At 40.2% G+C, this 72089-nt stretch overlaps 1 protein-coding gene and 1 long non-coding RNA gene across 2 annotated transcripts; both read right to left on the reverse strand.

Moving 5' to 3' along the window:
* Window positions 1-18610: 18610 nt before the first annotated feature.
* LOC133151871 (uncharacterized) lies at window positions 18611-19114 on the reverse strand. Its single transcript, XR_009714005.1, has 3 exons — window positions 19017-19114; window positions 18829-18926; window positions 18611-18745 (listed from the first exon to the last, which is right to left on the reverse strand). It is a non-coding gene; the product is annotated as an uncharacterized LOC133151871 (long non-coding RNA).
* Window positions 19115-21152: 2038 nt separating this feature from the next.
* LOC133151116 (ATP-dependent DNA helicase PIF1-like) lies at window positions 21153-27581 on the reverse strand. Its single transcript, XM_061273880.1, has 5 exons — window positions 27272-27581; window positions 22684-23377; window positions 22519-22622; window positions 21729-22278; window positions 21153-21600 (listed from the first exon to the last, which is right to left on the reverse strand). Exons 1-4 carry the CDS (start codon window positions 27579-27581, stop codon window positions 22262-22264), a joined length of 1125 nt encoding a protein of 374 aa, XP_061129864.1. The 3' UTR covers window positions 21153-21600; window positions 21729-22261.
* Window positions 27582-72089: the final 44508 nt, after the last annotated feature.

Here is a 72089-nt window from a genome sequence, read left to right on the forward strand (position 1 = left end):
AAAAGGAACTGGGTGTGAATTTCAAAATAAAAGATGTGAAGTTTTTGGTAAGTTGTGGAATAGGAAAAAAACTGATGAACAGTTGAAAGTTGGAATGGGTTGAATCGGTTGAAAAATGTAGAAATGAGAAGGGAAAAAGGAAATGGGTGTGAATTTCAAAATAAAAGACGTGAAGTTTTTGGTAAGTGGGAAGTTGTGGAATAGGTAGAAAAAGTGATGAACAGTTGAAAGTTGGAATGGGTTGAATCGGTTGAAAAATGTAGAAATGAGAAGGGAAAAAGGAAGTGGGTGTGAATTTCAAAATAAAAGATGTGAAGTTTTTGGTAAGTGGGAAGTTGTGGAATAGGTAGAAAAATGATGAACAGTTGAAAGTTGGAATGGGTTGAATCGGTTGAAAAATGTAGAAATGAGAAGGAAAAAAGGAATTGGGAGTGAATTTCAAAATAAAAGATGTGAAGTTTTTGGTAAGTTGTGGAATAGGTAGAAAAAAGATGAACAGTTGAAAGTTGGAATGGGTTGAATCGGTTAAAAAATGTAGAAATTAGAAGGGAAAAAGGAATTGGGTGTGAATTTCAAAATAAAAGAAGTGAAGTTTTTGGTAAGTGGGAAGTTGTTGAATAGGTAGAAAAATGATGAACAGTTGAAAGTTGGAATGGGTTGAATCGGTTGAAAAATGTAGAAATTAGAGTAGAAAAAAGGAAATTTTAGAGAATTTTGGTTGAATTTCAAAATAAAAGATGTGAAGTTTTTGGTAAGTGGGAAGTTGTGGAATAAGTAGAGAAAAGATGAACAGTTGAAAGTTGGAATGGGTTGAATCGGTTGAAAAATGTAGAAATGAGAAGGGAAAAGGGAAAAAGGAATTGGGTGTGAATTTCAAAATAAAAGATGAAAACGTGAAAATGTTGAATTTGGCAAGTTTGGGAATGTGCCCAATGTGATTTGAATGTGTTGAATGATGTGAATTTCAAACTGGAACAACGTAAATGTGAAATGTTGAATCTGCCATTAAGAATGAATGGGGCAAAATTCGCCGTAAATTTGTGAATTTTGCGAAAACGGAAAATTTTTGGAAGGAAAAAAAAGTGAGCAGACGTGCCATGAATATTTGGAATAAGTGAAAAGTGGAATGGAGTGAATAGGTTGAAGTATGTGGAAGTAGTTAAGCGTCAAAAAAGTGAGCGGAAGTTGAATAATAATAATAATAATAATAATAATAAAGGACAGGAATAACAATAGTGTGAAGGTCTTCACCTTCACACTAATAATAATAAAGGACAGGAATAACAATAGTGTGAAGGTCTTCACCTTCACACTAATAATAATAATAACTAGAATTTGCAATTCCTGAAGGAATTGCGTGTGAAGGTGAAGAAGTTGAATAAATATTTAAGGAATGCTGCAGAATGATGTTGAAACGAGTTGAATCGGTTGAAAAATGTAGAAATGAGAAGGGAAAAGGAACTGGGTGTGAATTTCAAAATAAAAGATGTGAAGTTTTTGGTAAGTTGTGGAATAGGAAAAAAAAAGATGAACAGTTGAAAGTTGGAATGGGTCGAATCGGTTGAAAAATGTAGAAATGAGAAGGGAAAAAGGAAATGGGTGTGAATTTCAAAATAAAAGACGCGAAGTTTTTGGTAAGTGGGAAGTTGTGGAATAGGTAGAAAAATGATGAACAGTTGAAAGTTGGAATGGGTTGAATCGGTTGAAAAATGTAGAAATGAGAAAGGAAAAGGGAATATTGTGAATTTCAAAATAAAAGATGTGAAGTTTTGGGGAAGTTGTGGAATAGGTAGAAAAATGATGAACAGTTGAAAGTTGGAATGGGTTGAATCGGTTGAAAAATGTGGAAATTAGAGTAGAAAAACGAAATTTTAGAGAATTTTGGTTGAATTTCAAAATAAAAGATGTGAAGTTTTTGGTAAGTGGGAAGTTGTGGAATAGGTAGGCAAAAGATGAACAGTTGAAAGTTGGAATGGGTTGAATCGGTTGGAAAATGTAGAAATGAGAAGGGAAAAGGGAAAAAGGAATTGGGTGTGAATTTCAAAATAAAAGATGAAAACGTGAAAATGTTGAATTAGGCAAGTTTGGGAATGTCCCCAATGTGATTTGAATGTGTTGAATGATGTGAATTTCAAACTGGAACAACGTTAATGTGAAATGTTGAATCTGCCATTAAGAATGAATGGGGCGAAATTCGCCATAAATTTGTGAATTTTGCGAAAACGGAAAAAATTTGGAACGTGAAAAATGTGAGCAGACGTGTCATGAATATTTGGAATAAGTGAAAAGTGGAATGGAGTGAATCGGTTGAAGTATGTGGAAGTAGTTAAGCGTCAAAAAAGTGAGCGGAAGTTGAATAATAATAATAACTAGAATTTGCAATTCCTGAAGGAATTGCGTGTGAAGGTGAAGAAGTTGAATAAATATTTAAGGAATGTTGCAGAATGACGTTGAAACGAGTTGAATCGGTTGAAAAATGTGGAAATGAGAAAGGAAAAAGGAAATGGGTGTGAATTTCAAAATAAAAGATGTGAAGTTTTTGGTAAATTGTGGAATAGGAAAAAAAATGATGAACAGTTGAAAGTTGGAATGGGTTGAATCGGTTGAAAAATGTAGAAATGAGAAGGGAAAAAGGAAATGGGTGTGAATTTCAAAATAAAAGATGTGAGGTTTTTGGGAAGTGGGAAGTTATGGAATAGGTAAAGAAATGATGAACAGTTGAAAGTTGGAATGGGTTGAATCGGTCGAAAAATGTAGAAATGAGAAGGGAAAAAGGAATTGGGCGTGAATTTCAAAATAAAAGATGTGAATTTTTTGGTAAGTGGGAAGTTGGGGAATAGGTAGAAAAATGATGAACAGTTGAAAGTTGGAATGGGTTGAATCGGTTGAAAAATGTAGAAATGAGAAGGGAAAAAGGAATTGTGCGTGAATTTCAAAATAAAAGATGTGAATTTTTTGGTAAGTGGGAAGTTGTGGAATAGGTAGAAAAATGATTTACAGTTGAAATTTGGAATGGGTTGAATCGGTTGAAAAATGTAGAAATGAGAAGGGAAAAGGGAATTGGGCGTGAATTTCAAAATAAAAGATGTGAATTTTTTGGTAAGTGGGAAGTTGTGGAATAGGTAGAAAAATGATAAACAGTTGAAAGTTGGAATGGGTTGAATCGGTTGAAAAATGTAGAAATGAGAAGGGAAAAAGGAATTGGGCGTGAATTTCAAAATAAAAGATGTGAATTTTTTGGTAAGTGGGAAGTTGTGGAATAGGTAGAAAAATGATGAACAGTTGAAAGTTGGAATGGGTTGAATCGGTTGAAAAATGTAGAAATGAGAAGGGAAAAGGGAAAAAGGAATTGGGTGTGAATTTCAAAATAAAAGATGAAAACGTGAAAATGTTGAATTTGGCAAGTTTGGGAATGTCCCCAATGTGATTTGAATGTGTTGAATTATGTGAATTTGAAACTGGAACAACGTAAATGTGAAATGTTGAATCTCCCATTAAGAATGAATGGGGCAAAATTCGCCATAAATTTGTGAATTTTGTGAAAACGGAAAATTTTTGGAAGGAACAAAATCTAAGCAGTGTTGCCATGAATATTTGGAATAAGTGAAAAGTGGAATGGAGTGAATCGGTTGAAGTATGTGGAAGTAGTTAAGCGCCGAAAAAGTGGGCAGAATAAGTAGAATAATAATAATAATAATAACTAGAATTTGCAATTCCTGAAGGAATTGCGTGTGAAGGTGAAGAAGTTGAATAAATATTGAAGGAATGCTGCAGAATGATGTTGAAACGAGTTGAATCGGTTGAAAAATGTGGAAATGAGAAGGGAAAAAGGAAATGGGTGTGAATTTCAAAATAAAAGATGTGAAGTTTTTGGTAAGTGGGAAGTTGTTGAATAGGTAGAGAAAAGATGAACAGTTGAAAGTTGGAATGGGTTGAATCGGTTGAAAAATGTAGAAATTAGAAGGGAAAAAGGAATTGGGCGTGAATTTCAAAATAAAAGATGTTAAGTTTTTGGTAAGTGGGAAGTTGTGGAATAGGTAGAAAAATGATGAACAGTTGAAAGTTGGAATGGGTTGAATCGGTTGAAAAATGTAGAAATGAGAAGGGAAAAAGGAATTGAGTGTGAATTTCAAAATAAAAGAAGTGAAGTTTTTGGTAAGTGGGAAGTTGTTGAATAGGTAGAGAAAAGATGAACAGTTGAAAGTTGGAATGGGTTGAATCGGTTGAAAAATGTAGAAATTAGAGTAGAAAAAGGAAATTTTAGGGAATTTTGGTTGAATTTCAAAATAAAAGATGTGAAGTTTTTGGTAAGTGGGAAGTTGTGGAATAGGTAGAGAAAAGATGAACAGTGGAAAGTTGGAATGGGTTGAATCGGTTGAAAAATGTAGAAATGAGAAAGGAAAAGGGAAAAAGGAATTGGGTGTGAATTTCAAAATAAAAGATGAAAACGTGAAAATGTTGAATTTGGCAAGTTTGGGAATGTCCCCAATGTGATTTGAATGTGTTGAATGAGGTGAATTTCAAACTGGAACAACGTAAATGTGAAATGTTGAATCTGCCATTAAGAATGAATGGGGCAAAAATCGCCATAAATTTATGAATTATGCGAAAACGGAAAATTTTTGGAATGAGAAAAATGTGAGCACACTTGCCATGAATATTTGGAATAAGTGAAAAGTGGAATGGAGTGAATCGGTTGAAGTATGTGGAAGTAGTTAAGCACCAAAAAAGTGGGCAGAATAAGTAGAATAATAACTAGAATTTGCAATTCCTGAAGGAATTGCGTGTGAAGGTGAAGAAGTTGAATAAATATTTAAGGAATGCTGCAGAATGATGTTGAAACGAGTTGAATCGGTTGAAAAATGTAGAAATGAGAAGGGAAAAGGAACTGGGTGTGAATTTCAAAATAAAAGATGTGAAGTTTTTGGTAAGTTGTGGAATAGGAAAAAAAAAGATGAACAGTTGAAAGTTGGAATGGGTCGAATCGGTTGAAAAATGTAGAAATGAGAAGGGGAAAAGGAAATGGGTGTGAATTTCAAAATAAAAGACGCGAAGTTTTTGGTAAGTGGGAAGTTGTGGAATAGGTAGAAAAATGATGAACAGTTGAAAGTTGGAATGGGTTGAATCGGTTGAAAAATGTAGAAATGAGAAAGGAAAAGGGAATATTGTGAATTTCAAAATAAAAGATGTGAAGTTTTTGGGAAGTTGTGGAATAGGTAGAAAAATGATGAACAGTTGAAAGTTGGAATGGGTTGAATCGGTTGAAAAATGTGGAAATTAGAGTAGAAAAACGAATTTTTAGAGAATTTTGGTTGAATTTCAAAATAAAAGATGTGAAGTTTTCGGTAAGTGGGAAGTTGTGGAATAGGTAGGCAAAAGATGAACAGTTGAAAGTTGGAATGGGTTGAATCGGTTGAAAAATGTAGAAATGAGAAGGGAAAAGGGAAAAAGGAATTGGGTGTGAATTTCAAAATAAAAGGTGAAAACGTGAAAATGTTGAATTAGGCAAGTTTGGGAATGTCCCCAATGTGATTTGAATGTGTTGAATGATGTGAATTTCAAACTGGAACAACGTTAATGTGAAATGTTGAATCTGCCATTAAGAATGAATGGGGCGAAATTCGCCATAAATTTGTGAATTTTGCGAAAACGGAAAAATTTTTGAACGAAAAAAATCTAAGCAGCCGTGCCATGAATATTTGGAATAAGTGAAAAGTGGAACGGAGTGAATCGGTTGAAGTATGTGGAACTAGTTAAGCGTCAAAAAAGTGAGCGGAAGATGTAGAATAATAATAATAATAAAGTACAGGAATAACAATAGTGTGAAGGTCTTCACCTTCACACTAATAAAGGACAGGAATAACAATAGTGTGAAGGTCTTCACCTTCACACTAATAAAGGACAGGAATAACAATAGTGTGAAGGTCTTCACCTTCACACTAACTAGAATTTGCAATTCCTGAAGGAATTGCGTGTGAAGGTGAAGAAGTTGAATAAATATTTAAGGAATGTTGCAGAATGATGTTGAAACGAGTTGAATCGGTTGAAAAATGTGGAAATGAGAAGGGAAAAAGGAAATGGGTGTGAATTTCAAAATAAAAGATGTGAAGTTTTTGTTAAGTTGTGGAATAGGTAGAAAAATGATGAACAGTTGAAAGTTGGAATGGGTTGAATCGGTTGAAAAATGTAGAAATTAGAGTAGAAAAAAGGAATTGGGTGTGAATTTCAAAATAAAAGATGTGAAGTTTTTGGGAAGTGGGAAGTTGTGGAATAGGTAGAAAAATGATGAAGAGTTGAAAGTTGGAATGGGTTGAATCGGTTGAAAAATGTAGAAATGAGAAGGGAAAAAGGAATTGGGTATGAATTTCAAAATAAAAGAAGTGAAGTTTTTGGTAAGTGGGAAGTTGTAGAATAGGTAGAAAAATGATGAACAGTTGAAAGTTGGAATGGGTTGAATCGGTTGAAAAATGTAGAAATTAGAGTAGAAAAAAGGAAATTTTAGAGAATTTTGGTTGAATTTCAAAATAAAAGATGTGAAGTTTTTGGTAAGTGGGAAGTTGTGGAATAGGTAGAGAAAAGATGAACAGTTGAAAGTTGGAATGGGTTGAATCGGTTGGACAATGTAGAAATGAGAAGGGAAAAGGGAAAAAAGGAATTGGGTGTGAATTTCAAAATAAAAGATGAAACGTGAAAATGTTGAATTTGGCAAGTTTGGGAATGTCCCCAATGTGATTTGAATGTGTTGAATGATGTGAATTTCAAACTGGAACAACGTAAATGTGAAATGTTGAATCTGCCATTAAGAATGAATGGGGCAAAATTCGCCGTAAATTTGGGAATTTTGCGAAAACGGAAAATTTTTGGAAGGAAAAAAATCTAAGCAGTGTTGCCATGAATATTTGGAATAAGTGAAAAGTGGAATGGAGTGAATCGGTTGAAGTATGTGGAAGTAGTTAAGCGCCGAAAAAGTGAGCGGAATAAGTTGAATAATAACTAGAATTTGCAATTCCTGAAGGAATTGCGTGTGAAGGTGAAGAAGTTGAATAAATATTTAAGGAATGTTCCTGAATGATGTTGAAACGAGTTGAATCGGTGGAAAAATGTAGAAATGAGAAGTGAAAAAGGAAGTGGGTGTGAATTTCAAAATAAAAGATGTGAAGTTTTTGGTAAGTTGTGGAATAGGTAGAAAAATGATGAACAGTTGAAAGTTGGAATGGGTTGAATCGGTTGAAAAATGTAGAAATGAGAAGGGAAAAATGAATTGGGTGTGAATTTCAAAATAAAAGACGTGAAGTTTTTGGTAAGTGGGAAGTTGTGGAATAGGTAGAAAAATGATGAACAGTTGAAAGTTGGAATGGGTTGAATCGGTTGAAAAATGTAGAAATGAGAAGGGAAAAAGGAATTGGGAGTGAATTTCAAAATAAAAGATTTGAAGTTTTTGGTAAGTGGGAAGTTGTGGAATAGGTAGAAGAATGATGAACAGTTGAAAGTTGGAATGGGTTGAATCGGTTGAAAAATGTAGAAATGAGAAGGGAAAAAGGAATTGGGCGTGAATTTCAAAATAAAAGACGTGAAGTTTTTGGTAAGTTGTGGAATAGGTAGAAAAATGATGAACAGTTGAAAGTTGGAATGGGTTGAATCGGTTGAAAAATGTAGAAATGAGAAGGGAAAAAGGAATTGGGTGTGAATTTCAAAATAAAAGAAGTGAAGTTTTTGGTAAGTGGGAAGTTGTTGAATAGGTAGAGAAAAGATGAACAGTTGAAAGTAGGAATGGGTTGAATCGGTTGAAAAATGTAGAAATGAGAAGGGAAAAAGGAATTGGGCGTGAATTTCAAAATAAAAGATGTGAATTTTTTGGTAAGTGGGAACTTGTGGAATAGGTAGAAAAATGATGAACAGTTGAAAGTTGGAATGGGTTGAATCGGTTGAAAAATGTAGAAATGAGAAGGGAAAAAGGAATTGGGTGTGAATTTCAAAATAAAAGATGTAAAGTTTTTGGTAAGTCGGAAGTTGTGGAATAGGTAGAAGAATGATGAACAGTTGAAAGTTGGAATGGGTTGAATCGGTTGAAAAATGTAGAAATGAGAAGGGAAAAAGGAAGTGGGTGTGAATTTCAAAATAAAAGATGTGAAGTTTTTGGTAAGGGGGAAGTTGTGGAATAGGTAGAAAAATGATGAACAGTTGAAAGTTGGAATGGGTTGAATCAGTTGAAAAATGTAGAAATGAGAAGGGAAAAAGGAATTGGGAGTGAATTTCAAAATAAAAGATGTGAATTTTTTGGTAAGTGGGAAGTTGTGGAATAGGTAGAAAAATGATGAACAGTTGAAAGTTGGAATGGGTTGAATCGGTTGAAAAATGTAGAAATGAGAAGGGAAAAAGGAATTGGGTGTGAATTTCAAAATAAAAGAAGTGAAGTTTTTGATAAGTGGGAAGTTGTTGAATAGGTAGAAAAATGATGAACAGTTGAAAGTTGGAATGGGTTGGATCGGTTGAAAAATGTAGAAATGAGAAGGGGAAAAGGAATTGGGTGTGAATTTCAAAATAAAAGAAGTGAAGTTTTTGATAAGTGGGAAGTTGTTGAATAGGTAGAAAAATTATGAACAGTTGAAAGTTGGAATGGGTTGAATCGGTTGAAAAATGTAGAAATTAGAGTAGAAAAAAGGAAATTTTAGAGAATTTTGGTTGAATTTCAAAATAAAAGATGTGAAGTTTTTGGTAAGTGGGAAGTTGTGGAATAGGTAGAGAAAAGATGAACAGTTGAAAGTTGGAATGGGTTGAATCGGTTGAAAAATGTAGAAATGAGAAGGGAAAAGGGAAAAAGGAATAGAGTGTGAATTTCAAAATAAAAGATGAAAACGTGAAAATGTTGAATTTGGCAAGTTTGGGAATGTCCCCAATGTGATTTGAATGTGTTGAATTATGTGAATTTCAAACTGGAACAACATAAATGTGAAATGTTGAATCTGCCATTAAGAATGAATGGGGCAAAAATCGCCGTAAATTTGTGAATTTTGCGAAAACGGAAAATTTTTGGAAGGAAAAAAATCTAAGCAGTGTTGCCATGAATATTTGGAATAAGTGAAAAGTGGAATGGAGTGAATCGGTTGAAGTATGTGGAAGTAGTTAAGCGCCGAAAAAGTGGGCAGAATAAGTAGAATAATAATAATAAAGGACAGGAATAACAATAGTGTGAAGGTCTTCACCTTCACACTAATAATAACTAGAATTTGCAATTCCTGAAGGAATTGCGTGTGAAGGTGAAGAAGTTGAATAAATATTTAAGGAATGCTGCAGAATGATGTTGAAACGAGTTGAATCGGTTGAAAAATGTAGAAATGAGAAGGGAAAAGGAACTGGGTGTGAATTTCAAAATAAAAGATGTGAAGTTTTTGGTAAGTTGTGGAATAGGAAAAAAAAAGATGAACAGTTGAAAGTTGGAATGGGTCGAATCGGTTGAAAAATGTAGAAATGAGAAGGGAAAAAGGAAATGGGTGTGAATTTCAAAATAAAAGACGCGAAGTTTTTGGTAAGTGGGAAGTTGTGGAATAGGTAGAAAAATGATGAACAGTTGAAAGTTGGAATGGGTTGAATCGGTTGAAAAATGTAGAAATGAGAAAGGAAAAGGGAATATTGTGAATTTCAAAATAAAAGATGTGAAGTTTTTGGGAAGTTGTGGAATAGGTAGAAAAATGATGAACAGTTGAAAGTTGGAATGGGTTGAATCGGTTGAAAAATGTGGAAATTAGAGTAGAAAAACGAAATTTTAGAGAATTTTGGTTGAATTTCAAAATAAAAGATGTGAAGTTTTTGGTAAGTGGGAAGTTGTGGAATAGGTAGGCAAAAGATGAACAGTTGAAAGTTGGAATGGGTTGAATCGGTTGAAAAATGTAGAAATGAGAAGGGAAAAGGGAAAAAGGAATTGGGTGTGAATTTCAAAATAAAAGATGAAAACGTGAAAATGTTGAATTAGGCAAGTTTGGGAATGTCCCCAATGTGATTTGAATGTGTTGAATGATGTGAATTTCAAACTGGAACAACGTTAATAAGAAATGTTGAATCTGCCATTAAGAATGAATGGGGCGAAATTCGCCATAAATTTGTGAATTTTGCGAAAACGGAAAAAATTTGGAACGTGAAAAATGTGAGCAGACGTGTCATGAATATTTGAAATAAGTGAAAAGTGGAATGGAGTGAATCGGTTGAAGTATGTGGAAGTAGTTAAGCGTCAAAAAAGTGAGCGGAAGTTGAATAATAATAATAACTAGAATTTGCAATTCCTGAAGGAATTGCGTGTGAAGGTGAAGAAGTTGAATAAATATTTAAGGAATGTTGCAGAATGACGTTGAAACGAGTTGAATCGGTTGAAAAATGTGGAAATGAGAAAGGAAAAAGGAAATGGGTGTGAATTTCAAAATAAAAGATGTGAAGTTTTTGTTAAGTTGTGGAATAGGTAAAGAAATGATGAACAGTTGAAAGTTGGAATGGGTTGAATCGGTTGAAAAATGTAGAAATGAGAAGGGAAAAAGGAATTGGGCGTGAATTTCAAAATAAAAGATGTGAATTTTTTGGTAAGTGGGAAGTTGGGGAATAGGTAGAAAAATTATGAACAGTTGAAAGTTGGAATGGGTTGAATCGGTTGAAAAATGTAGAAATGAGAAGGGAAAAAGGAATTGTGCGTGAATTTCAAAATAAAAGATGTGAATTTTTTGGTAAGTGGGAAGTTGTGGAATAGGTAGAGAAAAGATGAACAGTTGAAAGTTGGAATGGGTTGAATCGGTTGGACAATGTAGAAATGAGAAGGGAAAAGGGAAAAAGGAATTGGGTGTGAATTTCAAAATAAAAGATGAAACGTGAAAATGTTGAATTTGGCAAGTTTGGGAATGTCCCCAATGTGATTTGAATGTGTTGAATGATGTGAATTTCAAACTGGAACAACGTAAATGTGAAATGTTGAATCTGCCATTAAGAATGAATGGGGCAAAATTCGCCGTAAATTTGGGAATTTTGCGAAAACGGAAAATTTTTGGAAGGAAAAAAATCTAAGCAGTGTTGCCATGAATATTTGGAATAAGTGAAAAGTGGAATGGAGTGAATCGGTTGAAGTATGTGGAAGTAGTTAAGCGCCGAAAAAGTGAGCGGAATAAGTTGAATAATAATAATAATAATAATAAAGGACAGGAATAACAATAGTGTGAAGGTCTTCACCTTCACACTAACTAGAATTTGCAATTCCTGAAGGAATTGCGTGTGAAGGTGAAGAAGTTGAATAAATATTTAAGGAATGCTGCAGAATGATGTTGAAACGAGTTGAATCGGTTGAAAAATGTAGAAATGAGAAGGGAAAAGGAACTGGGTGTGAATTTCAAAATAAAAGATGTGAAGTTTTTGGTAAGTTGTGGAATAGGTAGAAAAATGATGAACAGTTGAAAGTTGGGATGGGTTGAATCGGTTGAAAAATGTAGAAATGAGAAGGGAAAAGGGAATTGGGTGTGAATTTCAAAATAAAAGATGTGAAGTTTTTGGGAAGTGGGAAGTTGTGGAATAGGTAGGCAAAAGATAAACAGTTGAAAGTTGGAATGGGTTGAATCGGTTGAAAAATGTAGAAATGAGAAGGGAAAAAGGAATTGGGTGTGAATTTCAAAATAAAAGATGTGAAGTTTTTGGGAAGTTGTGGAATAGGTAGAAAAATGATGAACAGTTGAAAGTTGGAATGGGTTGAATCGGTTGAAAAATGTGGAAATTAGAGTAGAAAAACGAAATTTTAGAGAATTTTGGTTGAATTTCAAAATAAAAGATGTGAAGTTTTTGGTAAGTGGGAAGTTGTGGAATAGGTAGGCAAAAGATGAACAGTTGAAAGTTGGAATGGGTTGAATCGGTTGAAAAATGTAGAAATGAGAAGGGAAAAGGGAAAAAGGAATTGGGTGTGAATTTCAAAATAAAAGATGAAAACGTGAAAATGTTGAATTAGGCAAGTTTGGGAATGTCCCCAATGTGATTTGAATGTGTTGAATGATGTGAATTTCAAACTGGAACAACGTTAATGTGAAATGTTGAATCTGCCATTAAGAATGAATGGGGCGAAATTCGCCATAAATTTGTGAATTTTGCGAAAACGGAAAAAATTTGGAACGTGAAAAATGTGAGCAGACGTGTCATGAATATTTGGAATAAGTGAAAAGTGGAATGGAGTGAATCGGTTGAAGTATGTGGAAGTAGTTAAGCGTCAAAAAAGTGAGCGGAAGTTGAATAATAATAATAACTAGAATTTGCAATTCCTGAAGGAATTGCGTGTGAAGGTGAAGAAGTTGAATAAATATTTAAGGAATGTTGAAGAATGATGTTGAAACGAGTTGAATCGGTTGAAAAATGTAGAAATGAGAAGGGAAAAAGGAATTGGGTGTGAATTTCAAAATAAAAGATGTGAAGTTTTTGGGAAGTTGTGGAATAGGTAGAAAAATGATGAACAGTTGAAAGTTGGAATGGGTTGAATCGGTTGAAAAATGTAGAAATGAGAAGGGAAAAAGGAATTGGGTGTGAATTTCAAAATAAAAGATCTGAAGTTTTTGGTAAGTGGGAAGTTGTGGAATAGGTAGAAGAATGATGAACAGTTGAAAGTTGGAATGGGTTGAATCGGTAGAAAAATGTAGAAATGAGAAGGGAAAAAGGAATTGGGTGTGAATTTCAAAATAAAAGATGTGAAGTTTTTGGTAAGTGGGAAGTTGTGGAATAGGTAGAAAAAGGATGAACAGTTGAAAGTTGGAATGGGTTGAATCGGTTGAAAAATGTAGAAATGAGAAGGGAAAAAGGAATTGGGTGTGAATTTCAAAATAAAAGATGTGAAGTTTTTGGGAAGTGGGAAGTTGTGGAATAGGTAGGCAAAAGACAAACAGTTGAAAGTTGGAATGGGATGAATCGGTTGAAAAATGTAGAAATGAGAAGGGAAAAAGGAATTGGGTGTGAATTTCAAAATAAAAGATGTGAGGTTTTTGGGAAGTGGGAAGTTGTGGAATAGGTAGAAAAATGATGAAGAGTTGAAAGTTGGAATGGGTTGAATCGGTTGAAAAATGTAGAAATGAGAAGGGAAAAAGGAATTGGGTGTGAATTTCAAAATAAAAGAAGTGAAGTTTTTGGTAAGTTGGAAGTTCTTGAATAGGTAGAAAAATGATGAACAGTTGAAAGTTGGAATGGGTTGAATCGGTTGAAAAATGTAGAAATTAGAGTAGAAAAAAGGAAATTTTAGAGAATTTTGGTTGAATTTCAAAATAAAAGATGTGAAGTTTTTGGTAAGTGGGAAGTTGTGGAATAGGTAGAGAAAAGATGAACAGTTGAAAGTTGGAATGGGTTGAATCGGTTGAAAAATGTAGAAATGAGAAGGGAAAAGGGAAAAAGGAATTGGGTGTGAATTTCAAAATAAAAGATGAAAACGTGAAAATGTTGAATTTGGCAAGTTTGGGAATGTCCCCAATGTGATTTGAATGTGTTGAATGATGTGAATTTCAAACTGGAACAACGTAAATGTGAAATGTTGAATCTGCCATTAAGAATGAATGGGGCAAAATTCGCCGTAAATTTGGGAATTTTGCGAAAACGGAAAATTTTTGGAAGGAAAAAAATCTAAGCAGTGTTGCCATGAATATTTGGAATAAGTGAAAAGTGGAATGGAGTGAATCGGTTGAAGTATGTGGAAGTAGTTAAGCGCCGAAAAAGTGAGCGGAATAAGTTGAATAATAATAATAATAATAATAAAGGACAGGAATAACAATAGTGTGAAGGTCTTCACCTTCACACTAATAAAGGACAGGAATAACAATAGTGTGAAGGTCTTCACCTTCACACTAACTAGAATTTGCAATTCCTGAAGGAATTGCGTGTGAAGGTGAAGAAGTTGAATAAATATTTAAGGAATGTTGCAGAATGATGTTGAAACGAGTTGAATCGGTTGAAAAATGTAGAAATGAGAAGGGAAAAAGGAACTGGGTGTGAATTTCAAAATAAAAGATGTGAAATTTTTGGTAAGTTGTGGAATAGGAAATAAAATGATGAACAGTTGAAAGTTGGAATGGGTTGAATCGGTTGAAAAATGTAGAAATGAGAAGGGAAAAAGGAAATGGGTGTGAATTTCAAAATAAAAGACGTGAAGTTTTTGGTAAGTGGGAAGTTGTGGAATAGGTAGAAAAATGATGAACAGTTGAAAGTTGGAATGGGTTGAATCGGTTGAAAAATGTTGAAATAAGAGTAGAAAAACGAAATTTTAGAGAATTTTGGTTGAATTTCAAAATAAAAGATGTGAAGTTTTTGGTAAGTGGGAAGTTGTGGAATAGGTAGAAATATGATGAACAATTGTTGTTAGAAAAGTAAACATGTAACATTTATTCAATCACACATTCAATTAATTTCAACCATTCAATAAATTTCAACAATTCATTCAATTATGCATCATTCATTCATTCATTCATTCATACATACATACATACATACATACATACATACATACATACATACATACATACATACATTCATACATTCATTCATGCATGCATTCATTCACACATTCGATCTTAGTCACGTCACCCTGCACACGAGTGACAATAATGGGCATCCCATCTTGTGGGATATGGGGGGGCTGGCTGAAAGTTTTTAGCCAGATATCCAGCTTGATGCTTGTGACTTCTCCCAAATCCGAGACAACCTCCACCACCTCTTCCCCATAGAGGATACCAACGACCGTGACGATGAGGCTGGAGTTGCAGGCCTGTTGAATAAAATAAAAAGCAAATTAGTTTTTATGAATGGAAAACAACGTTTACCAAAGGCTAATCATGCCTCCAAAAAAAGCAAGTGGGAGCAGTAAAGCCATCCTAAAACACAAAGACAATGCGACAGTGAGCGCCTGGCGCGCTGCGGGCGGTTGCGCGATCGGACCAAATTAAGCTCCCTGCGCACTGAGGTACACTTCAATTTTGGAAAGTACATCAGGACGTTACAAATCATTTCTAAATTTCAGCGACGACTCTGTCACAATAATGCAACCAGCGCGGAGCAGTTGCGCGGTCGGCAGCGGGCTACGGTTACGCGCTGGGCGGAAGGCTGCAATTGCAACTGCAAAAATGAGCAAAAAAAATAATAAGCAAGCACCTTTTCAATTCCACTGCTATGAAGCCATTTACTAACCGTTATATCTGTGTATATAGTGGAGTGGAGCATTACTCCAGAATCGGTCACCCGGGCACTCAGGTGGGTGAAGAGGAAGGAACCCCCTACTTTCAACTCCATGAGATTCGCCTCCCGCCAAAGGCCAATTTTGACAGTGGCATCATCCTGCGGTAGTTTAAAAAAAGTATGTGTGCAAAGTGCTACAACAGGGGAAGTACAAATGGCTACTTACCTTTTTAAGTGTCAAATGCCGAAAAGGCGCAAGGTGGTTCCCCCTTTGGCGCACCATGCGGATTGGACGCATCTAAAGTGAACCAAATTGATATCACAATTAGAATAATTATGTTTGACAATGAGCGTGTCATGTGTCAGTGTACACAACCTTAACGATGACAAAAAAAAAAAAAAAAAAATTGGTACCTTAGTACTAAACAGAGGATTTCAATGATATTGTGTGTGTGTGCGTGCGTGTGGGTCGGTGGGTGTGTGGGTCGGTTGGTTGGCTTTGCATACGCATGCATGTACATTATTGCACATGCATCATGTCTTCACAGGTGTACACAAATGTATATGTGTATATGTGCATTTGTGGGTGCAGGTGACTTACATCTGTAATTATGCCATCCAGTGACACCATCTCTTCAGGTAGTTTTTTCACTACTTCTTGAGGAGATGATGCCACTGAGTTGGGGTAGACCAGGGCCCTGGCCTCTTCCTCCAACTGTGGGCTGGTCTGCACTTCCGCCCCGATGAAGATCTTGGAGCCGGGTTTAGTGAGGAGCAAAACGCCCCGTTCGTCAACACCAAAGTTTAAAAATATGTAACTGTTGCCCTCTGTGACAAGGGCTGCCAAGTGTTCAAACAGAACGACTTGATAGGCTTTCTTGCCGTCACAGAGGGCAACAGTTACATTATTATGCTGTCCTTGCATGGACAAGGTGCCATCCGCACCACAAATCCAGCTCCGCGCTCGAACAGCACTCCTTATAGCAACGGCTTTAGCAGCAATCATTTTTGTCGCCATTCTGAAAGAGAAAAAAAAGAGATAAATTGACTTGTTTAGTTAGTAGATGGCAAATGGCAAATTATTCATTTAATAATAAATATTATAATACATCTGACTGACTTTGAGATTATTTTATTAGCGACACAAGATATCATTACCATATTCAAATTGGATAAAAATAAATGGATACCACGTATAATAAAAACAACAACAATTATTTAAATGTTATACTGAAAAAAGAAAGAGTTTGCCAGCAATGATTTTAACATCCACCAGATGTCACTGCAGAGTGCCAAAGTCAATAGTTCATTGGTGTGGAGCATATCAAGACTGCTACAAATTAACACTGGGCAATGAATACTACTGATCTTACTCGGTCAGTGCATATCAGTGGTTACAGTTACAATGTCATCTGCTATATAAATTTGGAAGCACATTTCATAATGGCGCCTGTGCGTTTTTTGGGGGGGCTAACCTAAAACAAAGATTTTAATAAAAGAACACCGTAAACCATTTTTATCCATTTGCGTGTGGCGACTACGAGGTGTCGTCTGAAATAAATGAATTACGCGTCGTGTATCTTTCCAGAAATGTCGTTACTCCGTAACGCAAAGTGCAAGCATCATGCGTCCATCTTGTTAGATGGCAAATGCACACGGCGGACGATAGTGTATAATACTTAAACGCAAGAGCAATAAAATGGGGAATCCTCCGTCATAAATAGGAACGCAAAACAAACATGTATTTTCGACTGACTAGTTAATTAATAATTACAAGTTCATTTGCTATATGCGCATTTCGTAATGGCGGCCTTTTTTTTTTTTTTTTTTTTTTTTTTTTGCTCGACGCAAACCAAAGATGTGGTCACTGAAAATACAATACTTGTGCCGCGAATAATGTTCACGTTCATCAACCGATGGAATTAATCCATACTAAATTCACCGAGAAACAACTCCGCAAAAGTCCGTCGTGAGAACAGGAGACTATTTTTTTCTATATGTACAGTTAATGAGTAATAACATGTAATAGTACAGTAATAGAACTGTGACGATCGTAATTAGAAGTGGGGAAGTGCTACTTTCCCCACTAACGCAACAATCCTGGTTAAAATGTAAGTATATACTCAGGGGTTTTAATACAGTTGTGAGGAAATCTCGGCTTTCCACTTACCTATCTCGTCTTCAAGTTGATAATGAGACCGTGTAAAGTCCCTCCCCACTTTTCGGCGGCGCGAAAGGTCGGCGCGAAAGGTCTGAGCGAAGTCTGAAAAGAGAGGGTAAGTTTTAGTCGTACCGTCAAAACTTTAGTACATACAGAAAAAAAACACTGAGACCGGAACACATCGCTCTAAATTCGTGTGAAATATGATTACACAATTGAGTGAACATGTGCATGTTTATATTTACGTGGACTCAACGCTTTTAGAGCCCCCCCCCTTAAAAGGTGAAAAATGGTAGCGTCCACTTTAAGTAGAGACAGAAAAAGACGTCCCCGTAAAATCACGCGATACGTGACGATACGATTGAGTGGCGATATTTCAGTATATTTAAAATATGATCATGATAGTAATAAAATAGCCTTACAGTAATGGTAATAACTATAATCGCCACGGTTTATGAGGTTTCAGATTTGTTTTCAAAGTATTTCAATGCAACGTGATCAGTACAATCGCGAAGATAAAATAATGGACACTATATCAACTTATAGAATGTACATACAAGACAACATACATACAAGACAACATAACAATAAACTATGATCACAAGACAATATATTAATAAACTTTCAATAATTGTCTCATTTCCCCAAAAACAACCCACTTCCCCCCTGATGCATGCATTGGCTGATGAATAATGATAACATCACATTAAAATATTTAGTGAGTAGTGTGAAAGTAATGAATGAACATGCAGAGTTAAAATCAAAAATAAGTATTTAATTACAGTTTCATATCAACACAGAAAAGACCTATTTTCTATTAAAGAAAGAATTAAATAAATGTCAATTATGAATAATGTCATTCAAAACAGGTTATTTTATACGACAAATCACAACATAAGTTGTCAACATACACTTTACACTTTTCCTTCTAAACAAGAAGGAAAAAAAACAGTTGCATGGTGCTTTTTGGAACCAAAATACAGTATGATATTAGTTGTTTTGGGCAGAATGGAATATATAATGCGTGAAATCTTATAAATAATAAAAAAAATAGATAAAATGTTTAACTGACTCAATAAATACTGAACATACAAAATGACAAACAAGAAGGTATACATTGGACTGGACTTGTATGTGATGAAATGAACATGCACATATTGGAAACACAAAACTTAATAAACAAAATTTAAGGCAAAGAAATATAGAAAGGCCGATAAATAAATAAATAAATAAATAAATGAATAAATGAATAAATGAATAAATGAATAAATGAATAAATGAATAAATAAATGAATGAATGAGAACAGAAAACAGACTATACTATGAGGCCTCGCAGAGGGACAGCTTCCGACAGTTAAAGGCTAAGGTGTTCTCTGTCTGCATGACTGGATGCATGTAGAACCACAGGCAAGACCCAGGAACATACTAGAGGAACATGAAAGAGGTGTTGAGGAGAAGGGGTAAAATTAAAGAGTGCTTCCTGACAATTTTCCTTGTTGGCTACTCACAGATGAAGCAGGAGAAGTCATGTGTGTTTGGGAGTTTGTGTTCCATGATGCAGGCCTCCCTTGTACAAGTCTTCTTGAAATGCGTGGCTCTCGCTGTGCTACAACATAATATCATAATCAATTCATGTTGAGGAGAAGCGGTAAAATTAAAAAGTGGTTCCTGACAAATTTCCTCTTTGCCTACTCACAGAAGAATCAGGAGAAGTCATGTGTGTTTGGGAGTTTGTGTTCCATGATGCAGGCCTCCCTTGTACAAGTCTTCTTGAAATGCGTGGCTCTCGCTGTGCTGCAACATAATATGTTAATCAATTCATGTTGAGGAGAAGCGGTAAAATTAAAGAGCGCTTCCTGACAAATTACCTTCTTGGCTACTCACAGAAGAAGCAGGAGAAGTCGTGTGTTTGGGAGTTTGTGTTCCATGATGCAGGCCTCCCTTGTACAGGTGTTCTTGAAACTGTTGCCCTCTGTGACGACAAGAAAGCCTGTAAAGTAGTTCTGTTTGGTCTGTTAGGTAGGTTCTCATCAAGGTTGATTCCCAGAGTGGCCGAGCTCCCGTTAAACTCTGCTAAATTCGATGCTGTGCAGGGATGTTCCAGCAGGGGCACATGAGGAGGTGTTGCATGGTCTGTGGTTCAGTGCCACAGTCACACTCGCTGTTCCGATCCTCCAGATGTCCCCATTTGGCGAGAGTGACTTTTGCACGTCCAACACCAGATCTTAGTCTATTTAGGCATTTCCACGTTGCATACATAGTTGGTGTCTGCTCCTGGGGTCATTGCCTCGCTTGCTTTAAGCTCCATTGTAGTTTCTGGTGGAAGATTGTCAAGTCTTTCTTCCCGCCGAGTGACTCTTTCACTGCCTGTGTTCGGCGTTCTGAGGGGTGGGACAGTTTTCAGAAAACTTTTCCTGGACTTAAGGCGGCATTTGGCTGGTACATGGCCGAAGAGAGGATGTCTTTGGTGAGTGGACTGTGGATGAGCTGCTTTCGCCACATAAGATAAACTGTTAAAATACAGAAGAGTGAAATAGCACCATTTAGTGTCTTTTGAAAGAAAGATAAAACATGTCTAATGATGAGAAACTTACCTCGTCTGTTTTCTGTTCTCGCCTCACGATTATGACGTAAAAAAAATATAATACATAAAAAAATGAAGTAATGTGAAAAACAATTAAAAATAAAAAAAGTTTGAAAGGCCTTTCTAGAACTCATCTTTAAAATGTGATTGTAAAATCAGAAATAAAAACATGTAAAACGTTAAAAAGTCTCCCCTTAACTCGTCTAAGATAGTTTAAAAAATGTAAAAGTTTCAAAAGTTAAAAATTTAGAAAGTGAAACATTTCAAGTTAAAACTTTAAAAAGTAAAAAATGTTACAAGAGTTAAAAATGTAGAAAGTGAAACATTTTAAGTTAAAAGTTTAAAAAGTTAAAAATGTTACAAGTTAAAAAGTTAAATCAACTTGAGTTAAGGGAAGACTATTTGAAAGCTAATTAAAAAGTCTAAAAAGTTTAAAATTTTAAAAAGTTACATCGAGTTAAGGGAAGGCTTTTCAAAAGGCTTGGCCTTCCCTTAACTGAATTTGAGTCCACACCAACCCCCATTCCATCTCAACATACAGGCCCATCCTCAACTTACCACCACAGACATGAGTTCAGCTACATCAACTGTCCTTGTCTTTACATGTATGAGCACCTTTACTCATGATACTTTTTAATCACAGTTTCATGTAAGGCTTTACTCACGGTTTGTTTCCATTTATCACTCTTCTATGATTTGCCTGGGATCATTTAAAAATGATAAAAGTGAATCCAAGTTAAAAAGGCCACTCCTCTCCGTCTCCCCTTCACTCACTCTGAAGCATGCTTCTCGTGTGAAGCAAACCTTTGCCATCGATAACTATTTTCCAATTCGATGTTTTCTCCATTTGTAATGCCAGGCAGGCAACAGGTTTATTGCTAGCATCACGCAGAAACCTCAGTGTCCAAAATAGGGGTGGATTTCATTATGTTTGCCACCAATTTATGTGATCAGTATAAAGCTGCTTTTCCAGCTATCGCTATACACATGGGTTGGTAGTTATTTTCTATGTGGAAATTGTGAGGCTAATGGCAACATTACGTTTACACTTACGCCATTCGACGTCTGTCCTCGTTGTTCCAACTAGTGAAAAACATGATTTAGATTTGACTTACCTTTCACTGGTAAAAACACAGAAAACAGGATTGTGATAGCTGTTGTATGTTCGCACGAAACCTGAATAAAGAGCACAGAGGCCGAGAGAAAGAAAAAGAGGTCAAGTAATGAGCACTTCCACTCCGGATCCCATCTCTCCTCAAGTCAACAAATCACCCACCGCATCCCACCACTATTATTATACACTTACGACACCATTCACGTTTCGATTTCCATCCTTGTTGTTTTAGAAAATGCTGAACCGCATGATTTAGCTGTGACTTACCTTTCACTGGTCAAAACACAGAAAACAGGATTGTGATAGCTGTAGTACGTTTGCAGGACACCTGAATGAAGGGCACACTGAGGTCGAGAGACAAAAATGAGGTCAAGCAATGTGTTTTTGTCAGTGGTAGCAGTGGCTATGAGTTGCGTGTAGCCTTTCGAGCGGAACAAATCAAGAATGGGCTTGAATGAGGCAGATAGCATATCTTCATTAAAATCTCCACATACCAAGATCTGATGATGCTCCATTACTTCAAGGTACCGCAAGAGATTTCCCAAGCTTGGCAGAAAAGTGCGCAGACTGTTGCCTGGAGGCCTGTAAACGGCAGCAATCAACACATTGAGGGGATCTTCAAGTTTCACCACAACAAATTCAATGTCGGTCACACCCTGAACGTATTTCTTTTCGTGGGCCGCGATGTGACTTTTGACACAAATACCTACGCCGCCACCACGTTTTGTCGCCAAGTCAGGACAGTTTGTGTAAGAATCACTTCGGTTCCTGCAAAACATCGTGTAGCCTTCCAAGCAAGCACGTCCATCGGCCACTGATCCTTGGAGGTGTGTCTCTGTGAAGCACAAAACATCAGCGAAAAGCAGTTCGTGATGAGACACGATATCTTGCACGTGACAAGACAGCCCTTCGGTGTTATGATGGACGACAACCAGGTGATTTGCCCGATCTACCGACGGCATCACGTGAAGGAGGGGCATGACGCTCTCCAAAGAATCCTCTGCCATCTCAGCAAGAGCAGCAGTGATTTGTGGATTTGCATGAAGCCTTCTCTCATCCATATGCAGAATATGCAGACCACTGAGCGAAGTCACTCTACTCAGAGCTACGTACCCCATGCCGTGTTCGAAAACACCTTTCAGCGAAACTGCAGCCTGTGACGTTGTCATGCCTTGTACCTTGTGGATCGTGCAGGCAAAAGCAAGCTTGATGGGAAACTGTCGGCGCGTCACTCCAGCCTTGTTCAGCTTCTCCTCCAGTCTGTCAATGTACACGGGGTTAGCAGCACGCGCATTGTTACTCACATGATCGAGTTCCAACCCAAGTTTCTGGACACGGGCTTCATTTGGATAGTTCACCAATTTGACAACTTTTGCAAACATTCCGTTGCACAGACCTGATTGAACATCAACGTTCCGTGTGATCATAACACGAGCACCCAGGGCAACTTTGATGGAGTCCGGGAGCTCATTCTTAGCGCCTTGCACAGGGGAAGCTTGCCTTGCCATTCTGCCAGTTCCTTTGTCTTTCTTGTAGTCATCCGCGTCAATCTGCACAATGTCCTTATGAAGCAGTTCCAGCATCGCAGAGTTATGGCCATCCACCTGTTTATTGGTGGCAAAAACATGCAGAATATGCTTTGGACACATTTCTGGGGAAGTGTACCTCGTGGCAAGGAGAGCTCTGTCCATTTCCGACAGTTCATCTGACTTTTCTTTGACGCGGAGTCGGTTCAGCAGTTCGGCAAAGGCGACATCGTCTTTCTGCCTCATGATGGCGGTGAGCGTGATCTTTTTGAAGTCGTCACGCCAGTGGTCCAGCCGCGTAGGATCGTACACGCACAGAGGTTTGGACTGTCTCACGGGAGGGAGCTGAAAGAAATCTCCAACAGCAAGAACAGACATGCCACCGAAAGGTAAATTAATTCCTTTGATTTGTTTCAACCTGGCATTCACGTAGGCGAAGAGGTCTTTCGACACCATGGAAATCTCATCGATGATGAGTATTTCGGCGATGGACAGCTCGGCTCGGACTTCGTCCAGTTTATTGCCCAGCCCGTGGTACGGGGGTTTGAGACTTCTCGGCAGTTTGAGTAGACAATGCAACGTTGCCCCGGAAATGTTGAACGCCGCCGTGCCAGTGAAAGCTGCGAGAACAACCGTTTGCTTGGAAATGTCGGCCTCCTCAGCCAGTCGTGGTAGTCTCTGCAGTATTTTGGTAGCGTCAGCGTGGATACACTTGATGAGATGAGATTTGCCGGTCCCGGCGCCACCGTTGATGTGGTAGAAGAACTGCTCAATGGGCTTTGAGCTACACACACGTTTTATGCACCAATCTCTGACCTTGTAGAAGACGGACGCTTGCTTTTGGTTCAGGTTACGGTACATGTCGCGTAACACCGCGGGATCGATGGCAGCAGGCTCTGTCACGATGGACATTTGCGTTGTTTTGGACCTGACGTTATAGTCCGGGACATTTTCCTCCACGTTGTCGTTCGGTTCATCTCTCGCGTTCATTTCCTCAACGCATTCGAGTCTTTGCAACTCACTCTCGGGAGCCAGGTGGCACCATTCGTTTATGACGAGCCCACTCTCCTCCACCTCTTGGATGGCGTTGTCAATGTCTCGACTGTATTTCTCATACCTTTCTCTGTTCCTTCTGACAATTTGGCACACGCGCTCCACAGAGTCGTTATACGGTAACTGCACACAGGCGTTATCATGAAACAACTGATAGGAAGGACAGCGTTCAGATTTTAATTGGCAATCAGCACGATGAGGCAGGTACAGCTTGAGCAAGCAGCAGTAATATTCCTCCGGATTCTTTTGTTCAGAGTATTTGCAGTATTTGATGACCGCATGTTTTTCTGTTCTTTTCTGGACAAAGCCCATGTCGTTCAGCAGAGGCAAAACATTCTTACCTTTGGCTTGTTTGCCATAAACAATTCTGCACATTGATGCAAAATCAGCCAAGCACATGACTTCGAATTCCTCTGTTTGAGGTCTGGATTTGTATTTTTCCGGCAGGCCAGTCATCCACACTTCATGAGATTCCTGCGTTTTGCCCTCAAGGAGCGAGAGAGGATAACTCATTTTCAGCGCATTGTCACTCGTTTGTACAAATACCACCATGCGGGAGGACTGTTTCATATGCAAGCCGCACGCGCGTGCGACGCATTCCTGAGCACTCACTTCTCTTTTCTTGGAGTACGCTTGCATAATTTGCTTCATTTCATCGCTCTCGTTGACATTTGCGCAGCGGGAGTTTTCAATGACCGATTTCAGGTATTGGCTCAGACCGTGTTCAGCCTTGCTGATGTAGCTGCAGATGTATGCGATGCAAGAGTAGGCATTCAGGATGTATTGGATGTCCAGGTTTCCATCCCAGGCAAGAAGCAAATGGCGGTTGTAGTTGTTGACCCAGCAGTCTTTCGGTTCTCGCTTAAGCACGACAGAACTCGACGAGGCCGTCATGCGCAAACAGTTCATGTACTCGTCACCGGTGAGCTTACATTTAGCCAGTAGCTGAGGCAAAGTCAGGCATGCCGTTTCAGGCTCATTCAGCAGATTTAGCACGGGAACAAGCTTGGCATTCGACGCCAAGCGATCATCATTGCGTTGATCTCGATTGTCGTCGTCGACGGGCGCAGGTCTGACGATCATTGTTTCATCGCACGGTTGTTTGGGGAATCCAAAGCGGCAATTTGCACCTTGGTGTTTGACGCACGATTTGGAGTGACTTTTGCTGTGCATCTGAACCTCTGTGACCTTTTTGTACAATTCCGGTTCCTTCTGCGGGTCCGGCAGCTCGGCCGAGATGTAGCGAGACACAAAATGACAGATGGCTCCATCCGTGGCTTCCTCAAATACAGGGGCACCTCGAACCCATATGAGGCAATGAATGTGAGGACTTCCTCTGTGTTGAAACTCCAGTCGGTAAAAGTAGTCGACGACCTCACCAATCGGTTGCGCCGGAGAGAGGATCAAATCTCTGAACAGAGCTTCCACACGCTTGTCGAACATGCGCATCGTCGTCACAGGATTGCTGCGTAGGATCTCACACTTGGTAGCCCAGTCAAGTTGGGCGAAATTCACTACTTCACCTTGTTGCGCTTTGATGGCGGTGATGACCTCTTCCCAACGCATTTCGGCAGCAGAAAATGTGCAAAAGAACGTGGGTGTGCCCAGCTGCCGGATCATAGCAAAAAGATCTTTGGTGGTTCTCTCCCAATAGGCCGGCGTACCTCTCAGCGGTGTCATGAATCGGACAGCATCTTTGCTGCGCACCAGTTTCTCAACTTCACGTTTGTCCTGAAGCATGGCATTGTTTATCCTTCGACCATCCCTGGTAAAAGGCTTACCTTTGCGCAGCTGTATTGTCATGCTCGACGTTGCCTGGTAAATTTCAGTCACAAACTGGGCAAAGAACAAGTAGTTGGTATCTCGAGCAAAGCGTTCATCCACACAACACAGACGCGTTTTGAAATATTTGCTTGGTGTGAGTTTAATTGCTCTCTCTTCATCGAGGGTGTTTTGACCAGTGGGAAACTGCACTGGAAAAGCCATGGCCTCAAGCTTGGGAGTCTTGAAAAAGCTTACTGGGTTGTTTCTTTCTGCAGGAGCAACACAATAAATGCCCTCTGTAAAACTCATAATTTCCTCTGACACATCATTGGGTTGGAGACATGATTCAAGTATCACTCCACCATTTGGTTGATCACCGTCTTCCACATTTTCTTGTTGCTGTTTGTTACCACTGTTGTCATGTTGTGAGTCACTGTTCATCCCACACAGAGCATCACTCTCAAATCTGTATATCTCCTCCAGAGCTTCCACATTGTACTCACTGTCGCTCATTTGCGCTTCATCGGAGCTGCTCTCATCGTCAGTGAGGGTTGGGTCGCAAAGGTCCGCATCGTCGCGAATAGTTATGTCTCTGTACTGTGGATGGACTTGTTGCAGTTTCATCAGAGCGCTCATTAGCTTGGACCAAGTGACGGTTTGAAAAAACTGATGGCCTTTGTAGCAAAGCCGTCTCTTCAGTTTCACTCTCAACATCTGTGACTTACTTCTTAGTCTGGGCAAGACATTGACCGTCTCTTGTACTTCCGATGGCACGCACACCACATTTCCACGAATGGCTCGTTGTTGACCTTTGGGAAGAGGTACAATTTTGGCAAATGATATGCATTTGGAAATGAGGTGTCTCTCCAGTATGTTCAATCCACACAGTTCCTTTGGAATATCAGAGAGTGTCAGATTGTTCGCAACAGCAAGTGCAGGCATTTTACCATCTTTGAGGTGACTAAAGCAAGTGTGACATATCCACTCCAGTTTTCTTTCAGCTGGTACGCTGCACGAGGGCTGACATTCATCATCACAGATATGGACAAATTGTCCCGTGAGACAACTTGCAACAACATGTCTGTTTTTCTTATAAAATCTACGTTGACAAGCGCGTACTTGGTTCGGAAACAATGCTCTGTGGCAAACAGTGCAGACAAATGTGGGGCCATTCTTAATTTGGGCTTTGAATACATCAACAGCTTTCATAAGCACACAGTCATTTCGCTCCCTACACAGTCGGTTTATGACTTTGTATTTTTTCAAAAGCGTACTTACTCTGCGCATTGTTTTGGTCCTCAGTGAATCAGATTTTGTTTTCATTATGCGCCTCATGATTTCCTGATGTTTTAATCGGAATTCAGGGTTGTTTAAATAACGGCGTGTAATGTAATATCGCTGCCTGTTTCGAAACTCAACATCATCACGGTAACGTTCTGTGATGTAAGAACGCTGTCTGTTCTTAAACCCAACATCGTCACGGTAACGTTCTGTGATGTAAGAACGCTGTCGGTTCTTAAACGCAACATCGTCACGGTAACGTTGTGTAATGTAAGCGCGTCGTCTCATCGTAAAACACTCATCTGTCCTATAACGACGTGAGAAACGGGTACGGTTTTTCTTCTTAAACTCAGGATCTGTCTGACAACGTTGTGTAAAATAGGACTTTTGTTTGGCACAAAAACGCTTGTCCTGTTGATAACGGGTCCTAATATAACCCAATTTCCTTTGTCTTACCTCTGCATTTTGACTGTACTGTTCCTTCTGTTTAGAGTTTTTCATCATTCTCTTTAGTTCCTGTTTTTTACGTCTTACTTCAGATTTTTCTTTTGTTTCCTGTGCTTTTATTTGTCGTAGGAACTTTCTCCTACTAGATTTCGCAATTTTTGACACATTTGGCAGCTGTTTACCTGTTGTCAAAACCACTTCACCGTTATCGGGAAATTCTTGGTAGTGATGTTCACCTGAACACGGTGTAGTCTCGCTCGTCTCAACACGTGGGACAATTTCAGCAACAGGTCTGCTTGCGGCAGCGTCATCGATGCTCATCACGGGAGGAATCTGTGTACATGGCGCCATCTCATGGTTACTTACGGGAACTTCAACAGGTTCGAAGCAGATCGGTACAAGCTCATATGGCTCATCGCCAGAGCACCTCAAGCTTGTATAAACCTTCGTCAACTTATCGATCAGGTCGGACACACATGTGAAGAGCATCATGATCGCTGTGCCGTTGTCATCATGGAGGCCGTCTCGTCCTCTAGAGTGGGGATCAAAAAAACCATACCTGCCTTGGTGGTCTCGGAAAACAGCAATGCACGTTAACCGCATAATCAGAAGCGCACAATTGACCCCTGAGGTCAAGCACCGGAGTCTGTCACGAAGGTTCAGGAACAGCTCATCTCCGTAGAAAGAGGTGAACAAACCACCCATTGACTGACTCTTTATTAAGACATGCTGCTTAGAAAAACCACGCACAACCCCTGGAAGTTCATCAGCCGTCAGAAATCTGTCCAAGAAGCATCCTTGGGCTTTCAGTGCAGCAACAGTACATGTATACAGTTCATTGCCAACATTAAGAACAGCATCAAGATCAGAGCTGGTCAGGTGATTTAACTCCTGCAAGAAAGCCAGAAATGTAACAGAGTTAGCCACACATTGACTGTTTCTGAATTCTCCATATCTGGGATGATTTTGGCTGTGAGATGCCAACACATACGTTACCAAATGAGGTTGCACAGAAGCCGTGGCTGCAGCGGGAATGTCAGGCCCAGTGTCACAGGAATCAGTCTCAAATTGTGCATCAAGGGCACGTGCAGGAGTTTGACAAAGTGGATCATGGCCACGTGCGTCAGTTTCAAAAGGCGGATCATGACCACGTGCGTAAGTTTGAGAGCGTGGAGCATGACCGCGTTCAGTTTCAAAGTGTGGCTCAAGGCCATGTTCAGGTTCAAAAAGTGCAGTAGGTTCAAAAAGTGCAGTATTGGCACATGTGTCAGGAGTTTCAAAACGTGCAGAATCTGCACTTGTGACGTCATTATGCCGGGTAGGTAAGGTTGGATCACTGCATGTAACTGGCGGCGGGGAGCATCGACGATTTAAACGTCGCTCCCAGCTCAACTTTACAGCCTGGGATCGCCTTCCTTTCCTCGGCATGGCAAGTTATGATGGATGTGAGATAGAAGGAAGACAGAAGACAAAAGATAGAGCAGCCACAAAGAGGGTATAGGGGGTCAGCCACAGGGTCCCTGGAGCGTCACAGAACTACAGGCCACGGAGCGTCTCAGAAATACAGGTCCACGGAGCGTGCCAGAACCGCAGGTCACAGAGCTCTGCAGGAAAAAAAACAACATATATCAATAAGGTACAATGTAATTAGTCATACTTTCGATTTACAACGAACTGAAAGCAAAATTACATTAGAATTGATGAAGTTATTTATTAAAATAAGACATTACATAACATTGGAAAAATCAGACGCAAAACTGTTTTAACTGTAGTTTTAACTTGTATACAAGAGGCTTAATAGTGAGAAGAATGTGGTACTAAAGAATTTGTGGGTGGTATATCACATCTTGAAAATATTATGGCACAATGTAATGATGTACAGTGACGGTGTCCTTCGCACTGGAGTTTATGAGATGGAGAAAATGAAACTTTGATTATGGCGGAAGCATGTCAGTATACAATGTTACCGCAATGTAAAAATGTAAATGGTACAGTGACCCCAATTATAACATAAAAGAATGCTAAACTAACAATTTGCTCCTGGATGATTCTTTTGTATCAGATCAGGTATAAGTAATTTTGTCATCCAGCATGGGAAAAGACACAGGTTTTGAACTTCAGTGCTCACTACTTAACCAAAAGCACAATAACAATACATAAGCATAGTAATCAAAATTAAACAAACCATTGACTAAAATACGTAAACAGTAGCCAAATTTAATCACGATTTCAAAGCTATCATCACAGGAACTTGAAATACAATCACTTTATAATGATGATAACATAAAATTGACTGACTGAATCATGCCTCACCTTGGAAGTAGTTATGTACTGCAAGGAAAGAAATAACAGAAAGCAGGAAACAAATAATTAACTGACATTTCCACAATGCTTTGAATGTCTTTTATGATTACAAATAGTGAGAGAAATACGGTGGCGAGATTGAAAGTCAATATTTCCTAACTAGTCAAAAACAGCTTTTAATGATACAGTAGTCACAATGCACAACTGTAGTACTAATGATAATTCATCATCCTATTTTTTAATGAATGCAATTTGACTTTATCCCAAACTTGAACAGTACAAAAAACGCACAATTGAGAAACTAATCATTTGCTCCTGGATGCTTCTTTTGTACGAGAGCAGGTATAAGTAATTTTGTCATCTGGCATGAGAAAAGAGACCTAGATTTACATGTCTACTTTATATGTAAATGTATACATGATTTTTAATCTCATGACAGCCTGAAATGTCAGCACGATGCCATATGATTACTTTTAATCCCGTCATAATTTAAAACCATATATTTGTGGCATGTAAATAAACGCGAAGGAAAAAAACTACAATATGACGTCATTTTTGGTCGGCGATTTGTAGCATACAAGTAAACGCGAGGCGGGAAAACTACAATGTGACGTCATATCCGGTCGTCGTGCGCCACCGTAAACGCGCCGACGAAATAAAGACATTTATTGCGATTATATAATGAATCAAAGTTTGATATAGAAAATGTAATTCGACACAGCAACCGCCTCTTATGTTGAAGCTCTTTACGCCTATTGAACTCCGGAGCCGAGCTGCAACGAAGACGTTTCGCTAATGCTAGCTAGCTAGCTAGCGGCAATGCTTCACTGAGAAAAGAAACCAAATAAACGACTTATGTAAAGCATCGCCGAAGCTACCAACCCAACGGCGCATACACGAAACAATGTGGAATCAGACAAACAGCACAAAAGTAAACAGGAGTAACACTTAAATGTATAACTCACTTTTTGGCAAACAGCCACACGATCACAGCAACGGTCTCTCTCGATACGCGCCGTCTGTGACTGACCACTGCGCGCGGGCCGCAACAATCGCGATAAGCGGATATAACTCACGCGAGACTAGGCGTGGTGACGTCACTTTCCAAAGCAACAATTTAACGCCAAAATGTACATTGATTTTGCAACATAGGACACTGAAACAACAGGTTGTCAAGATGCTTTGTTTGTCTACTAAACATAAAAATTTATTTCTATTACAGTATGCCTAAGAATAGTGAAAACGCGACGGTCAAAACTACAATGTGACGTCATATTTAGTCGCCGATTTGTTGGCTACAAGTAAACGCGAGGGGGAAAAAACTACAATATGACGTCATATCGGGTCGCCGTGCGCCACCGCAAAAGTCCCGATTAAATAAAGACACTTGTATACATATTATTGCGATTATTTAAAGAATCAAAGTTTGACATAAAATATTTGATTCGACACAGCAACCGCCTCTTATGTTGAATCTCTTTACGCCTATTGAACTCCGGAGCCGAGCTACAAGGTAGTTGCTAGTGGACGTTTCGCTAATGCTAGCTAGCGGCGATGCTTCACTGAGATTATAAAGCAAATAAACGACTTCTTATGTGAAGCATTACCAACCAAACGGCGCACACACGAAACAGTCTGGGATCAGACATCAGCACAACAGTAAACAATGTAACACTTAAAAGTCTATACTTACTTTTTGGCAAACACGCACACAATCACAGCAACAATCTCTTTCGGTAACCGCCGTCTGTGACTGAGCACTGTGCGCGGCCTGCAACAATCGCGATAAGCGGATCTAACTCACGCGAGACGTCAAACGCAGCGTGTTCGCTTCTCTTCCGGGGGTGGGGGGGTGGTGGTGTAGGGGCAGCCATTTGTGGGGACTCGTGGTAAAAGATTTTCTTTGCTTGATTTCATTTGTGTGGCGGGCTCCATCTAGTGGTGAAACTGAGAAGTGCAACAGCGTTGAGCTCAAGCTTCTTGTGCGGGCCATATGCATGTTTTCAGAATTTGCTGCGGGCCAATAAAAACTGCACCACGGGACGCAGTTTGCCCGCGGGCACTTTCGGTTCATTCTGGGTTCATTAGGTCACTTCAGGGTCAATCCAAGATGGCCGCTACACTGGAAGTGGGGGTCAAGGGCTGAATTGCGAAAGCATAGTAGAAGTGGTGGTGAAGGGGGTGAATATGGTAAGCATAAGGTGAACAAAGTGAATAAAGTTTGAATGGGTTGATTCGGTTGAAAAATGTAGAAATGAGAAGGGAAAAAGGAAATATTGGAGAATTGGGTGTGAATTTCAAAATAAAAGATGTGAATTTTTTGGTAAGTTGTGGAATAGGTAGAAAAAGGATGAACAGTTGAAAGTTGGAATGGGTTGAATCGGTTGAAAAATGTAGAAATGAGAAGGGAAAAAGGAAATATTGGAGAATTGGGTGTGAATTTCAAAATAAAAAATGTGAAGTTTTTGGTAAGTTGTGGAATAGGTAGAAAAAGGATGAACAGTTGAAAGTTGGAATGGGTTGAATCGGTTGAAAAATGTAGAAATGAGAAGGGAAAAAGGAATTATTGGAGAATTGGGTGTGAATTTCAAAATAAAAGATGTGAAGTTTTTGGTAAGTTGTGGAATAGGTAGAAAAAGGATGAACAGTTGAAAGTTGGAATGGGTCGAATCGGTTGAAAAATGTAGAAATGAGAAGGGAAAAAGGAATTATTGGAGAATTGGGTGTGAATTTTAAAATAAAAGATGTGAAGTTTTTGGTAAGTTGTGGAATAGGTAGAAAAAGGATGAACAGTTGAAAGTTGGAATGGGTTGAATCGGTTGAAAAATGTAGAAATGAGAAGGGAAAAAGGAAGTAGGTGTGAATTTCAAAATAAAATATGTGAAGTTTTTGGTAAGTTGTGGAATAGGTAGAAAAATGATGAACAGTTGAAAGTTGGAATGGGTTGAATCGGTTGAAAAATGTAGAAATGAGAAGGGAAAAAGAAAATATTGGTGAATTGGGTGTGAATTTCAAAATAAAAGATGTGAAGTTTTTGGTAAGTTGTGGAATAGGAAAAAAAATGATGAACAGTTGAAAGTTGGAATGGGTTGAATGGGTTGAAAAATGTAGAAATGAGAACGGAAAAAGGAAATGGGTGTGAATTTAGAAATAAAAGACGTGAAGTTTGTGGTAAGTGGGAAGTTGTGGAATAGGTAGAAAAAAGATGAACAGTTGAAAGTTGGAATGGGTTGAATCGGTTGAAAAATTTAGAAATGAGAAGGGAAAAAGGAATTGGGTGTGAATTTCAAAACAAAAGATGTGAAGTTTTTGGTAAGTGGGAAGTTGTGGAATAGGTAGAAAAATGATGAACAGTTGAAAGTTGGAATGGGTTGAATCGGTTGAAAAATGTAGAAATGAGAAGGGAAAAAGGAATTGGGAGTGAATTTCAAAATAAAAGATTTGAAGTTTTTGGTAAGTGGGAAGTTGTGGAATAGGTAGAAGAATGATGAACAGTTGAAAGTTGGAATGGGTTGAATCGGTTGAAAAATGTAGAAATGAGAAGGGAAAAAGTTATTGGGCGTGAATTTCAAAATAAAAGACGTGAAGTTTTTGGTAAGTGGGAAGTTGTGGAATAGGTAGAAAAATGATGAACAGTTGAAAGTTGGAATGGGTTGAATCGGTTGAAAAATGTAGAAATGAGAAGGGAAAAAGGAATTGGGTGTGAATTTCAAAATAAAAGATGTGAAGTTTTTGGTAAGTGGGAAGTTGTGGAATAGGTAGAAGAATGATGAACAATTGAAAGTTGGAATGGGTTGAATCGGTTGAAAAATGTAGAAATGAGAAGGGAAAAAGGAAGTGGGTGTGAATTTCAAAATAAAAGATGTGAAGTTTTTGGTAAGGGGGAAGTTGTGGAATAGGTAGAAAAATGATGAACAGTTGAAAGTTGGAATGGGTTGAATCAGTTGAAAAATGTAGAAATGAGAAGGGAAAAAGGAATTGGGAGTGAATTTCAAAATAAAAGATGTGAATTTTTTGGTAAGTGGGAAGTTGTGGAATAGGTAGAAAAATGATGAACAGTTGAAAGTTGGAATGGGTTGAATCGGTTGAAAATGTAGAAAGGAGAAGGGAAAAAGGAATTGGGTGTGAATTTCAAAATAAAAGAAGTGAAGTTTTTGATAAGTGGGAAGTTGTTGAATAGGTAGAAAAATGATGAACAGTTGAAAGTTGGAATGGGTTGAATCGGTTGAAAAATGTAGAAATGAGAAGGGAAAAAGGAATTGGGTGTGAATTTCAAAATAAAAGAAGTGAAGTTTTTGATAAGTGGGAAGTTGTTGAATAGGTAGAAAAATTATGAACAGTTGAAAGTTGGAATGGGTTGAATCGGTTGAAAAATGTAGAAATTAGAGTAGAAAAAAGGAAATTTTAGAGAATTTTGGTTGAATTTCAAAATAAAAGATGTGAAGTTTTTGGTAAGTGGGAAGTTGTGGAATAGGTAGAGAAAAGATGAACAGTTGAAAGTTGGAATGGGTTGAATCGGTTGAAAAATGTAGAAATGAGAAGGGAAAAGGGAAAAAGGAATAGAGTGTGAATTTCAAAATAAAAGATGAAAACGTGAAAATGTTGAATTTGGCAAGTTTGGGAATGTCCCCAATGTGATTTGAATGTGTTGAATTATGTGAATTTCAAACTGGAACAACATAAATGTGAAATGTTGAATCTGCCATTAAGAATGAATGGGGCAAAAATCGCCGTAAATTTGTGAATTTTGCGAAAACGGAAAATTTTTGGAAGGAAAAAAATCTAAGCAGTGTTGCCATGAATATTTGGAATAAGTGAAAAGTGGAATGGAGTGAATCGGTTGAAGTATGTGGAAGTAGTTAAGCGCCGAAAAAGTGGGCAGAATAAGTAGAATAATAATAACTAGAATTTGCAATTCCTGAAGGAATTGCGTGTGAAGGTGAAGAAGTTGAATAAATATTTAAGGAATGCTGCAGAATGATGTTGAAACGAGTTGAATCGGTTGAAAAATGTAGAAATGAGAAGGGAAAAGGAACTGGGTGTGAATTTCAAAATAAAAGATGTGAAGTTTTTGGTAAGTTGTGGAATAGGAAAAAAAAAGATGAACAGTTGAAAGTTGGAATGGGTCGAATCGGTTGAAAAATGTAGAAATGAGAAGGGGAAAAGGAAATGGGTGTGAATTTCAAAATAAAAGACGCGAAGTTTTTGGTAAGTGGGAAGTTGTGGAATAGGTAGAAAAATGATGAACAGTTGAAAGTTGGAATGGGTTGAATCGGTTGAAAAATGTAGAAATGAGAAAGGAAAAGGGAATATTGTGAATTTCAAAATAAAAGATGTGAAGTTTTTGGGAAGTTGTGGAATAGGTAGAAAAATGATGAACAGTTGAAAGTTGGAATGGGTTGAATCGGTTGAAAAATGTGGAAATTAGAGTAGAAAAACGAATTTTTAGAGAATTTTGGTTGAATTTCAAAATAAAAGATGTGAAGTTTTCGGTAAGTGGGAAGTTGTGGAATAGGTAGGCAAAAGATGAACAGTTGAAAGTTGGAATGGGTTGAATCGGTTGAAAAATGTAGAAATGAGAAGGGAAAAGGGAAAAAGGAATTGGGTGTGAATTTCAAAATAAAAGGTGAAAACGTGAAAATGTTGAATTAGGCAAGTTTGGGAATGTCCCCAATGTGATTTGAATGTGTTGAATGATGTGAATTTCAAACTGGAACAACGTTAATGTGAAATGTTGAATCTGCCATTAAGAATGAATGGGGCGAAATTCGCCATAAATTTGTGAATTTTGCGAAAACGGAAAAATTTTTGAACGAAAAAAATCTAAGCAGCCGTGCCATGAATATTTGGAATAAGTGAAAAGTGGAACGGAGTGAATCGGTTGAAGTATGTGGAACTAGTTAAGCGTCAAAAAAGTGAGCGGAAGATGTAGAATAATAATAATAACTAGAATTTGCAATTCCTGAAGGAATTGCGTGTGAAGGTGAAGAAGTTGAATAAATATTTAAGGAATGTTGCAGAATGATGTTGAAACGAGTTGAATCGGTTAAAAAATGTAGAAATGAGAAGGGAAAAAGGAACTGGGTGTGAATTTCAAAATAAAAGATGTGAAATTTTGGGTAAGTTGTGGAATAGGAAAAAAAATGATGAACAGTTGAAAGTTGGAATGGGTTGAATCGGTTGAAAAATGTAGAAATGAGAAGGGAAAAAGGAAATGGGTGTGAATTTCAAAATAAAAGACGTGAAGTTTTTGGTAAGTGGGAAGTTGTGGAATAGGTAGAAAAATGATGAACAGTTGAAAGTTGGAATGGGTTGAATCGGTTGAAAAATGTAGAAATGAGAAGGGAAAAAGGAATTGGGTGTGAATTTCAAAATAAAAGATGTGAAGTTTTTGGGAAGTTGTGGAATAGGTAGAAAAAGGATGAACAGTTGAAAGTTGGAATGGGTTGAATCGGTTGAAAAATGTAGAAATTATAGTAGAAAAAGGAAATTTTAGAGAATTTTGGTTGAATTTCAAAATAAAAGAGGTGAAGTTTTTGGTAAGTAGGAAGTTGTGGAATAGGTAGGCAAAAGATGAATAGTTGAAAGTTGGAATGAGTTGAATCGGTGGAAAAATGTAGAAGTTAGAAGTGAAAAACGAAATTTTATGAAATTTTGCAAAATTTTATGCAAATTTTAAAAGTGAAAACGTGAAAACTTTGAATTTGGCAAGTTCGGGAATGTCCCCAATGTGATTTGAATGTGTTGAATTGTGTGAATTTCAAACTGGAACAACGTAAATGTGAAATGTTGAATCTGCCATTAAGAATGAATGGGGCAAAAATCGCCATAAATTTGTGAATTTTGGGAAAACGGATAATTTTTGGAAGGAAAAAAATTTAAGCAGTGTTGCCATGAATATTTGGAATAAGTGAAAAGTGGAATGGAGTGAATCGGTTGAAGAATGTGGAAGTAGTTAAGCGCCGAAAAAGTGGGCAGAATAAGTAGAATAATAATAACTAGAATTTGCAATTCCTGAAGGAATTGCGTGTGAAGGTGAAGAAGTTGAATAAATATTTAAGGAATGTTGAAGAATGATGTTGAAACGAGTTGAATCGGTTGAAAAATGTAGAAATGAGAAGGGAAAAAGGAATTGGGTGTGAATTTCAAAATAAAAGATGTGAAGTTTTTGGGAAGTTGTGGAATAGGTAGAAAAATGATGAACAGTTGAAAGTTGGAATGGGTTGAATCGGTTGAAAAATGTAGAAATGAGAAGGGAAAAAGGAATTGGGTGTGAATTTCAAAATAAAAGATCTGAAGTTTTTGGTAAGTGGGAAGTTGTGGAATAGGTAGAAGAATGATGAACAGTTGAAAGTTGGAATGGGTTGAATCGGTAGAAAAATGTAGAAATGAGAAGGGAAAAAGGAATTGGGTGTGAATTTCAAAATAAAAGATGTGAAGTTTTTGGTAAGTGGGAAGTTGTGGAATAGGTAGAAAAAGGATGAACAGTTGAAAGTTGGAATGGGTTGAATCGGTTGAAAAATGTAGAAATGAGAAGGGAAAAAGGAATTGGGTGTGAATTTCAAAATAAAAGATGTGAAGTTTTTGGGAAGTGGGAAGTTGTGGAATAGGTAGGCAAAAGACAAACAGTTGAAAGTTGGAATGGGATGAATCGGTTGAAAAATGTAGAAATGAGAAGGGAAAAAGGAATTGGGTGTGAATTTCAAAATAAAAGATGTGAGGTTTTTGGGAAGTGGGAAGTTGTGGAATAGGTAGAAAAATGATGAAGAGTTGAAAGTTGGAATGGGTTGAATCGGTTGAAAAATGTAGAAATGAGAAGGGAAAAAGGAATTGGGTGTGAATTTCAAAATAAAAGAAGTGAAGTTTTTGGTAAGTTGGAAGTTCTTGAATAGGTAGAAAAATGATGAACAGTTGAAAGTTGGAATGGGTTGAATCGGTTGAAAAATGTAGAAATTAGAGTAGAAAAAAGGAAATTTTAGAGAATTTTGGTTGAATTTCAAAATAAAAGATGTGAAGTTTTTGGTAAGTGGGAAGTTGTGGAATAGGTAGAGAAAAGATGAACAGTTGAAAGTTGGAATGGGTTGAATCGGTTGAAAAATGTAGAAATGAGAAGGGAAAAGGGAAAAAGGAATTGGGTGTGAATTTCAAAATAAAAGATGAAAACGTGAAAATGTTGAATTTGGCAAGTTTGGGAATGTCCCCAATGTGATTTGAATGTGTTGAATGATGTGAATTTCAAACTGGAACAACGTAAATGTGAAATGTTGAATCTGCCATTAAGAATGAATGGGGCAAAATTCGCCGTAAATTTGGGAATTTTGCGAAAACGGAAAATTTTTGGAAGGAAAAAAATCTAAGCAGTGTTGCCATGAATATTTGGAATAAGTGAAAAGTGGAATGGAGTGAATCGGTTGAAGTATGTGGAAGTAGTTAAGCGCCGAAAAAGTGAGCGGAATAAGTTGAATAATAATAATAATAATAATAAAGGACAGGAATAACAATAGTGTGAAGGTCTTCACCTTCACACTAATAAAGGACAGGAATAACAATAGTGTGAAGGTCTTCACCTTCACACTAACTAGAATTTGCAATTCCTGAAGGAATTGCGTGTGAAGGTGAAGAAGTTGAATAAATATTTAAGGAATGCTGCAGAATGATGTTGAAACGAGTTGAATCGGTTGAAAAATGTAGAAATGAGAAGGGAAAAGGAACTGGGTGTGAATTTCAAAATAAAAGATGTGAAGTTTTTGGTAAGTTGTGGAATAGGAAAAAAAAAGATGAACAGTTGAAAGTTGGAATGGGTCGAATCGGTTGAAAAATGTAGAAATGAGAAGGGGAAAAGGAAATGGGTGTGAATTTCAAAATAAAAGACGCGAAGTTTTTGGTAAGTGGGAAGTTGTGGAATAGGTAGAAAAATGATGAACAGTTGAAAGTTGGAATGGGTTGAATCGGTTGAAAAATGTAGAAATGAGAAAGGAAAAGGGAATATTGTGAATTTCAAAATAAAAGATGTGAAGTTTTTGGGAAGTTGTGGAATAGGTAGAAAAATGATGAACAGTTGAAAGTTGGAATGGGTTGAATCGGTTGAAAAATGTGGAAATTAGAGTAGAAAAACGAATTTTTAGAGAATTTTGGTTGAATTTCAAAATAAAAGATGTGAAGTTTTCGGTAAGTGGGAAGTTGTGGAATAGGTAGGCAAAAGATGAACAGTTGAAAGTTGGAATGGGTTGAATCGGTTGAAAAATGTAGAAATGAGAAGGGAAAAGGGAAAAAGGAATTGGGTGTGAATTTCAAAATAAAAGGTGAAAACGTGAAAATGTTGAATTAGGCAAGTTTGGGAATGTCCCCAATGTGATTTGAATGTGTTGAATGATGTGAATTTCAAACTGGAACAACGTTAATGTGAAATGTTGAATCTGCCATTAAGAATGAATGGGGCGAAATTCGCCATAAATTTGTGAATTTTGCGAAAACGGAAAAATTTTTGAACGAAAAAAATCTAAGCAGCCGTGCCATGAATATTTGGAATAAGTGAAAAGTGGAACGGAGTGAATCGGTTGAAGTATGTGGAACTAGTTAAGCGTCAAAAAAGTGAGCGGAAGATGTAGAATAATAATAATAACTAGAATTTGCAATTCCTGAAGGAATTGCGTGTGAAGGTGAAGAAGTTGAATAAATATTTAAGGAATGTTGCAGAATGATGTTGAAACGAGTTGAATCGGTTGAAAAATGTAGAAATGAGAAGGGAAAAGGAACTGGGTGTGAATTTCAAAATAAAAGATGTGAAGTTTTTGGTAAGTTGTGGAATAGGAAAAAAAATGATGAACAGTTGAAAGTTGGAATGGGTTGAATCGGTTGAAAAATGTAGAAATGAGAAGGGAAAAAGGAAATGGGTGTGAATTTCAAAATAAAAGACGTGAAGTTTTTGGTAAGTGGGAAGTTGTGGAATAGGTAGAAAAAGTGATGAACAGTTGAAAGTTGGAATGGGTTGAATCGGTTGAAAAATGTAGAAATGAGAAGGGAAAAAGGAAGTGGGTGTGAATTTCAAAATAAAAGATGTGAAGTTTTTGGTAAGTGGGAAGTTGTGGAATAGGTCGAAAAATGATGAACAGTTGAAAGTTGGAATGGGTTGAATCGGTTGAAAAATGTAGAAATGAGAAGGAAAAAAGGAATTGGGAGTGAATTTCAAAATAAAAGATGTGAAGTTTTTGGTAAGTGGGAATTTGTGGAATAGGTAGAAAAATGATGAACAGTTGAAAGTTGGAATGGGTTGAATCGGTTGAAAAATGTAGAAATGAGAAGGGAAAAAGGAAGTGGGTGTGAATTTCAAAATAAAAGATGTGAAGTTTTTGGGAAGTTGTGGAATAGGTATAAAAATGATGAACAGTTGAAAGTTGGAATGGGTTGAATCGGTTGAAAAATGTAGAAATTAGAGTAGAAAAACGAAATTTTAGAGAATTTTGGTTGAATTTCAAAATAAAAGATGTGAAGTTTTTGGTAAGTGGGAAGTTGTGGAATAGGTAGGCAAAAGATGAATAGTTGGAAGTTGGAACGAGTGGAATCGGTGGAAAAATGTAGAAGTTAGAAGTGAAAAAGGAAATTTTATGAAATTTTGCAAAATTTTATGCAAATATTAAAAGTGAAAACGTGAAAATTTTGAATTTGGGAAGTTTGGGAATGTCCCCAATGTGATTTGAATGTGTTGAATGATGTGAATTTCAAACTGGAACAACGTAAATGTGAAATGTTGAATCTGCCATTAAGAATGAATGGGGCAAAAATCGCCATAAATTTATGAATTATGCGAAAACGGAAAATTTTTGGAATGAGAAAAATGTGAGCAGTCGTGCCATGAATATTTGGAATAAGTGAAAAGTGGAATGGAGTGAATCGGTTGAAGTATGTGGAAGTAGTTAAGCGTCAAAAAAGTGGGCAGAAGATGTTGAATAATAATAATAATAATAAAGGACAGGAATAACAATAGTGTGAAGGTCTTCACCTTCACACTAATAAAGTACAGGAATAACAATAGTGTGAAGGTCTTCACCTTCACACTAATAAAGGACAGGAATAACAATAGTGTGAAGGTCTTCACCTTCACACTAATAACTAGAATTTGCAATTCCTGAAGGAATTGCGTGTGAAGGTGAAGAAGTTGAATAAATATTTAAGGAATGTTGCAGAATGATGTTGAAACGAGTTGAATCGGTTGAAAAATGTAGAAATGAGAAGGGAAAAAGGAACTGGGTGTGAATTTCAAAATAAAAGATGTGAAGTTTTTGTTAAGTTGTGGAATAGGTAAAGAAATGATGAACAGTTGAAAGTTGGAATGGTTTGAATCGGTTGAAAAATGTAGAAATGAGAAGGGAAAAAGGAATTGGGTGGGAATTTCAAAATAAAAGACGTGAAGTTTTTGGTAAGTGGGAAGTTGTGGAATAGGTAGAGAAAAGATGAACAGTTGAAAGTTGGAATGGGTTGAATCGGTTGAAAAATGTAGAAATGAGAAGGGAAAAAGGAATTGGTTGTGAATTTCAAAATAAAAGAAGTGAAGTTTTTGGTAAGTGGGAAGTTGTTGAATAGGTAGAGAAAAGATGAACAGTTGAAAGTTGGAATGGGTTGAATCGGTTGAAAAATGTAGAAATGAGAAGGGAAAAGGGAAAAAGGAATTGGGTGTGAATTTCAAAATAAAAGATGAAAACGTGAAAATGTTGAATTTGGCAAGTTTGGGAATGTCCCCAATGTGATTTGAATGTGTTGAATTATGTGAATTTCAAACAGGAACAACGTAAATGTGAAATGTTGAATCTGCCATTAAGAATGAATGGGGCAAAAATCGCCGTAAATTTGTGAATTTTGCGGAAACGGAAAATTTTTGGAACGAGACAAATGTGAGCACCCATGCCATGAATATTTGGAATAAGTGAAAAGTGGAATGGAGTGAATCGGTTGAAGTATGTGGAAGTAGTTAATGGACAAAAAAGTGAGCGGAAGATGTTGAATAATAATAATAACTAGAATTTGCAATTCCTGAAGGAATTGCGTGTGAAGGTGAAGAAGTTGAATAAATATTTAAGGAATGTTGCAGAATGATGTTGAAACGAGTTGAATCGGTTGAAAAATGTAGAAATGAAAAGGGAAAAGGAACTGGGTGTGAATTTCAAAATAAAAGATGTGAAGTTTTTGGTAAGTTGTGGAATAGGAAAAAAATGATGAACAGTTGAAAGTTGGAATGGGTTGAATCGGTTGAAAAATGTAGAAATGAGAAGGGAAAAAGGAAATGGGTGTGAATTTCAAAATAAAAGATGTGAAGTTTTTGGGAAGTGGGAAGTTGTGGAATAGGTAGAAAAAGTGATGAACAGTTGAAAGTTGGAATGGGTTGAATCGGTTGAAAAATGTAGAAATGAGAAGGGAAAAAGGAATTGGGTGTGAATTTCAAAATAAAAGATGTGAAGTTTTTGGGAAGTGGGAAGTTGTGGAATAGGTATAAAAATGATGAACAGTTGAAAGTTGGAATGGGTTGAATCGGTTGAAAAATGTAGAAATTAGAGTAGAAAAACGAAATTTTAGAGAATTTTGGTTGAATTTCAAAATAAAAGATGTGAAGTTTTTGGTAAGTGGGAAGTTGTGGAATAGGTAGGCAAAAGATGAATAGTTGAAAGTTGGAACGAGTTGAATCGGTGGAAAAATGTAGAAGTTAGAAGTGAAAAACGAAATTTTATGAAATTTTGCAAAATTTTATGCAAATATTAAAAGTGAAAACGTGAAAATTTTGAATTTGGGAAGTTTGGGAATGTCCCCAATGTGATTTGAATGTGTTGAATGATGTGAATTTCAAACTGGAACAACGTAAATGTGAAATGTTGAATCTGCCATTAAGAATGAATGGGGCAAAAATCGCCATAAATTTATGAATTATGCGAAAACGGAAAATTTTTGGAACGAGAAAAATGTGAGCAGTCGTGCCATGAATATTTGGAATAAGTGAAAAGTGGAATGGAGTGAATCGGTTGAAGTATGTGGAAGTAGTTAAGCGTCAAAAAAGTGGGCAGAAGATGTTGAATAATAACTAGAATTTGCAATTCCTGAAGGAATTGCGTGTGAAGGTGAAGAAGTTGAATAAATATTTAAGGAATGTTGAAGAATGATGTTGAAACGAGTTGAATCGGTTGAAAAATGTAGAAATGAGAAGGGAAAAAGGAATTGGGTGTGAATTTCAAAATAAAAGATGTGAAGTTTTTGGGAAGTTGTGGAATAGGTAGAAAAATGATGAACAGTTGAAAGTTGGAATGGGTTGAATCGGTTGAAAAATGTAGAAATGAGAAGGGAAAAAGGAATTGGGTGTGAATTTCAAAATAAAAGATCTGAAGTTTTTGGTAAGTGGGAAGTTGTGGAATAGGTAGAAGAATGATGAACAGTTGAAAGTTGGAATGGGTTGAATCGGTAGAAAAATGTAGAAATGAGAAGGGAAAAAGGAATTGGGTGTGAATTTCAAAATAAAAGATGTGAAGTTTTTGGTAAGTGGGAAGTTGTGGAATAGGTAGAAAAAGGATGAACAGTTGAAAGTTGGAATGGGTTGAATCGGTTGAAAAATGTAGAAATGAGAAGGGAAAAAGGAATTGGGTGTGAATTTCAAAATAAAAGATGTGAAGTTTTTGGGAAGTGGGAAGTTGTGGAATAGGTAGGCAAAAGACAAACAGTTGAAAGTTGGAATGGGATGAATCGGTTGAAAAATGTAGAAATGAGAAGGGAAAAAGGAATTGGGTGTGAATTTCAAAATAAAAGATGTGAGGTTTTTGGGAAGTGGGAAGTTGTGGAATAGGTAGAAAAATGATGAAGAGTTGAAAGTTGGAATGGGTTGAATCGGTTGAAAAATGTAGAAATGAGAAGGGAAAAAGGAATTGGGTGTGAATTTCAAAATAAAAGAAGTGAAGTTTTTGGTAAGTTGGAAGTTCTTGAATAGGTAGAAAAATGATGAACAGTTGAAAGTTGGAATGGGTTGAATCGGTTGAAAAATGTAGAAATTAGAGTAGAAAAAAGGAAATTTTAGAGAATTTTGGTTGAATTTCAAAATAAAAGATGTGAAGTTTTTGGTAAGTGGGAAGTTGTGGAATAGGTAGAGAAAAGATGAACAGTTGAAAGTTGGAATGGGTTGAATCGGTTGAAAAATGTAGAAATGAGAAGGGAAAAGGGAAAAAGGAATTGGGTGTGAATTTCAAAATAAAAGATGAAAACGTGAAAATGTTGAATTTGGCAAGTTTGGGAATGTCCCCAATGTGATTTGAATGTGTTGAATGATGTGAATTTCAAACTGGAACAACGTAAATGTGAAATGTTGAATCTGCCATTAAGAATGAATGGGGCAAAATTCGCCGTAAATTTGGGAATTTTGCGAAAACGGAAAATTTTTGGAAGGAAAAAAATCTAAGCAGTGTTGCCATGAATATTTGGAATAAGTGAAAAGTGGAATGGAGTGAATCGGTTGAAGTATGTGGAAGTAGTTAAGCGCCGAAAAAGTGAGCGGAATAAGTTGAATAATAATAATAATAATAATAAAGGACAGGAATAACAATAGTGTGAAGGTCTTCACCTTCACACTAATAAAGGACAGGAATAACAATAGTGTGAAGGTCTTCACCTTCACACTAATAAAGGACAGGAATAACAATAGTGTGAAGGTCTTCACCTTCACACTAATAATAAAGGACAGGAATAACAATAGTGTGAAGGTCTTCACCTTCACACTAATAATAATAAAGGACAGGAATAACAATAGTGTGAAGGTCTTCACCTTCACACTAACTAGAATTTTGCAATTTCTGGAGAAATTGCGTGTGAAGGCGAAATGTATGAATAACTTCTTCGGGGAATGCTGCCGAACGATGTTGAAACGTGTTGAATTACTTGAGAAATGTAGAATATTTGGAGAATTTGTGGCGAATTTCAAAATAAAAGATGTGAAGTTTTTGGTAAGTGGGAAGTTGTGGAATAGGTCGAAAAATGATGAACAGTTGAAAGTTGGAATGGGTTGAATCGGTTGAAAAATGTAGAAATGAGAAGGGAAAAAGGAATTGGGTGTGAATTTCAAAATAAAAGATGTGAAGGTTTTGGGAAGTTGTGGAATAGGTCGAAAAATGATGAACAGTTGAAAGTTGGAATGGGTTGAATCGGTTGAAAAATGTAGAAATGAGAAGGGAAAAGGGAATTGGGTGTGAATTTCAAAATAAAAGATGTGAAGTTTTTGGTAAGTGGGAAGTACAGTAGGGGTGTCCAAACCTTTTGCAAGGAGGGCCATATTTAGTAACGTGAAGGGGCCCGGGTGCCAATATTTATTTTCGGTTCTCTTCCGGGGGGGGCTTGTAATGGGACGTCGGACGCTGCGCGCTCGCTTCTCTTCCGTGTGTGTGTGTGTGTGTGTGTGTGTGTGTGTGCGTGTGTGCGTGCGTGCGTGCGTGCTTGCCTGTTTGTGAGTTTCAAATCCAAGATCGGACACTAGCACCGCAGCAAATGCCCCAGCATTTCTATAAACTTCTATAAGTTTGAGCGAAATCATTCTTACGGATGGTTCATGAATACGGACCAATGTCCCAGCTGGAGATCAGTGAAACCAACCCCTGTGCTGGGAAGCAGTGGATGAATGGTTAAGAATGTGGTCTGTGACTGAAGGGCTCCGTGTTAGATTTACCCTGAGAACTCAAATGGAGTGTACTTGCAGTGTTCACATCTGTGAGTGGTTGAATGCAAGGATGAAATTGTATTCAATACAAAGGGTTTTGATCCGTAGTCTCTGGAATTTAAATGCCAATAGTTAACCTTAAAACAATCCCCATCTCAATTCGGGAAATATTTCTCATTTTTGACAGAAAACAGCAAACTGATCTCACACTGCTTAAAACAACAAATAATGGGGCCAATAATGAGAGTTGTTTAATATTTTGACTACCACAAGGAGTAAGTCGAGCAAGTCAAGAATATTACAAACATTATAATGGCGTACAGTTCAATACCACATACAACTACAAACACAAGAATGAAGATATTAATAAATGAATATCTTATTCAAAGTGTCACTCAGTACTGTACATTACCTTCAGTTTGTCATATAACGTGTTTTTGTTGACTTTGTTTAAATTTGTTTTGTTTCATGTTGTCGTTTTCTGGTGTTCCTACCCAGTCTTGTCTAATTCTTAGATTTTTGTCTTCACGTGTTCTCGTCAGCCCTGTCCCTCAATCAGTATCTACCAATCAGCTCCCTCCAGCCACTCATGTTTTGTCCTGGTGTGCCTCTTTGTCTCATCTTTTTCTTTGTATTTAATTTCTCACTTTCTTTCAATCTGTGTTTGCATTGTCTAATTTGTCATCATGTTTTCTTAGTCCCGTCATTTCATGTTTCCTGTTTTGCTGGGTTTATTAGCTGTTTGTTTGGTACATTGTAGCTCTTTTTGGGGAGGGGAAATTTGTTAATTAAACATGTTAATAACATAATTTGCTTAATTTTGCTTTTTCCTCGTTAGTCCTTTGAGTACATCCTATACTTGTGCCTTGCCTTCCTACTTGTCTTCACTTGGGTTCTCCACTTTTTGCCACCACAAACACTAAAACCTAATTCTGAAAATGGACACAATACACAGACCAAAGGATCCAGCAGGAGGTGCATAGCGTTGCCCTACATGCCGTTGCCCTACACGCCATCTGTCTGCTTGTCATCAACCTCAGCCTGCTGGCCAAGCTCTCTGGTGACAGGCTGAAGAGGCGAATTTTTCAATTTTGAAATGCAGACAATATTTCTGTGCTGCAACACTGCAGGATTTGGCACTGCATCGAGGCAGCTCATGGTCGCTGTTCCTATGCCACGGTTGCTCACGGCTGCCATTCCTATTTGGATCTCATAACAGCTCAGCGACTGCTCATAGCTCAGTTTCTCAACCATGTTCTCATTGGTATACCCAGACCACCCCGCCAGTCCCCTGTCCACATCATGCCTGGGTGGCCGGGACTGTCGTGCCAGTTGCCTACCTATGTCACAACTTGGCGGCTAGGACCACACCTGGCCATTTAGCAACAGGTCCGCCCGTACTGCCACGTCAATCAGCTGTCTACGTCCCAACTGATGCGTCCGGACTGCTGCACCAGTCCCCTGTCCATGTCACAACAGAAAGGCCGTGCCCGCCACAGCAGTCGCATGTCCATGAAACAGCGAGGTAGGCCAGACTGCTGTGCAAGTCGCCTGTCCACGTCATGACTGTCCCGCACAAATTGCCATGCCATTTGCCTGTCCATATCACAATTGTCCCGCATGGACCCTAGTGCCAGTCACCTAGCCACGTCATGACTTGCTATTATGGACTGCTGCAACAGTCATATGTCAACGACATGACCGGCCCACGAGGACAGCCGTGCCAGCCGCTTGTCTATGTTATAACTGGCCTGCACCAACGACTGACCCAATTCCCTCTCCCAGCTGTCACACCGCGTTGAGGTTGTCTCGTCTGAGGTTTTGTATGGCCTTTCATTTCCTGTTTTATTTTTACACCCTGATTCCGCTCATTCCTCTTCATTTGACCTTCCTCACCCTGATTCCTAATTGTGTCCACCTGTTCCCAATTATCATTAGTCCCCTGTCTTGTACCAAATGCTGTGTCCAAATTCCCAGTCTATGTACCCGAAGGCCAGTTTTTCGACCAGTTTTTAGGCAACATGACATCATTTCCGGCATAACTTGATAGCACGTCACATGACACACAAATGCAGTTTTGAAACTGGGCTTCGTTTCCATGGCAATGGGCTTGTTAGTGTGAAGGCGAATTCTACACCGTTCACTATTACCGTTTTTTTCCATGTATAATGCGCAAAATTTAACTAATTTATTGTCCTAAAATCTGGGGTGCGCATTATACATGGGTACAAAAAATATATATATATATATATAAGAAAACCATGGTAAAACAATTTTTTGAAGAAAATCTTGTCACGGATGGTTCTTTACAACGTCACTTTCCTCCCTTTTCATTTTAACCTAACCGATCGCCGTGGTGCCTTTCTGGGCAGTCGGAGAAATCAACGCCAACAAAAGTCAAGTTTATTTATTTAAAAAAAAAATACATCCAGCCTGGTTAAGAAATCACCAGAAAGGTCACCATGACAATTGTGAATAATAAATAAATATTATATATATTATACATATTATTATTATAATAATAAATAATTGTGATAAATAACTGGAACATCACTCAAATATTGGTGATCCCGTTGAGAGTCTCACATATTTCTTTTTCCTACTGCATGCGCAGTGAATAACATCCGGTTGTTCCCAAAGATGATTTTTTTTCTGAAATAATTTTACGTTTACGGACTTAAGTAACCCGGCCGGGTCATACCAAAGACTATAAAAATTGGACCCATTGCCTCCCTGCTTGGCACTCAGCATTAAGGGTTGGAATTGGGGAGTTAGATCACCAAGTGATTCCCGAGCGCGGTGCCGCCGCTGCTGCTCACTGCTCCCCTCTCCCCCAGGGGATGGATCAAAATCACACGGGGATGGGTCAAATGCAGAGGACAAATTTCACCACACCCAGATGCGTGTCTGACGATCATTGGGACTTTAAAAAAATAATAAAGTCAAAATTTGGGTGCGTATTATACATGGGTACAGGCTTTTTTTCCAGCATCGACATGCCATTTTTAGGGTGCGTATTATACATGGGGGAGCATTATACATGGAAAAAAACGGTATTCCACTTCTTTTATTCTCCTCACTTTTTTGTCCTGCTACTACTTCCTCATAATTCATCTGATTCATTTCATTCTACTTTTGACGTAGTCCAAATATTCACGTGATGAGTGCTTGCATTTTTCTCATTCCAAAAGTTTTCCGTTTTCGTAAAATTCGCAAATTTCTGTAAAATGTCCGGCAAATATTTCCCCATTTATTCTTAATGACACAGTCAACATTTCACATTCCAGTTTGAAATTCACATCATTCAGCACATTCAAATAACATTGGGGAAGATTTTCAACATTCCCAAAATTTCCAGGTTAAAAATTGTCACGTTTTCACGTTTAAAATTTGCGCAAAATTTCACAAAATGTAGTTTTTTTCTTTCTAATTTCTACATTTTTCAATCGATTCAGCCCGTTCCAACTTTCAACTGTTCATCTTTTGCTTACCTATTCCAAAACCTCCCACTTACCAAAAATTCAAAATTTTCAATTTTGAAATTCTCGCCAAATTTGACAAAATTAAGTTTTTCCCCTCTAATCCTAGATTATTTGACGGATTCAACCAATCCCAACTTTAAACAGTTCACCTTATGCTTACCATATTCAGACCCTTCACCCCCACTTCCACTATGTATTTCATCCCTTCACCCCCACTTCTAGTGTGACAGCCATCTTGGAGTGACCCAGAAGTGCCCCACAATGAACACCAAGTTAACCCCAATCCCAAAACAAACAGGAAGTGCCCCAAAATGAACAGGAAGTACCCCAACATGAATAGGAAGTGAACTGGAAGTGCCCCAAACTTAACAGGAAGTGAACCAGAAGTGCCCGAAATCAAACCGGAAGTGACCTGAATTGAACTGGAAGTGACAAAAATAAACCAGAAGTGAATTATTTTGAACAGGAAGTGACCCAAATTGAACTGGAAGTGCCCCCAAATAAACCGGAAGTGACCTCAATTGAACTGGGAGTGCCCCCAAACAAACGAGAAGTGCCCCAAATAAATCGGTAGTGACCTCAATTACACCAGAACAGCCAAACAAACTGAAAGTGCAGCAAATTTTGTTTTTCACTTCTAATGTCTCCATTATTCAACTGATTCAACCAGTTAAAACTTTATGCCTACCTATTCCACAACTTCCCACTTACCAAAAATTCAAAATTTTCAACTTTAAAATACAAATTTTACAGAATTTTGTTTTCCCCTTCCAATTCCTACATTAATTGAGCGATTCAACCTGTTCCAACTTTAAACATCATTCTGTAGCATCATTCTGTAGCATTTATTCATCTTTTTCGCCTTCACACGCAATTTCTCTAGAAATTGCAAATTCTAGTTTATTATTATTACTTAATAGAATATTTATTTAGGAACTCAGAACAGTAGGTGTCAAACATAGAGCCGAAAAAATAAAACACTCAAATCCAATTTTTTTTGTGCTTTGGAATTTGTGGATTGACCAATAGTTACATATGTATCTAAAATGGGTTTCTGGTTAATATATCGACATTTATAAAAATGCCATTTAGCCAGCAGTATCTAAGAAATGTATATTTGTTCAGATTTGTTGCATGGGGTAGACTTAAGTATTTTTGATTCCCTCGTTTCTTTTCACTCCGCTGTTGGATAGGATATTTATGACTGCGGCTTTGTAGCAGACCTTCATGACTTCCACATTGCGACACTCTCTACTACAGCAATGCATTTGACGCTACTTGACAGCCCACTTGCCTTAACTGTCTGAAACGAAGATGGAAAAAGCTCTTGTACGCAAGTGTTTGGTCTTTCCAGTGAAGCATTTACTTTGAAGTTCCAGACAGAAGTGGTATGTCTTTGCTTGACCAATTGGGGCATTTTTGGATGGCTCTGCATATGAAATGTCGAGAATGACATAGCCTTAACCCACGGCCCGTCGACATAGAAACGAGGCCAGATTCGCCGGCTCGTTGTCGAAGGCTGCGTGAGTTTGAACACCAGCGGTGCATCTTGTCGCGCCGGAATTACGTCACGTCGTCGCCATATTGTGCGTTGAAGGATACTGCATATTAATTTGTACAGAGCTATTCCGCCAATCCATATTCGCCATGCTTATGCGGCCACGGAGGACCCAGCCTTCGAACTGGCTTTGGAGGAGGAAGCCTGTGAATTTGGACACAGCTAGTGTTTCCCTGAAAGGGAGGGTAAACCGAGGATGGTTCATTTTTCACAAACTACTTCAGTTTAAGTATTTTTCTTTTACCTTGAATATGAAATATAAGTTAGCATTTTTATTTTTTCCATTCATTTTGGAGAAATACAGTGGTACCTCTTTTAACAAACGCCAATATGACAAACCTTTTGAGATATGAACAGGAGCCTCGCAATTTTTTTGCATCTACTTACAAACCAAATTTCGACTTCCCAACCCCTTTTATGTCCTTTGCTGAACCATTCCCTGTTCGTCTCGACGCGTGAGCAGTGTAATACACAAGTAGTGTAGTCGAGTATGTCTCCTAGGACGAACTGAAACTCAAAATCGTAAAGAAGCATGGCGAAGGCATGCGTATCATCGAGCTCACAAAGACTATGGCCGGTGTTGTGCCAAAGCTGGTATCGCATGTAAATCAGCGAAGAGTGGAAGTCGTTGTCGTCTGGCAGACAGTACCAGCTTGTTTTTAATAAAAACGTGAGCGTGTTTGTCAATTTCAATCTTTAGAAGCTTAGTTCTTTTTCCTTTACCGTTTTTTTCCTTGTATAATGCGCAAAATTTAACTAATTTATTGTCCTAAAATCTGGGGTGCGCATTATACATGGGTACAACAATGTTTTAATTTTTTTTGTTTAATTTTTTTTTTTTTAAGAAAGTCATGGTACAACAAAACCAACAACAGGATTGACCGACAAAGACGTGGAACAAAAAGACAGGGTGACATTACCAAAGACAGGAACAGAAACCAAACAGACATCATGACATCATCCGACGGTGAGCGAGGGGCAGACAGGACTTAAATACAAAACATTACATTGATTGAGGTGACACAGGAAGAGAGGGGCGACGCGAACAGAAACTATGGCAACCTAGACACATAGCCAAACTGGGGACGAGACATGACAAATCTCCCTCCAAATAAAACTTGAAATCACCTTTCTTCTTGTTTGTTGTCAATGGCACATCGCATTCAGCCATCCTGCCCAACACACTTAGTCAGTAAAATTCATAATTGAATAATCAATCCTTGATGGTGTGTTATTGTCAAATATTGTTTGTTTTTTAATCTCCATCGCGGACTGGACGTCATACGGAGGCAGTATGACTGCGCATGCGCACTATGGATCCGATGCGCAGAACGGATGCGCAAGACACGTCAGCTATATAAAGCGAGAGTTGTTTTCTTCCTATTAGTTTCAATTCACAGTTTAATTAGCAGTTTCAATCAGCAAATAACAAAATGCGTATTATAGGTAATATTTTGTTTCACAACACTTTGCCTTGTTCCTTTCGTCTCTGCTGTTCACTTCAAACACGCTCCATACGACCGCAATGCTCTCGTATCAGACGCTTGCTCGATCGATCACCTGCTCATTTGCTGTCACAATGTACCCTACACAAATCCGAAACATTTGTTGCGGCTCCGAGTCACGACGAGGGGCAAGTTTTGGTTTCCAAGGGTGTTTTTATTCCTCTTCAACGTCTCTCCCATACAGAGCCGCCTTTTTCACGTCCGCGCGCCTTTTTCAAATGTGCGCACTGAGCGCGGTGGTGCCTTTACGGGCAGTCGGAGAAATCAACGCCAACAAAAAAAATTACATCCAGCCTAGTTAAGACCATACCAAAGACTGTAAAAATGGGACCCATTGCCTCCCTGCGTGTGTGACGATCATTGGGACTTATAAAAAATAAATAAATAAATAAATAAAATAAATAAAAAAAATTGGGTGCATATTATACATGGGTACAGGCCATTTTTAGGGTGCGTATTATACACGGGGGCGCATTATACATGGAAAAAAACGGTATTTTCTTTTTTTAAATTTGCATTCTGCGTGACGTGCATTCAATGGCCACTCACAGTCGGAGAACTCATTAATTGCACCAAAAAGTATTGACGTGAGCACATTGCAGCATACAATGATTTAGTAGCCTGCATACAATGATTTAGTAGCCTGACTTTTTCTGTGTCTTCTTGGGCAGGGGTGGGCAAACATTTTGACTCGCGGGCCGAACTGGGTTCTAAATTTGGACCGGAGGGCCGAACCAGGAGCAGATGGACGTAGTGTTTGTGTGAAGTACCGTAAATTCCGGACTATTAGCCGCATCGGACTATAAGCCGCACCAGCTAAAATTGGGGGATATTTTAGTTTTTTTCTTATATAAGCCGCACCGGACTATAAGCCGCACGTGCACACGCGTCTTTTACAAAGAAAGACCGTTCACAGAAAGCTTTTTTAAAGTTTTAATAACATACCTTAACATTTCTTTCCAAACACTGCCCGTGCCGCGGCAGTAATACCGCAGCAACACGGAAGTAACACAAGACTAATAGGGCTGGATTAAAAAAAACATACCCGGTAAAAGTCACTGAGATACGGCGGTAACACAGCAGCAACACGGTAGTACAGCACCAACAGGGCTCGTTAAAAAACATACCAGTAAATGTAAAAAAAGAGCTTCATCGTCTTCATCTTCCTCCTGTGCAATGGTGAAACCATCGAAGCCTTCCTCCTCAGCGTCCGATTGGAATAGCGTTAGATATCCTTCGCCTCACACTTTCTCAGTAACTCTTTCGTCGTCGCTTTTGTGCATTTCTTCGAGTGTGATGAGGGTCTGTTCATGGTAATTTTATTCATGCACGAAGCGCTAAATTACATTAAACTAGCGAGCGACACGTTTCGCTCCAGAGTCGACGGGACCACGAAATAAAGAAAAGGGTGACGCAACCGTCTTGACAAACTAGCACGTCTTCTTCGGCGCATTATCTCTTCTTCGTCTGTCTCGCTCTTGCTTCCTGCTAGAGCGCCCTAGAGGCCGTAAAAATCCATAAATACGCCGCGCCGCCATTTAAGCTCTATTTCCGTATTTGACAGCCAAATCGATTGCTTTTAACTTAAAAGCTGCATCAAATGCATTTCTTCGTGTGTTTTCCATGAGGGTGTGTGCGTGATGCGCGAAATGTTCAAAACACAAACTAGCACATATTCTTCGGCGCATTATTTCTTATTATTATTTCTTCTTCGTCTGTCTCGCTGACAAACAAAGAAGAAATAATAATAATAATAAGAAGAAGAAGCAAGAGCGACTTGCTTCCTGCGAGAGCGCCCCCTGGAGGCCGTAAAAATCCATAAATACCCCGCGCCGCCATTTAAGCCTCGGGGTTCAAAGTAACCTTCTGAATAAAATGCATTAAAAGTTCACGTTCATTACAACTTGTTTTTGATGAGCAAAATGTCAGAACAATTTAATTTAAATGCTGATTGATTGGGTTTTAATACAATGCAGATGGTCCAAACAGAGCCACTGCTTTGTGTAATCTCCGAGTCACATGGCAGAGTAAGAGAAAGGGTTTAGAGCCCTTTGACGCAGGTCACCTAGCGTGCATTCCTACTAAAGCTCATAATAGTCACAAGTAGGGGTGTAACGATTCATCGATACACATCGATTAATCGCTCTACGATTTGTTGGCATCGATGCTAAACGTAAACATCGATCTATATCGCCCGTTTTTGACCTTGGACATTAGACGCGACTTTATTTTGAAATCCAGTTCATTGTTGCTTGCTTCCTCTTTCCGGGAGCAGTGCGCGGCGTGTTGTGTTGTGTTGTGAGCCGAGCAGGCACATGAAAGGGGAGCCGACAACTACGCGGCTCCTGGGCTGATGCTATGGCTAGTGTCCAAGAAGACGAGGAAATTCGCTCGCCTTTGGGCTTCAAGTCATTCGTTTGGAAGCACTTTGTAATTTCCTAAATAAAGAGTTTGCAGTACCTTGTTGATTTTGCGTATGAATTGTTATAAATCAGGATATTGTTCTATATCGATCGTAGAGCACTATATCGTGATGTATCATGAATGAATCACAGCAGGCTTTAAGATATCGGCAAATATCGTATCGTGCGTCTTTGTATCGATATGATATCGTATCGTGACAAAACCCGCGATTTACACCCCTAGTCACAAGCAACACAGCCAGAATAAGCAGCAGCCATAGTAGTGTTTCAAAATAGTATTTTTGTTGTTGTTTTTTTCTTCAAGATACCGCAGTGTATAAAAGTGAAATTTATTTTTTATTTTTTTTGCCATTTTTCACATGTCCTGAGTGTTGTTAGTCACCTAAATGTAAAATTCCTTGTTTGGCACGCTCAAACATGGCGAATAAAAAACTCTTAAATCTTGAATCTTGAAGTGATCAAGTCATCACAAAAATCACGGAAAAATCCTTATATAAGCCGCACCTGATTATAAGCCGCAGGGTTCAAAATTTTGGAAAAAAGTCGCGGTTTATCGTCCGGAATTTACGGTAATATAAGCGACCTGTAAAGGTCATTGCATAAAAGATTTTGGCCTTTAGTAGGTAGTAAAGCATGGATATTCCAAACACGTTTTTTGAAAACAAATGCATTTAACAGCATGAAAAAAAAAAGAAAAATTCACTAAAAAACTGCTATCAGTGATTCTCATAAAATACGACACTGTTATTATGAATAACAGTCTCCATCACTTCAGTGCCTGCAGGTCAGATTAATGAAAGATGTTTATCTTATGAGATCACATCAAACGGCAAACATTCTGACCAAATACTATATCATCTTGAAGAATCGGTGAAAGCATACGTCCAAATAAAGTAATCAAAACGGCAACACGGTGAGGGGTATCTGAAAATCAGAGCAGAGTTTTAACTCACAAACACCTGGTAACAGAGGTGAGGAAACGGGAAACACTTCCTTAAAGTAAGCCTTAAGAACTTTACAGGTTAAGATTAGTCGCAAACAGGTGGTGCATCAATATCCTTGAGCATCCTGCTTGTTTGAAAATGAGAATGGTCGCTAGTTTCAGTCCCTGGTATGTGTACAAATCATATTCAAAATGCATTTTTTTACAACAAAGAGCCTCCCCTTCATTTTCAGTGGGAACAGTGTTGTTGGTCTCCCTTCTTTGCTAGTGCGTCATAGTCTGGAGTAAAATTTGTTGTGGCAATTCTTAGGCGAGATCCGAAGTGTTGGTCCGTTTACCTCGATCTGTGACGGGTTGATGTTGATGTGGCTGAACGTCGCGTACATCGAGCCAAATTGGCCACTCTTTTTTAAACACTCGGCATTAATAGAAGGATTCCAAGGGAAGGTTTGTGGGTGGCTTTAGCGTAAAGCTGTATCTGAAAGCTCAGCGCGCGAATTACGAGAATGCTGTCGTCACAGCCCACGCTCTAAATTCGGAACTGATACAAATAGAGCGCGAGTGCGCCATGTCCGTACTACTGAGTAAGTACACGCACTTGTGAGTGTGCACCGAGCTTTCTGACACGGCTTCCGGTAGTAAATGCGCAGGCGAGCGGTTCCCCATCTACTGGGGAAATACAGTCATTGCAGGCAAGATGACCAAAAAAAAATGTTTAATAATACAATTTATTCAGGGTTGGCGGGCCGGATTAAATGGTCCCGTGGGCCGGATGTGGCCCGCGGGCCGTAGTTTGCCCACCCCTGGCATAGCCCATCACGTGGCACAATACTCCACAGGGCTATGCGGGTAAATTGGTAGTCTACCCGGTTTACTTAGATAGGTTGACTATGTTCCAGTCTGTTATATTATATTGCACTAACTTGTTGTCGTGGGTTGTGAGCATGTAGTCGTTGTCCCCGTGTAGTCGTTGTCCCGCGGGCCGTAGTTTGCCCACCCCTGTTTTAGGGGTATTCTTAACAAGTGTGAAACAAGTGTGTTAGAACAGCTTCCCCCCTCCCAAAACAACGTTTCGGAGGTCAAGGTTTTTTGGTTTTCTGTGTTTTACACAGCATAATAGGGCAAAACATTTAATTTTTAGGATAATCTGGCACGTATTATTTGCTTTTACATTGATTCCTCCGTCTTTTGCAAACTTTGTTTACATTGCATATATATATACCGTTTTTTTCCGTGTATAATGCGACCCATGTATAATACGCACCCTAAAAATGGCATGTTGATGCTGGAAAAAAGCCTGTACCCATGTATAATACGCACCCAATTATTATTGTTTTTTTTTTTTTTAAGTCCCAATGATCGTCACACACGCAGGCAGGCAATGGGTCCCATTTTTATAGTCTTTGGTATGGTCTTAACTAGGCTGGATGTATTTTTTTTTGTTGGCGTTGATTTCTCCGGCTGCCCGTAAAGGCACCACCGCGATCAGATGAAAAGAGATAAGTGACGTGCGGACATGTGAAAAAGGCGGCTCTGTATGGGAGAGAAGTTGAAGAGGAATAAAAACACCCTTGTTAACCAAAACTTGCCCCTCGTCGTGACTCGGAGACGCAACAAATGTTTCAGATTTGTGTAGGGTACATTGTGACAGCAAACGAGCAGGTGATCGAGCAAACGTCTGATACGAGAGCATTGCGTTCGTATGGAGCGTGTTTCAAGTGAACAGCAGAGACGAAAGGATCAAGGCAAAGTGTTGTGAAATAAAATATTACCTGTAATACGCATTTTGTTATTTGCTGATTGAAACTATTATAATTAAACTGTGAATTGAAACTAATAGGAAGAAAACTGAACTCTCGCTCTTTATATAGCTGACGTGTCTTGCGCATCCGTTCTGCGCATCGGATCAATAGTGCGCATGCGCAGTGATACTGCCTCCGTATGACGTCCGGTCCGCGATGGAGATTAAAAAACAAACAATATTTGACAATAACACACCATCAAGGATTGCACCATCGCATCAAACGATGTGTCGTCAATTATGAATTTTACTGTCTAAGTGTGTTGGGCAAGATGGATGAATGCGATGCGCTATTGACAACAAACAAGAAGAAAGGTGATTTCAAGTTTTATTTCGAGGGAGATTTGTCATGTCTCGTCCCCAGTTTTGCTGTGTGTCTAGGTTGCCATAGTTTCGGTTCGCATCGCCCCTCCCTTCCTGTGTCACCTCAATCAATGTAACGTGTTTTGTATTTAAGTCCTGTCTGCCCCTCGCTCACCGTCGGATCATTGCATGTGTTACTGTCATGATGTCTGTTTGGTTTCTGTTCCTGTCTTTGGTAATGTCACCCTGTCTTTTTGTTCCACGACTTTGTCGGTCAGTCCTGTTGTTGGTTTTGTTGTACCATGATTTTCTTAAAAAAAAAAAGAAAAGAAAAAAAAAAAAAGAAAAAAAAAATTGTACCCATGTATAATGCGCACCCCAGATTTTAGGACAGTAAATTAGTTAAATTTTGCGCATTATACACGGAAAAAAAACGGTAGTTTAACATCTATCATACTTTTTTTATACTTTATCGTTATAGTGCACTGTTTGGGCAGCTCTTATCTCGTTGTACTTTGTATGACAATAAAAGGCATACTGATTGTCTACTTACAAACCTTTCTACTTACACACCTGATCATGGAACAAATTAAGTTTGTAAGTAGAGGTACCACTGTAATGAAACAACAAATGCTTTTAAAAACATCCACTTTTAATACACAATAGGGTTACAATTAGAGATTAAAACTTGCTCATTGGAAATCATTCTAAAGACTATCACTTAAAAGGTATAAAACAGCTATCAATTGGCACATTTACATGGACATCTCTACGTATAACTACATCAACATATCACAAGGAATAGCCTCTCCGTGGCTGATTTTAGAGAAACAAGCAGCCTCTCTGCAGCTGAAGTGCCCTGTCACGTCTGTCTTTCCTTTCAGCAGTTACCAACATACACAAAGCTGGCTTGTTCATATGTCAATTGAAATTGGTAAGGGTTAATTTGACTTACATTTCCCCTGGAGTCCACATATGCCCAAGGAACCAATCGTATGACATGTCGCAATATGCGGCAAAATGAACAGAGTTTCTGATGTGTCAGACTTTTTTTGTCATGGTTGTGAAGTGTGCCAGATGCCAGACGACCAATCACTGAGTATGTCACACTACACGGGCTATGACCCATCAAGAACTACATATGATTATTTGCACATTATAAAAGTATGCCTAGCACTTTTAAAATATGTTTACAATCAAATGCAAGCAATTCATTTGGAAAGCACGTTACAAAACTAGAAATGAAATCTTGGACTTCCATTCATTTGGTATTTTTTAAATGATCAGTCATGGTCCTCTCAATGCTGAGCCACCACCCTCATTCATTTGAGCTCCTGTGTATGCATGATGCGCTACAATACACAGAAGCAGCTCACAGAGTGCTTCAGCGGAAATAGATTTTTGTCAAGAGTTGCCTTCCATACTTGACAAAAGCAGAAATTGGCAATTTATTCGTATGCTAATTTTCTTTTTAGTTCATTGTTTTATGCCTGTTTTACCACAATCACTTATTTCCTGCACTGGTTGAAATTGCAGAGTATGTTGATTCTTTATGTAATTAAGAATACGACCCGCCCCCACAACTATGAGAAGAAGAGCCTAATCAAGACAATTTGTTCTAATCTTTTCCATTTTTAATGGGACACTTAGAGAGAAAAAAAATATATAAATAGACATCATAATTTATCATATGGTGAATAACTAAGACATTCAAAAGTATTGTAAATCAGAAGAGAGAGGATGTAAGAGGTAAGATTTTGGAGGTTGTTTTAACTTAACATGGTCTCGCAGTAGAAGAGCAGTGTACCACCCAGCGTTTCCAAAATTATGTGAAAGACAGGGAAATACAAAGGGTAAGGCACTAATTGTTTACAGGTGGATCATTAGTGAGAGTCCTCTCCTCTCTGTCCTCTGCACCTCCATCACTGTCTGGTTTGGATCGGCCTCCAAACAAGACAAGCACAGACTGCAACGGACAATCAGGACTGCAGAAAAGATAATTGGAATCAACCTCCCATCTATCCAAGACTTGTACTTGTCCAGCACCAGGAAACGTGCAAGGAACATCTCTACAGACCCTTCTCGCCCAGGTTGCAGTCTGTTTGAACTACCGTTTTTTTCCGTGTATAATGCGCCCCCATGTATAATACGCACCCTAAAAATGGCATGTTGATGCTGGAAAAAAGCCTGTACCCATGTATAATATGCACCCAATTTTTAAAAAAAAAAAAAATTAATTTTTTTTTTTAATTTTTTTTTAAGTCCCAATGATTGTCACACACGCAGGGAGGCAATGGGTCCCATTTTTATAGTCTTTGGTATGGTCTTAAATAGGCTGGATGTATTTTTTTTGTTGCCGTTGATTTCTCCGACTGCCCGTAAAGGCACCACCGCGCTCCGTGCGGACATGTGAAAAAGGCGTGCGGACGTGAAAAACAAACAATATTTGACAATAACACACCATCAAGGATTGCACCATCGCATCAAACGATGTGTCGTCAATTATGAATTTTACTGACTAAGTGTGTTGGGTAGGATGGCTGAATGCGATGCGCGATTGACAACAAACAAGAAGAAAGGTGATTTCAAGTTTTATTTCGAGGGAGATTTGTCATGTCTCGTCCCCAGTTTTGCTAGGTGTCTAGGTTGCCATAGTTTCTGTTCGCGTCGCCCCTCTCTTCCTGTGTCACCTCAATCGATGTAACGTGTTTTGTATTCAAGTCCTGTCTGCCCCTCGCTCACCGTCGGATCATTGCATGTGTTACTGTCATGATGTCTGTTTGGTTTCTATTCCTGTCTTTGGTAATGTCACCCTGTCTTTTTGTTCCACGACTTTGTCGGTCAGTCCTGTTGTTGGTTTTGTTGTACCATGGCTTTCTTAAAAAAAAAAAAAATGAATTAAAAAAAAATAAAATAAAAAAAATTAAAAAATTAAAAAAAATGTGTACCCATGTATAATGCGCACCCCAGATTTTAGGACAATAAATTAGTTAAATTTTGCGCATTATACAAGGAAAAAAACGGTACTCCCCTCCGGACGGCGTTACAGAGCTCGGTACGCCAAAACCAGCAGACACAGAGACAGCTTTTTCCCCCAGGCTGTTGCTCTGATGAACTCACACCACTCTTAGAGTCTCAGAGTCATTACTGTGCAATAACATCCTGCTCTCCACACCTTTTTTGAATTTGTCTACACTGTTTGTACTATGTGTCCTCTCAGCATCCATTGCAGCCTGGTCATCCTGGAAGAGGGACCTTCCCATCAGTGGTCTCTTCTCAAGGTTTCTCATTTCCCCTAGCTGGAGTTTTGAGTTTTTCCTTGCCCTTTTGGGAGTTTAAGATCAGGGGATGTTTGAGAATATTTGTCATTTTTCACACATCCTGAGTGTTGTTAGTCACCTAAACGTTGAACAGAGGGTGTGATTTACCAAAGTCAAATTCCTTGTTTGGCACGCTCAAACATGGTGAATAAAAACTCTTGAATCTTGAACAAGTGGACGTAAATCCTAATAAAACCAGCATTTGAGCCTTCATTTTCATCCTGGGAAAAGTCTTCTCTGACATATACAGCAGTGATATTGACGTAAAATGCTAATGCCAGTCACATATTGTCCGCATGTCAAACATTTTCAAATGAACATCTGTAGGAGGAGCATCGATGATAAAGAATTATCATATTATCAATTATCAATAAGCCTTAATGTCATGCCCAGAGCGAGTCGCGTGCATAGCGCAGTCTATGTACATGGGTAGAGTTTTCTTTCTTTTGGTATATTGCTTGACTATCTCAGATAGAACAGGGTGTACATTGTAGGATGAAATACAGCTGACTTGCAGCCAATCAAATTGGCTCCCACCATTCCCTTTAAAAACATTTCAGTCTGAGTGCACATTGTGCTTGACATTGCAAAAGATGAAACTAAAATAATGACCTGGGGAAAAAAAACGCTGAATTTAGGTTATTTAAATATTTTTTATTGATTTTATTACAACATTTTACCGATCGCCCAACCATTCACTCCAGTCCAGCCAGCCACTCAGCCATCCACTTCCCCTATCTCTACATTCGATAAAATATGTCATGCGCACTTGGTTGGTTTGCCGTTTTTCACAGTTAGACACTACCCCAGAGTTACATACCGTTACATTAACCTGAATTCAATATTCATACAATGTGTCATGAATTACCGTATTTGTCACGCCTCCGCGTCACCTGACTTCCAGCCAAGCCCTACTCAGGGAATTGCCAGCACCTGCTACAGCTCGTTAGGTCCCCTACTTAACCTCTCTGTGTTCTGCCAGTGGTTGTCAGTTCGTCTGCTTACCCTGCCCGTGATACTCCGGCCTTTTTTCCCCGGACCGATCTTTGTAGCCACCTGCTTCCGTGATCTTCGACCACGCTTCTGCTCGCCGCCTGTCCTGACAACTTGCTCGCCCTTCGACCACGCTTCTGCTCGCCGCCTGTCCTGACAACTTGCTCGCCCTTCGACCACGCTTCTGCTCGCCGCCTGTCCTGACAACTTGCTCGCCCTTCGACCACGCTTCTGCTCGCCGCCTGTCCTGACAACTTGCTCGCCCTTCGACCACGCTTCTGCTCGCCGCCTGTCCTGACAACTTGCTCGCTCTTCGACCACGCTTCTGCTCGCCGCCTGTCCTGACAACTTGCTCGCCCTTCGACCACGCTTCTGCTCGCCGCCTGTCCTGACAACTTGCTCGCCCTTCGACCACGCTTCAGCTCGCCGCCTGTCCTCACAACGTGCTCGTCCTTCGACTGCCTGCATGCCTCCGACTACTCCTACGCGCTGTTCTCTGCCACGCCAGCCCGACCGCAGGTCCGGCGTTCCATTTCCCCTTTGGCAATAAAGGATTGTGCTGCACTTGGTTGCCCTGCCTTTGCTTCCTGACAGAACGAACTGACCAAAAATGCAACCAGCGCACAATCCCTCAGACCTGGACCGCCTGACCACCACGGAGTGGGGACTTAGCAAGACCCCAGAGGAGATGGCGACTTTAACGAGGATCGTCCAGCAGCAGCAACAGCAGCTCCAGCAGCAGCTCTAGCAGCATCATCAGCTCCACCAGGAACTGGTAGAAGCTCTCAGGGACCTCAAAGACTTGGTACCTCTGGCTGCTGCAGACCAATCTGCACGAGCCCTGTCCACGACCGTGTCACTCAGCCCCGCCGATCAGCCCACCGTTATGTCCACGCCCTGTCCTGCTCCGGCGCCCGGGCAGCTCGTGGACGTCCCGGAGCCCAGACTCAGTAACCTCGCGAGGTTCGACGGCGACCCCAAGTATGTCCGGGCTTTTCTGACTAACTGCCGTGTCTTGTTTGACCTCCAGCCCGTCACATTTGCCACGGAACCAGCCAAGGTGGGTTTCGTGCTTACTCACCTGACGGGCGAGGCGTGGCTGTGGGGAACGGCCGAATATGAGCGGCAGGGATCCGCCTGTTCGTCATTCGACGCCTTCGCAACGGAGATCCTGTGCGTGTTTGACTTGGGCTCCGCCTCGGAGGACGCCTCCACTGAGCTCATCACGCTACGCCAAAACAGCGGATCTGTCGCCCAGTATGCCATCCGGTTCCAGACGGTGCCGCGTCGTAGCGGCTGGAACACCCCGGCTCTTGTCGGCACCTTCCTCCACGGACTCGCAGAGTACATCAAGGACGAGATGGTGTCCTACGCGCGCCCTCAGACCCTGGAGGAGGCCATGGACCTGGCAGCACGGGTGGACCGGCGGATCCAGTCAAGGCGACGCGAGGAGAGGAGGGTGACTCCGCCCCCCCGTCATCGTGACATCAGCCCGACACCTCGGGTGTCAGGGAGAGCACCGGTTTTCCCGCCTGACCGGTCGTCAGCCAGGGACCCTGTCCACGTAAGTCAGCACAGTTGTACTACTCCTCCCACCCAGCCCGGCTGGCCGGAGCCGATGGAGATAGGACGCACCTTTCTCTCGGCAAAGAGGCGTAGGGAGCGCCTCAGAGACAGGCTTTGCCTGTACTGCGGGGGTGAGGGTCACTGGGTGGCCTCTTGCCAGAAGAGACCTAAGGGCAACTGCCAAGCAGCGATCCGTTTGGGGACGGTTTCCTTGCCCCCTACCACCTGTCGCGAGTCCTGGACCCGCTATCCGACTCCAGCCCGTGCCCTTGCCTCTCGGCCCTCCGCTTCACCAGCCCGGGGACAGCGGCCGCGGGTCCAGTCTCCTCGTCAGCCGCGGCGTATGGCCCGGGCCCTTACTCGGCTGCCGTTGCGACGTTCGCAGCCGGGTTCTGCTCCGGAGGGCGGGGAGTTATGGTCTGACCGGCTCCCTGCTCAAAGTAGTCCGGTAGGGACCCATTCGGTTCCCGTGCCGGCCCCCTGGTCGGAATCTCCCGATGCCACGGCTGGAGAGGGGGACTGGGCGGTGATGCCGCCTGATGATGGGGCTTGGTCGACGTGTTCTGACTCAGACTTGTCGGATTATTGATCGACGCGCGTCTTGGGGTAAGGGCCTCCTGCTCTGGCTCGGGGTTCTGTCACGCCTCCGCGTCACCTGACTTCCAGTCAAGCCCTACTCAGGGAATTGCCAGCACCTGCTACAGCTCATTAGGTCCCCTACTTAACCTCTCTGTGTTCTGCCAGTGGTTGTCAGTTCGTCTGCTTACCCTGCCCGTGATACTCCTGCCTTTTTTCCCTGGACCGATCTTTGTAGCCACCTGCTTCCGTGATCTTCGACCACGCTTCTGCTCGCCGCCTGTCCTGACAACTTGCTCGCCCTTCGACCACGCTTCTGCTCGCCGCCTGTCCTGACAACTTGCTCGCCCTTCGACCACGCTTCTGCTCGCCGCCTGTCCTGGCAACTTGCTCGCTCTTCGACCACGCTTCTGCTCGCCGCCTGTCCTGACAACTTGCTCGCCCTTCGACCGCGCTTCTGCTCGCCGCCTGTCCTGACAACTTGCTCGCCCTTCGACCGCGCTTCTGCTCGCCGCCTGTCCTGACAACGTGCTCGCCCTTCGACCACGCTTCACCTCGCCGCCTGTCCTGACAACGTGCTCGTCCTTCGACTGCCTGCATGCCTCCGACTACTCCTACGCGCTGTTCTCTGCCACGCCAGCCCGACCGCAGGTCCGGCGTTCCATTTCCCCTTTGGCAATAAAGGATTGTGCTGCACTTGGTTGCTCTGCCTTTGCTTCCTGACAGTATTGGCTCGAATATAAGACGACCCTGATTATAAGACGACACCCTCTTTTTCAAGACTCAAGTTTGAAAAAAGACTATTTGAACACCAAATTACATTTTTATACAGAAAATAATTACAGTACATCTGAAACAAAGGATTATAACAATATATTCGAGAGAAAAAGCCAGTTTTTATTATTTTATTTTTTTATTGTTATTTTGCCTCATTCAAATCATGCAATAACATCTTAATATCTGAACATTTAAATATGTAAACTAAAGTGCAATCACATTTGTAAATAAATGGCTTCTGGTTTTTGAAATGTAAATAAACCAATCTACTGTGATTGCAATAACTGTATTAACCATCAAAGTGAGGTCTAACTGTATCTGTGGTCTTGAAACAAATCTGAATAAGGAAAAACATTGCAATAAAATAATGCAAACTGCTACCGCTATTGTTGGGGAGCCCGAGGACTCTATAGGGGGTTGGCTCGGATGGTGATGCTCGTTTCGCCCCCGGGTGTCGGTCAGAACACAGGAGGGAAGAAATGGTTCAGTTTTGATTGCTTTACTGAATTATTGGCAAAAAAGTAACAGGCACTGTGGCTCATAGGGGCATACAGGCAAACTAGCAAAAGGGTATAGGCACACGTTTGGCCGTAAAGATGAGAGAGCAGGTGTGTGTAGTGTTCATGGGTGAGTCTTTGGGTGTGTGAATGTGATTCTTGTGTGCGTGATTATTGTATGAAGTGTGTGAAGGGTGTGTGGGGTGTGTGTGAGTGTGTGTGTGTGTGGTTCTACAACACTAGTAGACGGCACACATTACATAACTAACTGCGCATAATGGTTCCGCACAACTAAATAACCATAAATGAAATACTCTCGGCAACAGACCAAACATAAGTCATCGAGACAACAAAATACATTTGCTGGCGACCATTAGTTGCCGTGCCGCTGCATAACGGCTGTAGTCATGCGAGTACGCTGCTCGTACGATGCGAGGCCGGTGCTGTCAATCAAACAGCGCACATACGAAGCAAACCGCGATTGGACAAACGGTACAACAGTGGACAGTAGTAACAATGAAATGTTTATACTCTGTGTCAAAGACACACACGATCACAGCAACATACTCAGTCGACACCAGCAACCTTTAACTTACCGCTGCGCATAAGTGAATGGGCAAAATGTCTAGACCCCGAATATAAGACAACCCCCACTTTTTCAGTCTTATTTCAATGTACAAAACATTGTCTTATATTTGGGCCAATACGGGAATACTCTTTTGCAGTGCAGCCAATTGAACACATCCACTTAGACTACATTCACATTTTACTTGTCAGATTGTGATCAAAGGTCCCCACTCCGATTGGAGCACCTAGTGCGAGAACCGACACGCTGTTTTGGGGGCATTCTAAATAACCCAACAGCAAATTTGAGCAACACACTGAGTTACTGTACAGTCGGAATGAACGTGTGCACAAAAAGAGTATTTCTGCCCTCGAAAGTAACGACTGCAATAGTACGACGCAGACCTCCCATAACCATTAGTCCATTGGGAAGTGTTTAATCAGGTTAGTATGTACAGTCTAATTTTATTGAAAGAAATGTACCATAGCAACTAGAGATGCACCGATCCGACTTTTTCAGTTTCGATACCGATACCGATGCCGTGGCTTTGCGTATCGGTCGATACCCGATACCGATCCGATATTATGGTTGACTTAAGCTACATAACTCTACATGTGGAACAGAAAAGACCAAAGGCAATGGCATCAGGCAAGACTACACAGTTCTTTGTTCTAAATTAGGGGTGTCCAAACTAACGGTCCAGCAAATTCTGAAAACATAATTGAATATGGCCCGCACAAGAAGCTTGAGCTCAGCTTCTCAGTTTCCACACTAGATGGAGCCCGCCACACAAAGCGTTTGACGTCCCATTAACACCCCCCCGGAAGAGAAGCGAACACGCAGCGTTTGACATCCGATTAGCCTAAACCCCCCCCCCCCCCATTCGGGAGAGAAGCGAACACGCATCCTTTGACGTCCCGTTAGCAACCCGAAGAGAAGCGAACGCGCAGGGTTTGACGTCCGCTTAGCAACCCGGGAAGAGAAGCGAACGTTCGCTCCATGTTTGCGTTTGTTTAGAAAACTCTCGTGGCATGCGGCACACGTGCTGCTGACGTATGACGTAGCCCGCGTCCAATAGATTAAGGAAAGTATCGGCTCACAGATCGGCTGCATTTTCCGATACCCGATCCATTTTGTTGATATCGGGGCCGATATCCGATCCAGATATCGGATCGGTGCATCTCTAATAGCAACTGATCACTTATTTGAACAATGGTATGGCACACTTTCACTCTTCGTTGTTTTTTTTCTTCGTGTTTGTAGGCGGCTTCACGTTACCCACAACACACTTAATGTAGGGCTGGGTGATATGGCTGACAAAAATTAAACATAATTGTGTTATGATTTTGTTTTGTATATATCAAATATTTATTGAAGGTAGTTTCTGTCAATATCGATCACGTGTCAATCGCGATACATATCGAATTATCCCCCAGCCCTATCAGAATAATTTGACTTGCTGAGGTCTGTGCATGAAATTGGCAAACACAACATGCGTTTGTTTATTTTATCCATCCATCCATCCATCCATCCATCCATCCATCCATCCATCCATCCATCCATCCATCCATCCATCCATCCATCCATCCAGCCAGCCAGCCAGCCAGCCAGCCAGCCAGCCAGCCAGCCAGCCATCCCAGCAGTCATCGGGCAGTAGGCGGTTAACACTCTGAACCAGTTGCCAGCCAATCGCAGGGGACACAGAAACGAACAACCATCCGCACTCGCACTCACACTTAGGGGCAGTTTGGAGTGCTCAATCAGCCTACCATACATGCTACCATGTTTTTGGGATATGGAAGGAAACCGGAGTGCCCGGATAAAAACCCACGTGGGCACGGGGAGAACATGCAAACTCCACACGTGGAGGGCCGGAGGTGGAATTGAACCCTCACCCTCCTAACTGTGAGGCGTACGTGCTAACCAGTATGGGACTAAAGTAAGACATTGAAGGCAAAAGACAGAAGACGTATGCTGCAAAGTTAGCTTCTAGTGAGCCAACCAGAATATATTTCTGAATGTGTGAAGATACACTGATGAGCTGGAAATACTGATACTACACCACAATCTCAATTTTACTCGCTTCAATTCTACGCGACTTTCTGTCAAACGCAGTTTGGTCATGGACCCCAATTTCTTTTGTCATAAATACATTTTCAAGTAGTATTTTAAATGAATGATATAAAGACCATAAATGGCTAAATGACCCTTAGCACTACTGATTCAACAAATTTCCGTGACTAATTTAAAGGCGTTTGACAATAAGAAGTTTGATCTTTATGAATGCTTTATTACAGTATTACGGATAGCTAGGATTGTTTTTGATTCGGAAAGGGGGAACTTCGTGGAAGCACTTCATCCACACAGTTACTCACACATCAAAGAGCATGGCCGGACACAGAAGAAGTGGCTACTTTATTCTCTCTTCCAACCAATTCGCATACCATCAAAACAACTTATTCAATCCGCCTGATAGTCATCTACGTATTGCTTCTCTTTTATTAAAATGTCAACAGACTTCGATGTGTGGAGAGCATTCAAGGAGACGGCCGGCAAACGACATGCCTGACATTAATTAACGCAACGAAGGACCCCTTTGGCTGCCTAAAAACATGCCTTTGGAGAAAAAAATATACTTTATATACAACGCATCTTCGGGGTCAACACAATTCCCAAATTCTGGACCCCAAAGTCCGCATAAAATCGAGATTTAGTGTACATGTACTGTATTTTAATACAGTAAAATCACAGACATCACTTATGGTTTAATAATCAAAGATTTGTTTAGAATGATGGAAAACAGATAAAATGGCTGTAGTGGGGTGTTGAAGAGTTTCCAAGAGCATGTGGTTGGCACCTCGTAGTGATAATGAGACACATCTCACCCTGTCACCTCTCCACCATTATGACACCTGCAGCAGCTTTCAGTTCGCCCACGCTGTTGTCCAAATATAAATCCATCTGTCTGTTTTTATGATGAGGTTAATGTTTCTAGTTAGTTTGACCTCTTCGCAATATTAGACTATAATACATTATACTCTACTCTACTCTACTCTACTCTACTCTACTCTAGAGTTTGCCGAGAGTATTTCATTTACACACACACACACACACACACACACACACACACACACACACACACACACACACACACATGCACACACACGCACCCCCACACACACCACACACACGCACACACACACCCACCCTTCACCTTCATACAATAATCACACACACACAAGAATCACATTCACACAGCCAAAGACTCACCCATATACACTACACACACCTGCTCTCACATCCTTACGACCAAACATGTGCCTATATCCTTTTGCCAGTTTGCCTGTATGCCCCTATGAGCCACAGTGCCTGTTACTTTTTTGCCAATAATTCAGTAAATTATAATATTTGATGGTTAATGCAGTTATTGCAATTTTGTTGTTTTATCACAGTAGATTGGTTTATTTACATTTCAAAAACCAGAGGCCTTTCATTTACAAATGTGATTGCACTTTAGTTTAATATTTAAATGTTCAGATATTAAGGTGTGATAGACAGTTTTTGCATGATTTGAATAAGGCAAAATAACATGCTTTTTCTCTCGAATATATTGTTATCATCATTTGTTTCAGAAGTACTTATTTTCTGTATAACTATTAAATTTGGTATTCAAAAAGTCTTTTTTCAAACTTAAAAAGAGGGGGTCATCTTCTAATCAGGGTCGTCTTCTATCTATCTATCTATCTATCTATCTGTCTATCTGTCTGTCTGTCTGTCTGTCTGTCTGTCTGTCTGTCTGTCTGTCTGTCTGTCTGTCTGTCGGTCTGTCGGTCTGTCGGTCTGTCGGTCTGTCGGTCTGTCGGTCGGTCGGTCGGTCGGTCGGTCGGTCGGTCGGTCGGTCGGTCGTCTGTCTGTTTGCTGGCCGTGAGTCTCTATCCCGTCTGTGTCTTCGTTTCCCCACCTGACTCCCTTCCAACTCCCTTTCCCTTCAATAAATCCTGGTTCAAGCTGCATTTGGTCGCCCTGGCTCAACTCATTCCTGACAGAAGACACCGACCATCACAGCGACCAGCGCTTGGACCAACTCCACCACCAGCTCCCATCTGCGACGCCAGACTCACGGCCGCCATCGGACTTTGCTCCAGCGACGCTGGACGCACGTGAGCCATAGAGATCCACCTTTGCGCCGCCGGATCCGCAGCTGTCGCCGGATCCGCGGCTGTCGCTGTACTTCGGGCCAGCGCCATCGGACTCGTGGCCGCCATCGGTTCCCAACCCCGCGACGCTCGACCCACGGCCGCCGTTGATCCTTGTGCCAGCAGCGCCCGAACCTGCGATCATCACCCGACCCCACGTCTAGGAAGGCAACATGCTCGACTCCGGCCGCTGCGCACAACTCCGCCTCCCCGAATGCCGCAGATTGCGGCATGGACTCCCCGAATGCCACCGAATGCGGTTCTGTTTCCCCGAGTTGCCGCCGAATGCGGTTCTGTTTCCCCGAGTTGCTGCCGAATGCGGTTCTCTTTCCCCGAGTTGTCGCCGAATGCGGTTCTGTTTCCCCGAGTTGCCGCTATGTGTGGGTAAGACTTTGCTGCTGCTGGTTCGGACTTTGCCACAGACCAGTGGGGTCGTTTGGACTGGTGCACATCCCCCCCGCTCGCCATGTGGGGGGTTGTTTTTTTGGGGACGTCGGGAGCCGTCCCTTGTGGGGGGGTACTGTCACGCCCGTGCCAGAGCACGTGCTGCCTGCACTTCCCTCGGCCACACCCCTTTCGTTACCGTAATGTCTGTCACCTGGTTCCTCTTGTTACCCTGTGTATTTAAGCCCTGCCCGTGTATTTCTCCCTGTCGGTGTCTACTGTTGTGATCCGTCCCTGTCCGCGCCCAGTGTTCCCGTTCCTGTCGTTCGGTTTTCCTCGGTCTGTCTGGAGGCTCACGGTCAAAATTTTATCCTTGTCCAAGTATCCAAGTGTCCAAGTGGACTTCTGTCTGTTTGCTGGCCGTGAGTCTCTCCCGTCTGTGTCTTCGTTTCCCCACCTGACTCCCTTCCAACTCCCTTTCCCTTCAATAAATCCTGGTTCAAGCTGCATTTGATCGCCCTGGCTCAACTCATTCCTGACAATATAAATATATTAACAAAGTTCAAGGAAAGACGTGGGTTTGGTAAACGGCTCTTTATTTAACAAAACAGCATTGTTGTGAAGGCAGGTGCTGATAGATTTGGCTACTTGAGTTGTCTTCATTCTTCATCTTCTTTGTGGTGTTTAACGCCATCTGACAAGCTAACAAAGTAGTCGTCTACTTATTGTGTCATAGTGTTAGAAATGCGTATATAGGATGGTGCTGTTTGGAGTAGCTTACAGTAAAAAGGGAACTACTGTGCAACGACTGAACAATATGTGGCATGTTGTTAAATATATGGCATTCTACTGACATTTATGGACATCAGTCAGCATTTGTTCATATCTACAAATGTTCAAAAGTCGGATGCTTGTCACATGGGGGCCTTCTGCATTTGTAAAGGAAAATAACAAGAGCTGAACAAGTACACTGCAATACACTATACCAGACATGCCCAAAGCCCAGCCCGCGGGCCAAATCTGGCGCGTGTCTAAATTTAGACCGGCCGAAGCATCGTGTTATAAAATCAATAATATGTGGCCCGCTGGCACTGCGCGCCCTGGAGCGAGCCACAGAAACGCGTACGAACGGGAACGCGCACATGAGCAAGCGCTCATGATCGGGTGTGAGACCGTTTTGATCCATCCCTTCCCAGTTCACTCGCACACAGGTGTCCGTTTGCAAGATAATCAGTGACACAGACACTTCCTCATTCAAATGTCCGCACACTGAGCACTAAGGCGACGCTAAGATCATAGACACTGCACAGGGAACACACGGGGACAACGACTACACGGGGACAACGACTACATGCTCACAACCCACGACAACAAGTTAGTGCAATATAATATAACAGACTGGAACATAGTCAACCTATCTAAGTAAACCGGGTAGACTACCAATTTACCCGCATAGCCCTGTGGAGTATTGTGCCACGTGATGGGCTATGCCAGGGGTGGGCAAACTACGGCCCGCGGGCCACATCCGGCCCACGGGACCGTTTAATCCGGCCCGCCAAACCTGAATAAATTGTATTAAACATTTTTTTGGGTCGTATTGCCTGCAATGACTGCGTTTCCCCAGTAGATGGGGAAGCGCTCGCCTGCGCATTTACTACCGGAAGCCGTGTCAGAAAGCTCGGTGCACACTCACAAGTGCGTGTACGTACTCAGTAGTACGGACATGGCGCACTCGCGCTCTATTTGTATCAATCCCGAATTTAGAGCGTGGGCTGTGACGACAGCATTCTTGTAATTCGCGCGCTGAGCTTTCAGATGCAGTTTTGCGCTAAAGCCACCCACAAACCTTCCCCTGGAATCCTTCGATTAAAATGAGTCGCCCAAGGAAAAGCAAGGTGGACACAGTGCCGAGCGTTTAAAAGAGAGTGGCCAATTTGGCTCGACGTACGCGACGTGACGTTCAGCGACATGAACGTCAACATCAACCCGTCACAGATCGAGGTAAACGGACCAACACCTCGGATCTCTCCTAAGAATTGCCACAACAAATTTTACTCCAGACTATGACGCACTAGCAAAAAAGGGAGACCAACAACACTGTTCCCACTGAAAATGAAGGGGAGGCATTTTGAAT

The sequence above is a fragment of the Syngnathus typhle genome, linkage group LG3 (genome assembly GCF_033458585.1).
Source record: "Syngnathus typhle isolate RoL2023-S1 ecotype Sweden linkage group LG3, RoL_Styp_1.0, whole genome shotgun sequence".
In the NCBI taxonomy this organism is placed as follows: domain Eukaryota; kingdom Metazoa; phylum Chordata; class Actinopteri; order Syngnathiformes; family Syngnathidae; genus Syngnathus; species Syngnathus typhle.

Excerpts from the sequence above, each read along its gene's own strand:
- LOC133151116 (XM_061273880.1), bottom strand. The coding sequence starts at position 27,581 with ATGATGCTCTTCACATGTGTGTCCGACCTGATCGATAAGTTGACGAAG. Across the intron at positions 23,378-27,271 it reads TGAAGTGGTTTTGACAACAG|CGTCCGTCTTCTACAAGGTC; the intron begins GTAAACAGCTGC and ends ACCAAAAGCAAG. Across the intron at positions 22,623-22,683 it reads AGAGCTCTCCTTGCCACGAG|GTGGATGGCCATAACTCTGC; the intron begins GTACACTTCCCC and ends ACCAATAAACAG.